The sequence below is a fragment of the Sinohyriopsis cumingii genome, chromosome 4 (assembly GCF_028554795.1).
Source record: "Sinohyriopsis cumingii isolate HCF-2022 chromosome 4, ASM2855479v2, whole genome shotgun sequence".
In the NCBI taxonomy this organism is placed as follows: domain Eukaryota; kingdom Metazoa; phylum Mollusca; class Bivalvia; order Unionida; family Unionidae; genus Sinohyriopsis; species Sinohyriopsis cumingii.
In genome coordinates, this window is record NC_142964.1 from 68,761,808 (window position 1) to 68,815,645 (window position 53,838).

General features: G+C 37.0%; 1 protein-coding gene across 2 annotated transcripts; it reads right to left on the reverse strand.

The window, feature by feature from the left end:
- Positions 1 to 24,403: 24,403 nt before the first annotated feature.
- LOC149801398 (limbic system-associated membrane protein-like) lies at positions 24,404 to 53,636 on the reverse strand. Of its 2 annotated transcripts, XM_089955486.1 has the most exons (9): positions 53,525 to 53,603; positions 46,339 to 46,451; positions 40,857 to 40,933; positions 35,872 to 35,969; positions 31,253 to 31,454; positions 30,604 to 30,747; positions 29,025 to 29,150; positions 28,136 to 28,450; positions 24,404 to 26,165 (listed from the first exon to the last, which is right to left on the reverse strand). In XM_089955486.1, exons 3-9 carry the CDS (start codon positions 40,885 to 40,887, stop codon positions 26,113 to 26,115), a joined length of 969 nt encoding a protein of 322 aa, XP_089811612.1. In that variant the 5' UTR covers positions 40,888 to 40,933; positions 46,339 to 46,451; positions 53,525 to 53,603; the 3' UTR covers positions 24,404 to 26,112. The 2 variants fall into 2 exon arrangements, with proteins under 2 accessions (XP_089811612.1, XP_089811611.1); XM_089955485.1 differs by lacking the exon at positions 46,339 to 46,451 and having other exon boundaries at positions 53,525 to 53,636.
- Positions 53,637 to 53,838: the final 202 nt, after the last annotated feature.

The window sequence follows — 53,838 nt, forward strand, 5'->3', positions numbered from 1 at the left end:
GTTCATGTCTCCGCCCAACATGTCAAACAATTCAGGACAAAATAAAATGGACATGATTTTACTCCGTTCAAATTTTATTAAGAAGCGACGAGCTACTTTGTGGTACTCCAGGGTGACACTTTTGTTGACACTTTCCAAAGCTTTCATAAACACACCATTAAACCTGGAGGCTATGGCGCTGACCAAATGATGACCACTGAAATAATAGCCTGGGAGAATGAACAACTGGTAGGTCCACGTTTTAGTTTTCTCATTATAGGTTTTTTTAACGTCAGATGTTATGGATCTCTTATCCAATTCCACTTGCAATGGCGCGTCAAGAACTTCCACATTAAAAGTATTTTGATTGGGAAGGACATTGTGGACTTGGGTTGGGTGAATCATTTCCACTAAAGCCACTTCCCAATGGGCTTCGTGATCTAAGGGGATGGCTTGAGGTAATTTGGCCGTGTAACAGCACAACGTGTTGTTGGGAAACACCTCCATGGAACTGTCACTGGGTAAGGTTAAGTAAAATTGGTTTTGGTGACTCATAATTCTAGAGTTCTGTGGCTGTCCGAGGGGATATTACTGGATGTCAGAGGCGTGTCTCCGCCCAAAATGGGGTTCTGGTTGTGGTTGTTGTTGGAGTGGTGACTGGCACTGACACTGGCACTGGACACAACGTTCCCGTTCGAGGAGAATTTCAGGGAGGGATTGGGAAGTAGGTAACCGATGCAACTGCTCAATAAAATGGTCCACAATTGTTTGTCTCCTTGTTGCAAACTCAAATTGGCGATGGCTGCCCCGATGACACAATACACCACGAAGATTTGGCAGAAAAAGACGATTTGCGTTTTAGGCACACGTTCTCCACACCACACCCACAAGGGTTGTTTTTGTAAATCTTGCACAGAAGAACTAGGGGAAGAAGGACTGGTCGACGTAGCTGCGTCTGTTGTGTGAAAGGGCATGATGGTCACTTCTTCTTTTTATAGTCGATGACTTGCGAAGCGTCGATCCAAGAATCGAAACTGGGTGGATATCCTTTCCAACGTACTTTGACTTCTTTGACACGTCGTTTGCCCACTTTACGGGTTCTGCATTCGAGAATGCTTTCGATGTCGTACACGTCGTCTTCTTTTTTGGTGACACGTTGTAACTCGGGCAAATAAAACGTTCCTTTGAGTACTTCTCCGTTCATGTCTTCCAATTTATAGACGGCAGGATGACGGCCATGCACTCGTCCAGTGACGCGAAACAGTTCGGTCGTCCAGTTAGGTAAGTAACCTTTGTCGAAAGTGCGTTTGGTTTTGCCAATGCGCACCCAATCTCCTACGGTCAACTCTCCACTTTTCTTGGGGACAGCCCTCGTCGGGGACGTACCGAACAGGCGCTCGAACACCAGCACTTCGTTGTCGGGAGTCACGTCTTGCGGGGCACGTCCGATGCTTCGATGGTAAGATTGGTTGTACGCTTGCACCAGGTGCGGTAAGATGTCGATGTACTTCAGAGTGTGGTGATGCGTAAAATATTTCCACATGCGTTCTTTCAAAGTGCGTTGAAAACGTTCCACGATGCTGGCTTTGGTTTCGGGATTCTCGGTGGTAAAAAAATGAATGTCACGTTTCTTTAATTCTTTTTGGAAAGCTTGGTTCAGAAATTCGGTGCCTTTGTCCGTTTGCCATCGAAGAGGGCGACGACCGCTTTGTTTCAACACCCGTTGCAGGGCTCGCACTAACTCGCTGCTGGATTTGGAAGTCAAAGGCACGACCCAGGCAAATTTGGAAAAGACGTCGATGACACAAAACAAATATTTGTAACCACGATTGTATCTGGCCAAATGAGAGACATCGGCTAAATCGGCTTGCCATTGATGATCGATGCCTTCCACTCGGGTGCGACTTCTGGCAAACTTGCGTCGAATGGGTTTGTGCAAAGTGTAGGTAGCTTGTTCTTGTAACCATCGTTGCACTTGAGGTAAACGGAGACTTTTCAGTTGCGTTTTGGCAGCACGATACAATTTTTGAACTCCTGCGTAACCTGCAGGATGCGAGGGATCGTAGTAAATGCTGGCTAAGACTTTTTCCATTTTTTATTTTGTGTTGGTGTGTTAATAAGTCACCCACTCTTCGGTGATGCTACTTTGGGTGGGACGAAAGGGTGGTTTGGAAACAGATTTACGTGTCCGATGGGCTACGGGAGTAGAAGTCGAAGGTAGTGGTGGAGGTGGAGGTGGCAATGGAATGGCTTTGGTTTTCTTTTCTTTTTTCGCTTCTGGTTTCCCTTCTTTCTTTTTCACTTCTGTCGAAGGAGGCGTGGACATCATCTTTTTAACCCAAGCTTTCATTTCTTCTCGTTGGGGTGTGGGGGACGGGGTCAACAAGGATGCTGCAATCTTACTCGAAATGGGAGCTGCTGACGGTGTTTGAAACACTTCGCGCGTCTCTTCTTCCTCAGGTCTTTGTGGGGTAGCATCTCTGGTGACGATTGGGGATGACAGTAGTGGTGGTGGGGGTAATGATGATGATGGTGCTGGACTTTTCATCAAGGTCTTAAAATCTTTCAGAGTGGGTAAAGCTGTTTCGTCTAAAGCTTTCTGGTGAAAGAGTTGCAATCGTTGCAAGAGTTGACCGTACTTTTGCGATTTTTCTGTTTCGGACAAATCTTGGCGATCCATCAAGGATTGCAATTCGTGTTGTAACTGGGACATCTCGCTCAAATTGGGATTGGGAGGTAAATGCGGGGTGCGTTGTTCTTGCCACCGATGGTATTCCATCCATCGTTTGTAAGGCACTAAAGCTAGTTTTCGTCCTTCCATGGGGTTGTCAGGGGTGAATTCTGAGATCTTGGGACTTCCGAAGGCCTTTTTATCTTGCTCCCATCAGTCCTCCCAACATGGTTCCCAAGACTCCTTTCAGTATGGGGCCTAACAAGAGAGGTAAAATGCCTCCACGTTGGACCAACATCTTCTTTTTTTGACGAATGGGAATTTTCTTTTGAACCATTTTCCGAAGAACGTGACGATGTTTGCCTAAGCATTGTTTCTGGTGTTTGGACAAAAGGATCGTGCCTTTCAACACGTTCAAACAACATTCGCACACGGTATCGATGACCTCTTTGGAAGCCGTTTGAATGAGTTTTTTTCGTAGGGGTGGAGAAGCTTTGGACAGGACAGATAACAGGTCCCCATGTTTGGCTAAACGTGGTGGCAGTCCTTTCCTTTTCTTTCCTTGGGGTTTTCTGGAGGGTGACATCTTTGAGTCTTTAGGAGCACCTAAAAACACTGATACCCTACTCGGTCACAGGCCTTTTTTATACTGGAACGCGTCGCCACTGATTGTCTTTACGTTTTATCAGTTTGAGGACAGGCATGACACGTCGTGCAGGGGTACGTAACGGACTAAATCGAGCCAGTTCTTGTTTGGACAAATCCAGTAAACTTTGTAACATGCCCGATCTTTCTTGGACTTTGATTTTGGGAGAAGGTACTTTGTGAGCAGCAGCCACTACCGCTAAATTCGAAGGTCCTGCCACTGGGGAAGTTCTTTTGGGGGTCATCAACGGAGAAGTTCTTGGTGTGATCAACGTCTCCAAGTACTCTTCAGTTCCTGGTGACATCAACGGAGAAGTGGACAAACGTGAGGCTGCCGGAGACGCAGTCACCGCTGTGGCAGGTCGTGGCTTGCGAGTGTAAGGTTGCGTCCTGGCCGAAGTGCCTCTCTTGCGACTAGTTTTCTTCTTCTTCTGTGGACTTTTCTTTTTCTGAGGACTTTTTTTCTGTTTCTTTTTCTGGGGGCTTCTTTTCTTTTTCCGGGGTGATGGTGGTGGTGTCTGGTCAGAGGAGGGTCCTGCCACTGGAGAAGTTATTCTTCTTGGGGACTTGGTCTTTTTCTTTTTCTTCTTGGGGCTTCGTTGAACTTTTGTCTTGGGGATAACTTTGGGGGCATTAGGATCCCATCTTAAGAGTGAGCGAATGATGACCCCTCCTAGAGTACCGCTCCCTCCAGGTTTCAAAATGATTTGTTTTTTGGTTTGAGTGTCAATGCGGGGATCGGCCAGTTGGACCAAAGCGACTTTGTTTCGATCGAAAAAGCGTTGGGTTTGATGAGGAATCTGAATGATTCCTTGGAGTAATTGACGTGCCGTCACCGTGAACCATCGTAAGACTTCTTTGAGACTAGCTTCTAAGACACGGGCTCGTGTTTGTGGATCTTTTTCTCGGCTGATGCCATACAAGGCACGAATCAATTTGACGGGAAGATGTGACTGAAGGGACGTCATGTTCACACTGTGTGAGACAGACGAAAAAGGGTCTGAGGTTTTTATAGATTTTTTTCATGGGAGGAGTGAAATGAAGTCGAGGACGGAGACGTGTACAGGACAGGTCCTCCGTCTTGGCACCAGTGGTGAAACAAGTGGGTACGAAATCGCAAATCCTCGGGGGTCGTAGGTTTCAAATCGACGAGTAAATAGGCGTGTGGCGTTTGAGTGGCATCGTCGTACGCCTGAGTCAGCCAAGGCGTTCCTAACTGTTTGGCTAAGACTTGCACTTGCGATTTATCTCGAGGGCTTTTAAACAAGACTACGTAATGCGCATTGAGACTGATGGTGCGATGGGCTTTACTTTGTTGAAACAAATTTTGGGTGATGTAAACGACACTGGCATTACGGTGATGCCCTTTGCGCGTAAACCACAATTTAATTTCTTCTTCGTCTTCTCCTAACATGTCGTCGAAAATGACCAAATGGGTTAGACGGGAGTCAGAGACGATGCCATCGTCTTCTTTAGGAATGCCTTCCACAAACACGATGGAATCGCCTTGACTTTCTCGCAAGAGGCTGTACGCCGATTGCCACTCTTTGTAACACCACACGATCCGTTGAGGGGGTCGATCGATCAAATGATGTTTATGTTCGATCAAACGTTTGACGAATTCGGTTTTGCCTGAACCGCTAGGTCCAGCAATGAGCATGTTAAAGGGATGGCGAAGATACAAAGCCTCCCAACTGGCACGATCTAAGTGTTCGTCGATGACTTTGACAGTAGAGGAAGAGGGAGCAGAGACAGCAGAGGTAGCCATGGTATGAGAAATGTCACTTGTGACACGAAAAAACAAACAAGACAAGAGTTTATATACTTTTTCAGAACACGTTTATTGAATGTTTCAAATATGAACACGAAAGACAAAAATACATACAACCCAAATAGTGATGTACAGGAATATAAAACACAGCAAAGCGATCAAAGTGGAATATAAACAAGTGTCTGTACAACATGTTTTGGTTAACCAAGATGTCCTAGGGACAGTGTGTAATGTTCTTACAGTCTCTACATGAGGTATTGTCACACAAGTGTCCTCCCGGAATGACCTTTCAGGCATGTCCATGACAGTCCTGTCCTGAAGCGAGTGGTTGTTCTCGGTGACGGGTTCTTCTGGCACCGTCACTAACACGGGTTGAAAAGTAACTTTTTTCCTTGAACAACTCTTGTGCATACTGGGCCACTTCTTGGGTCCAAACCTCAAAACCCCCCTTTTTCCAATCACGAACATCTGTCCAATGAGGGTGTAAGTCACAAGCTACACACACATCGTCATACACGTCTTGGGTCGCTAAAAGTTGACGAATCTTTTTTTCCTGTTGAGGTCGAGAAGCATCCAGATGAAAACGCAAGGCTTTGAACAAAAGGAGTTTTTCGTGACCATTTAAGGCCATGGAGGTGGTAAGTACTGATCGTAAAGAGTCCACAAAGAATCGGCTGGTAAACGAAATCCCAGAAAACAAGTCACTAAGACACACACCACTTGTCGTCCAAAATTGAATGGATACAGTTCTTGTAATAATTGATGGTAATGATCCACGGTTTGAATATGGTCATTGAGTTCCTTCCACGGAATCTGTTGGATGACATGTGACATAAACCGTGGCATGGCAGCCTGTTTTTATATTCTCTTTTTTTCGGATGCAATAGACGTACTTTCTAGCCAGAGATCTTCGTTCTCCAGTAGGGAATCTAAATCTTGCATACTGTAACCGAAACGTCAGAGTTCGTTTAGGTGTTTCCTCTTCCTCTAAGTAGATTCCACGTAAAATATGTTGGTAATCCTTTAACTTGTCTTCCTCAATGTATTGCTGTAGGTGAATCTCGAAGTAACCATAATCATGAACATGTCGATCATTAGCGACCTCAAAGTTTTGAACAATGTCTGACCATTGAAAGAATTTCTGACGAATCAGTTCTCTTATACCATTCAAGTACCAGTGGTTAAAGATCTGGTGACGTATCGGATGCAATTGTTCTTTACGTTTCACTTGTATTTTCACCAGCTCTCGGTAAATGCGTTCTCTCAACTCCACAGGCAAAGCACGAATGTTCTCTTGTAAAGTATCCATGAATAGGTCATACTAAATCCTCTTTGGTCTGACACAAGAAATGTACTCTTTGCACAAACATGGTTTCACTTCAGTGTCGAATTTAAATCGTTGAGTCACTAATCTACACATTACAATTCGTTCAGAAGTTTCCTCTTTCACCAAGTTGACATTGTGTGAAAGATGTTGGTAATTCGTTAACTCTTCCTCTGGAATTCGATGCAATACGTTTACAATGTAGTAGATAGAATCGTCAATACCAAACCATTCCTTTTTATAACCAGGAGGTCGTTGATCAATGTCTGTCCAATGGAACACTTTCAATTGAATCAGTCCTTGTATAGCCTTCAGGTACCAGTGGTTCAAACACCGGTGACGTATCGGATGCAATTGTTCTTTACGTTTCACTTGTATTTTGACCAGCTCTCGGTAAATGCGTTCTCTCAACTCCACAGGCAAAGCACGAATGTTCTCTTGTAAAGTATCCATGAACAGATGATTATGGTAAGATGTTACTTCAATGTCTCGGTCCCACTAAAGGTAAGTAATGACAATTCGGTGACCATCGAGCATGTTCTACGTAGGCCGAATCTTGCGGTTCCCAGTGGTGAAGTGACACACCGCAACTGAAGCACTTGACTTTATCTCCTTCGCCCAAGTAGAAAAATCCGGCTCTGGCTAATTCTTCGGGGGTCGGTCCTCCCAGATACTTTGGCCATTTTCCTTTGAACGATTGAAGACGATTTTCAAAGTCGCAGTATTCCGACGAACGCACAGGAAACGAATATTCGTTTTTCACAGGTTCGTTTCGATGAGGGTTGAGTGAAATGGGTAGGAGTTTGCTCAGGGCTGGATGACATCCGTAGGGAGGTAAACGTGAAGGTCGACATTCCCCTTTAAAACGAAACCCAGTAAAATGTCCAAGAGGACGAGCAGCATCGCTTTCGCATCCCACAGGTTTGACACGCACAGCATCACTTTCCATGACAGGGGTAGGAGCACTAAAGTTCCCATGATGCTTTACGGCATCGCTCAGGTCACAAGGTACAGCATCGGTCCCATCGCAAGGCTCACAATCGCACTCGTCTGCAAACTCCGTTACGCAATTACAATGGTAACCACATGGACAATCGCAGTTTCCTTCCGGACATTTTCCGTCACAATGCATGGGTCTTATCCATCCAATATTAGTCACACTAGAGGAAGATACAACTTTTTTACAATCCCCAAACTGGAACGATGTCTCTTTCAAAGTATTCATCTTGTTTGCTCGGTCTTGGTAGTCACAATGAACTATCGATCTTGCCTAGGGTTCCTTTTTTATATACAGACCAATACCGACGTGACCGTACGGTAAGGTGAAATGATTGGGAAGTCGAACTCGCTTCTGGTATACAATTTGATAGACTTTTTCCAAGGGCCGACTGACGATGTGGTGAGTGGGTAAACGTACAATTTTGTTCGGTTGGTAGGTGGTCACTTTAAAGTTTCCATCCTCTCCCGATTGCAAGGCTTCTTTCAATACCCCAAAGTTGACCACTCGACTGGTACGATAATTCAGAGTCAGTCCTTTCACTTTGCACGTCGTGTGCACTTCTCCTTGTTTGTCACGGTATTCGTAGCCGTAATTTTTGGGACCGCCACTGACGAAACTTAGAATCTTGTCGTCGGGATGTTCGTCTGTCCAGGCTCCTAAACGGTCTCCTTCGATGTTAGGGTGATGTTGAATCGGGTGATGGATGTAAATGCAACTGTCCGTGTCAAAGTACAGGACGCGTTCCCCTAACAGTTCTAAAGCTTCGTACAATTTTAAGCGAGCATGGGCTGTCACGTAAGCCGCAATGATGACATTTCCAAAAGGGTCGTCTTGTACAAAGTCCAGATCTTCTTCGTAATTGACCAAGATTAAATTCTCTCGAACGACGTCCACGTGTTTCATGTATTTGGTTTTGTCGTGAATCATCTGGAAGTAGCGGGAAGGTTCTGTCAAATATTCCGTCTTGGGTAAACACGGTCGTTGTGCCATTTTACCCCACAAGCAATTTAACATCACTTTGGCAAACGATCGCCTGCCTTCGTTTTTCTCGATGTGGTCTAAAGTGATGCCTTCTTGTTCCCGGTATTTCTCTTTGAATTGTATTTGGTCTTCGGGAGTGTGACACCAGGAAGGATAGCCGCTGGCTTCTTGCTTCAGTTTCAAAAAGGCATCCACGTAGTCTGCGAAAATGCCTTTCTGAGTAGGGTCACCCTTGTGGTATTGTTGTGTCTTGGGAAAGTGGCAAATTTCGTACACTTCTAACAGTTGGTATCCCATGTCCAGAGCTTTGAACAATTCTACGCTGACCCAGGTTCCCGTCAAGGCCCGTTCTTCCTGGGTGTGCTGACAAAGCTGATCTTGGTTGCACGTTTCGGCACAAGTACGGCACAAGGGAAACATCAGTTTGCCTTGACAATGGTGAGGTAAGACGGGATGGTATAGGTTCGTGGGAGGCAAAACTTTGCACTTGATCAAGCCTTCGTATTGTCGAATGTTTTTCAGGTCGATGTGTTCCGTCAGCAATTGTGGGTGCCCTACGGGAAAACGACAATATTTGCACACGTAGGGATACAGCGAACACACGTCCAAGTATTTGATTTCTTCTCCTTTCTCTTCGTCGGCTTGGTACAGCAAACAGGTGGCATTGGTCCTTCCTCCGTACAAACTATCCCTCGGGTTCAGCGGGTCCACGAACTGGTAACTTTCCACGAGGCGTTTAAACTCGGGATCGGTTTTCATACGGTGATCGTACTCGTGTTCCCACATTTCCACCACTTGGTATCCTTGCTGTTCCAACTTTAGGCGCCGCTGACAAGTGTCCTGGTACAAGTCTTCCATGGTTCGTTGCAAAAACTGATTTTTAGTGCCACGGTCAGGGTAACAGACGGGACATCCGTGAAATAAGCAACCGTTAAACTCGTACACGATCTTGGGGTTTTCTAAGTCCCAGCCATCGACCGAATACGTTCCGATGGTCTTTTCGCCCCCTCCGTTGCGGGCATGCTGAATCCACTTGTCTTCCTTGTCGCACAAGTAATGTAACCAACGTAGGGCTTTGACCGAGTATTGACGTTTGACAAAGTGGGTCGTTTGAGGACTGATGACAGCCACGGTGTTTTCAGGCATGAATCGTTGTCGATACACTAAGGAACACGCTTTGGCAATGGTGCAAGCTTCTTTCAAAGGATCGACCCCTCCGTGTTCCATGAACAGTTCTCGAAATTTTCCACAGCAACGCCGTAAAATGTCCACGTCGGAACGACAATACTTTAGCATTTCTTCCTGAAAGTCGAAAGGGTCCGAGGCGTGAGCCTGGTACCAAGCGTAGAAAGCTTTTCGTTGTTCGGTACGCATGTTGTCGGGGTCGTAATAGTGAGCCTCAGGTAAATGGGGTAGAACGGCGTGTTGATTGGCTTCCGTATTGAAAAAGTGTGGAAAGTACCCTTTAGCCATTTCTGTCATTCCAAACGTTTTAGGCATTCGACTCAAAGGCATGGCCAAATAGCTCATCGAATCTTTAAACTGCACTTGTCCCACTTGCATGAAAATGATTTTGGCTCCGTTCAAAGTCACTTTAGGACGTTCGGTGCCTTGTTCCGTATAGTACCTCAAAAGAAACTGTCCATCGTATCCGGAGAAATTGTGAGCCATCACCGTGGCATGACGATGACAATCTCCGTAACGTTCGATGTCCTCTTGGCTCCACGTCTTGTCGATGGGGTCTAAGACCCATTGGGCAAAATCGGCTAACGTGTTTGGTCCCCGAAAGATTTTTTCACGTCCTCCAGGAATCTTGCTGCAGTGAGGGCAATGACTGAAGATAGGTTCTTGAATGCACTTCTCGCACGCTCGATGAGCCACGCAGAAATTAGGAATGTGAATGCCGGTCTCTTGCATGCATTCGAAATCGAAAAAGATGAAATTGCCTTTCTTCTTGTGACCGTCCTCTTTCTCTGGTGGGGGTTGGTATTTTTGCACGTAACATTGGTGTTCCAAGTCCACGATGTGGTGACAAATGTGACATTTTTTCTTTCCTGAACATACGTGTGCCTTGGTATTATTGGTACGTATGACTTGTTCACACGTAGAGCACAATCTCAGCAGTTGACAAGCGCATTTCTTCTGTGAACCTTGCGTCTTCAGATGTTGTTGGTAACAGGTAGGGCTGACAAACGTGCGCAGACAAGTGGAACAAGGCACTGGTTCTTCGCTCAGACAGGGTGAAGAGGCCAAACATCCTGTGCATTTCGATCCACAATGCTTGTGTTGCTCTCGATTGTTATAACCATGGTCACATTTCTCACAGTAATAACTGTATTTAAGGAATCCGGTGATACTGGTAATGGTATCGAAATGTTCATCGTGATGATAAAGGTGAATGTATTTTCCGTCCTTAAAGTCTTGGCCTCGAAACAACAGAGGTCCGCGCACTTCTTGAGGGTGCACTTTCAAGGTGTATCGTGGAGCTAGGGCATCTTGCAATTTTTGCATCTCAGGAATACCACAGGGTGTGTCTTTGGACAGGCCGGCTTGTCGTAACAGGAGTTCTGCTTCGCTTCGTTGTTTAGCTCGATAGGAACGTTGAATAGTGTTCCAGGTTCTTTTCCATTCTACCGTGTCGTTCTTGTTGGCATAGGTTCGTCCCACCACGATGGCACGGGCTAAACACATCTGGTCATGAGGATTGTGAATTTGGACAAGGCTACGCTTAATGCTGCGAAGGTCGTTCACCAATAACATCTTTTTGCGTCCAGTCCCTTGAGGAGGAGAGACGTGGGTCATGTCCAATGTGGCTTTTCCATCGGTGATGTCAAACTGGTCATTAGATTGTTGCACGTGTTGAATCTTGTCCATGACTTTGGAAGCGGTCAATTCTGCAGGGGTGCTAAACTCGATCCAAACAGGGGATTTCAAACCGTCGTGTTGTATGGAAAGTCTCAAGCGATCGTCTTCTTTGGGTTGACATTGTTGCTTGAGTGCAGTGAGCAAAGAATCCCACACCTCAGTGATGAACACTTCTGCTTTTTCTAACGGCACTTCAGCCTTGAAATCTTTAAACTTCACCGTGTATTTGTAAGCCGTGGTTCTAAATTTTCTAGAGGAGCGCTTTTCCGTCTCTCGAATGGAATAGTATTTTTCAGGGTTGACTAAGGGTGGTGAACTTGTTTTAGAGGGTTCTGATTCTGGTTCATTCATGTCCTCTTCAAAATCACTGGCATGAATTTGTGCCAAGATTTCAGCCCTGGTACGAGGCGATAGATCACGTTTCTGCCTCTTACTTTCTTCTTTCTTCTCGAATGAATGGGATCGTTTCATCTTGAAAGCAAAAAGTCAAATGACTCAAGTTCAAACACCATAAACTACTTTATAGTCATAGCAGACCAGCGTATATAAAAGGGTGTGTGTCTTGTCCTTTCACTATTCATTTCACTCTCAAGCCGAGCACAACGATGGAAGAGACTAACCAGATGGAACGTTTCGTCAGAGCTTTGCGAGGGGTCATTAGAAAATTCTCTTCAGACCAGCCTACGGACTACTCTCCTTCCTTTCGAGATAAAAGTCAAGATACTTGCTATATCTGTCAGAAGAAAGGGCATTGGTCTTCAGAGTGTCCAGACCGTCAAAAAAGAAAAAAAACAGGGGATAAAAAAGACAAAAGTCAAGATACCTGTTATTATTGTAAAGAAAAAGGACATTGGTCTCCAGATTGCCCCAAAAAGAAACAAGAGGAGTCAGAAGAAAAGAGGAATTCTTCAGAAGAAGAGAGGGATTCTTCAGAGGAAGAAGAGGAAGAAAAAAGACAATTCTATTTAAATGAGGCAAAGAAACACGAGAAGAAAAGAAGAAGGGAAGAAAGCGGGGAGAAAGAAGAAGAGGAAAAGAGTGTGACGGTGAAGAAATTAAAAAAACAGAGAGACTAAACAAGGAGACAGAAGAAGTCAATGAACTTTTGATTAAAGTGTTGTGTTGTGAATTGTGAATTGGATTGTAACAATGGAGAAAAGAATAAATGAATGATATAAGGTAAGAGTCTTTGAGTTGTGATTTTAAAATAAGAAGCTACACTCACGCACTCATACACAGACACGTACTATAAGGGTAACATGGGTGGGTTTTTTTTTTGAGTTATTGGCAAATTGAAATTGTATTTCTTTTCGAGAAATGTGGGTGGCCCTGAAAAGGGCCTTTTTCTTCATGGTGTAGGGGTGAGTTTAAGCAATCAGCTTTAACTGCCTTATGCCTTTGCCACGGCCAAGGCCTACTTCTGGACTGCGTAATGTTGATGATTGGGTTGAAATCACTAAGGGTGGTACGGTAGGCTTAGTCACAGGGTTAACGTGTTTGGCTCGGGAAGGTCGTATTCTCTTCGGTCGTGATAAAGAAGTCTGATACATTTGTTTCAGACTTCTTAACTCCGCTAAAATGTCCAACAGTACCGTGACCGTTTGATTTTCACCCTCTTGTTTCTTTGCTGCTACTTCTTCTTGCTGTTGCTGCTGTTGTTTTTTTCTTACCTCTTCTTCTTGTTGCTGTTGCTGTAGGAGAAAAGCTTGTTCCGCTTCCTTTTGTCGTTGTATAAATTTCTCCAATTCTTCTTTCTGTCTCTGTCTAAAATTTTCCACTTGCGGTAATGAAGAAGGTAACGCAGGTTCCGGAACAAATTCTTGCGAAGAGAGAAAATCCACAAAATCCCAATTCACTTCTTCTGAAAGTAAGTCCGAGTTCCCTTGGGCAGTCTCTCCTGCTGGTGCACCCCAATGGATCGTTTTCTGAGTTTCCGTCATGTTGAATGACTGTCGCATAGATTGACTGCACACAAGCGCTAGCAGATCTATATTGACTACGTGACGTCACAGACTGCTCTCTTCGGATTGGATGCGGCTGGCTGAATTTTGTAACGCGTGTTTGGATTGGTGAATGAACTCAATCCGTTTCAATCCTACCTGTCCCTATAAATAAGCGCCGTTGACTGCATTGATTCACCTGTTCTCGTCGCTTCAAGATGTGGACTACAGTTGAGTCATCCACCCTTGTGTCTTCCATGATGTTTCGGACAGACTTGCTCATGTATGTCCGATCGAAGTGGACCGTTGTCCACAGGACAAACACCAGCCTGTGGATACGTAGGATCTACGTTGAAAGACAAGGATGCCTAAAAAGAGTGCTGATGTACGGACCAACAGTGAGACGTAGCCTAAGAACAAGAAGAAGACCAATGCGGTGCCATTTATGTTAATGAATAGATTAACATAAAACCCAAAGGCCCTTTTCAGGGCCAGCCATATTTCTCGAAAAGAGATAGTCTTTTGAATTGCCTACCCCTTTTTAAAAAAATTTTTTTTTTAAAAAAAATCCCATGTTAAATTCCCCTTGTCCCTAAACAAGCCCAAACTCTATTCCCATGTTAAATTCCCCTTGTACGTAAAGTGCCCCACGATTTATCGCCATGTTAAATTTCCCTTGTACGTATAGTGCCCCACGATTTTTCTCCATGTTAAATTTCCATTGTACGTATAGTGCCCCAAGGGTGTTTTTAATGCTAATTCCCATTGTACGTATAGTGCCCCCCTTCACTACTTGGGTAATTATACATTTGTTAGTGACCACTTAATTTGTACTCGTCGTCAATTTATTGTTTTATTTTGAACTTTAGTGAAACCCACAAGAGGACCCACCATGCGTTGGTAGGATTAAAGGAACAGGAAAGTTTGAAGATTGTATTCATGTTTAAAAGGAACAAAGTGTGAATTTTAGTGAATATTGAAATGAACGTTATATTGTCTATTTGGCTACAAGGAATCGAATATGACAACTTTTATCAACAAAGATAGAGATTTACTTGGAAAAGGTAAACATCATCACTACATGAGGTTTTTACTTATCAGTCTCAGGTTAGGCTGTGTGACTCGTTATGTAACCAGACAGGGAGTATTCAGTTCGTGTAACTATGTGGTTGTCGGTTCAGCGATGTTAAATTTCAGTTAAACTGATGTTAGACATCAACTAAATTAAATTCTTTATTCTCTGAGTATCACATCCTAATTAAGAATGAATAATTCTACTATACGACATAATCCCGGTCCAACTTCTTTTGCCTAGACATATTCTTATTAATCGTAAATAATTATCCCGAAGCTGTTATTGCTGGGTATGCAGACGATTGTATCAAAGAGGGTTGCGAATCCGAAGAAGATGACCCACGTTCTGGAAGACTGTTGTCTGTTATTGATGAGCCGGAAGTGACCGCCGTGAAAGAGGCAATTGATAAAGATGCTCGATACAAAGTGGAGGATATTTCTATTATTACGGTCACGAATGTTTCAGCTATCTTTAATACATAAAAAAAAATCGTTTCATTGACGGCTGATCAAAAACATATTCTGGTTCAAAACTCCAAAAAGATATTTGCCAAATATGAAACATTAACCAGATACGTTTGATGGAGATTGTCTGTCAAGTGTGATGAAACATGGATTTACTTGTTGGACACGACTCAAAAGAAACGAATAAGGTTTGGAGCGGACGAAAGGAGCAGAAACCACAATTAGCTTAAATGTTTTAAATACCCGTCGTGTGATCAAAACCGTCTGTCGCAATGCAGGGAAGAAGGAGGCTGAAATGTACGTTGTGGCCACGATTTAACTAGATGTAGAGAACTCGGTATGGCGAACATTCGTAGCTAAAGTTGTACTAAAATGTACAGGTATTTGTACGTTGTGGCCACGATTTAATTAGACGTAGAGAACTCGGTATGGCGAACATTCGTAGATAAAGTTGTACTGAAATGTACAGTTATTTGTACGTTGTGGCCACAATTTAACTAGACGTAGAGAACTCGGTATGGCGAACATTCGTAGCTAAAGTTGTACAGAAAGAAAGCACAGCTTGCAAACATCATTCTTAGACTTGAAGCTGAGAGGACCACTAAGTCCGATAAATCAACGCCACAAATATGTGTTGATACTGATGGACGATAGGTGAATGGCTGATTTATCGGCCTAAGAGGATCACATGCATATCCTATAGGTATCATAATAATCAGTTCACATTACACATTGTGAGGGAGCAAGAACACGCATTCACAAATTCAATGCTGTTGATGATCACAAAGATCAGTACGATTTATATAAGTCGCTCAGATACTGTCGTATATGATGGCAAACTAATTACAGGTAAATATAAGAACGTCAGATCAATAAGTATCCATTTTGATCTAACAACACACTATATTCATTTCAGACAAGTTTTTCTTATTCTCATAACGGCATTTTCGAGTCCATAACCTGAAAATGATTGCATCCTTGTAGGAACTATTACGTCAATGTGTTTTTTTCTTTCACTTCATGACTGAAATGGTCATTTCATGTCACAATATCTCTTGGCAGTTTTCCTCTACGTGTCCAGTACAGCGGTACCACTCTACAGTTATCAAAGTTTATATAAAGGCGGGGGATTCAACTTTGCTCTGGATGGCGTACTAATAGTGTGCGCTTTTTATATCTTTTCTATCATACCAGTTTTATTATCATTGCACAGTGCACAGGGGGTCCGAACTACCCAATAATGATCTCAGACATTTTTGATCTGTAGTTCAATGTTTTCTCCTGTCACTCCAATTCACAGGTAGCATTTTTAGCTCACTGACGCTATATGTTTATTTACTTGTTATAATTCCATTATTGGGTACAAGATTTTGATCCTTAAGCAAAAGGGTATCTCATTGCTGGTTTCGAAATGGTGTTTAATTTCGTTTTACTAATGAACAGTTGATCTGCATGCAATTTACAACTTGAAATCTGCTCAGACGAAAAGAGTTACTACAGCAAAATACGAATAAGACTCGAAGTGTAACACTTGCCGACACTTTTGATTAAAAACCGTTCTCTAATTTAAATTCTGCACCATTACGTTTAGCCAAAAATAAGCCCACATACAGGATGATTCATAACCTGTTTTACCCATCGAACATCTCTGTTGACAATAGAATTACACCCAAACAATGATCAGTTCATAGGAAAAATAAAGATAATACTATTTCATTGATAGAGCTGCAGTATAGTTGCTTTATGGCAAAACAGACGTATAAAATGTTTTTCGCATTATTCCTATTTGTCCCTTTCTGTCCAATTATTGTAGGTATGTTTGCTAGATGCCGTTTAATTACAGAGTGTATTCACCCATAGTTAGTCGTTCAGGTTGCTAGACCTTTAGCAAATGTCTGTAATGGATAGCAAACAAATGTTTATCAGCAACATGTATGACTCCTAGGTTAGATAAAGTTTTGGTCTTGGATTCCTCTCGTGTCTAATCACCGAGAAAGCTCGGATAGTTCCAGTGGCAGTGGCATTCATGTAGCAAAACAAAACTTGACACATCCATAGCCATAACCTTCATTCAATGTGAATTAGATTCGATCAGATTACCCGGTTGAATTCAACCTGATAAAATGCAAACGTAAAATGAATTGATAAAATCATATTTGATTCGATACATAATCACTCTCTGAGAGTTACAGTCCATAAATAGGTACTCTCCAACTTACCTTGCACAGTGATATTGCGAAAAAGTTTAGCCTTGGGACACATTTCTAACAGCCTAAAGGTAAATCTTCGCTACTATCACATCACTGGGATTCACCTAACTCCTTGTACATGTATGCCTCAGGTTCGGTTGGTAAAGGGGCTGTCCTTTGTACACATTACTTTTATGATCTTTGGGATCAGAGCTGAGTAATTTCAAACAGTATTCTTCTTGAATTACAACCCATTATTTTAGCTTTTAAGCTTTGTGGTAAAGATTTAGCCAACAAAAAATCTTTTCCAGACATATAATCAAACCTTAGTAGAAATCATAAACAAACAGCCTTTCAGCGAAACAATTATTATACAACCCATTTCGGAAATTAGCACTTCGATGGCTTGAAAGACATGTTTTATTGAATGAGGGACATGTTTTCCATTGTTACAGAGCAAACTCGCTTATGCTATTTTTGCAAACCTTTTTCCCTGTTCAATGAGCTGGCCCCAAGTGCAGACCTACAATTAAAAAACAAAAACATCCCTTTCAGCAAACTTGCACAATTAGAGTGTGCCTTGAAAATTTGTTTCAAACTATATTGAGCCCAGCAGCACCAAACGCATCAGCAGGATTGGGAACTACTGACGGAATTCATTTTGAAAACATCAACTGAATGTTCTCTCCCTTTTCCGTAATTACTTTTTCCCTGTTTATAACGCATTAAAGCAACATCAAATACACACCATCTTTAGTGTCTGCATTAGTTTCAGCAATTGACTATGTGCACAAACTGTATGGCTTCATAGATCCTACTTTGGCTTTCTTTATTTTTAAACTCTTTCGAAGAATTAATGCAAATAAATATCGTGACGTTTTCTTATTGCATTAAATGACTGCAATCTGACTGAATACGATTTTAAGTGAAACACGTATTTGGAAATGTTTATTGAGGCTTGTCATGGTCCTCTCATACTAGGTGAACTAGCAGTGTAATTATTTGATCTATCTCCTCTCTGATTTTCTCAACATAATATTGCATTGACGATTTGCAACTTCAACCCAGCCTGAAAATCATTGTCCAGGGAAGAATATAATCCAGAGCTAAGACAAGTATTCTGCGTGTTTCGTTTCAAGTTCGATCGACCTAGGTCACCAAGTTTAAAAACTATAGCTGCCACTGTGGCATCCTAGTATGATTTCAGTGAGAACCAATATTGGGAATTAGGCCGCTGGAAGTAGGATGCATTTACAATATATATTTGGTTAAGCAATATGATCTCAGCATGGTTGTTGTTGTTGTTGTTGTAGGGTGTAACGCCATTTTCAGCACAAGATAGGCTACAAATGGCGGCCAGTATCACTGGTGGAGGAAGAACCCTGGAAAACTCCGGAAAGAACCACCGACCCACGAGAACCTACTGGCAAGCTGTCTCACGTACCCATGTTAGCTGAGCCTAAAACTTGAACCCACGCAGACAGAGGTGAGATGGCAGTGATCCATAATGGTGAGCGCTTTAGACCACTCGGTCATTCGAGGCACCCGATCTCAGCATGGTAAAATAATGAGTGTTGTATTTACTCCATTTACTTATTCTTCTATATCTCGTAGGTTTCGCAAGCCATGAGTATTTTAATAACCCGACTGTTCCACCTGATAGCTCTACGTATGACTGCCATCCTGACAACCAGAAGTGTATGACGCTTTTCTACAGACTCACAGAATTTCAATATAGATAAGAGGTGTGAGATTATTCTACCAAATTACTTTACTGATCGATAAAAAGTGCTCGACTTAGACTCTAACGCAGGATCTGCAGGACGTCTTTTAGACTGATCCTGAGGCGAGTGTTTTCTGCTCAGCGGCATGAACATACATGAACTTTTTTTATTGGATCCACACTTCCATTTACATTATTCCTTAGTGGTATACTTATACTGGAGTACACGGTAGATATGTTTAGTGTGAAAAAAACTCTATTACAATATTTGTATGTTTACAGTTATAAATAGGTTTGGTTGCATTAAACAAGCATTGGCCCTTTATAGATCTCGTGCTTTTCCATCTTATCATTTATGGGTTGGCAGAAAAGTGACCGAGATCAGTTTCCCGTAAATTGTTATAGCGATTTTAGCATAACAAATCCTTCAAATGCTGTGTAACTCGGTGTTCAACTTTTTTTCTTTTTACTTCCAATATAAAATTTCAAGATTCGTATGCTATGCAATGTAAATACACTGGTTTTTATTTATTAGACAGTATGTGTACATTCATATAATCTCTGTGTATGATCTGATGTGAGAAAATTCTCTCATCTTCTTCTGTTCTTTAACCATTTATGTTGTTGAGTGTGTTTGCGTGAATCCAGTTCTTTCGTTTTATTATAGCTTCATTAAATACAGACCAATTTCGCTTTGCTCGTTTGAAATATTTTCTACTTAGATTACTTTTCCTTCTTTTTTAATCCTATTTTGTAACCTTGTACTGTAGCACTTGTCTGTAATTATCTCCCTTTAACAGTCTATACATACCTTTCACGTCATAGGTTCCTTCGATCTTAATGCAGCTGGATACTAGCAATTTGTATTATTTACACTCACTTGTAGGAACACCTCACATAAAACACATATAATAAGACTGTTAACTACATGCGGAACATTTGTACAAGCTTAACCCATTTCGTATCGGATGTCCTTTAACTTTCTTCAGTATTACAAGAATTGGCTTACTCGCTACATGATAGACAACGGAAGGACGTTCATCATTCACTTAAATCTATTATGCATGTGAATCTGATGATTGTTTCAGTCTTCAACAACAGGAAACGGAATACTTTCTGTAGTAAACATTATTAATTTGCACTCTCTAGTTTTATCACATCCCATATGACTCATATAAGGGTTATCTATAACCTAAATCCAGGCACTAAATAAAGGATGATGACTCTTATGTCACATAGAATCCTTCACATAGAATCCTTATTTTTATCCTTGTTTAAGTGACACAATCCGCGTTTAAAATTGAAACGTAGAACAAAACGAAGTGCCTATCCTTTGTCAATTTATGTTTCGGTAGTCCTTTCTTCCGATGGTAACATTTTCAGTGAACAGATATATTCCGAGGTAAGAATATTTAACAAGTACTGCAGGCATTGGAAACAAATTGTTGTTTTAATACGATAATTTTAAATTTCAGTCATGAACTTCTGCTCATTTGTTTTATCCGGTCAAATATTCGTAACTATAATTTAAAGTCGGTATAATTCCTAAATTCTGTACGTATCATCTGCCTATTAATTCATAATTATAATTTCAATATCTGAAGAATTTATTGCGGTGGTGAAGGCGTCAATGGTTTTGCTTATTTAATTATTTACAAATGTTGAGATCATTGGGAACTGGAAATGTGCCGAAGGATATATACCCTCTCACACGCGTGTGTTACGATGTTATAATGGAAATGCTTGTTTACATGAAACGCAAGAACAAATAACAAGTTAGAAAATACATTTCGCAATAGTTTTGCATTAAAATTAGTTTCACTCATGTACTACTTCAACAGGTTGTATTTCTCTTGATTTATTAGCGCCGAATATTTATGGCAGACCGATAAATATACGAGAAAGTATTTTTAAAAAACCCAGACATGCATTGTTATATATGATTTTATAGCTTTTATGCAGGAATGATGGTGTGCATTCTTCCAAAGATGTATGATCCAAACAAGAACAATCTTTATACCAATTATCGAGAAAAGATATTTTAGTCACTAGGTGTATTTGGTCCTGCTAAGGGTTAGTATGTGAATGCGAAATGTGAATTTATGATAATGAATAACAAAGTCATTGTGTCTGAAGAATATCCTTATTAATTTCATTTTTTTCTACATTCAATACACTTTATCGCCAAGCAAAGGTTTATCACGATTAAGCACTAATTAGGCCTGGAAGTAGCACCTAGGAATAGGTACGGTTGGGATTTCATGTCTTTAAGATAGGAATAGGTACGGTTGGGATTTCATGTCTTTAAGATAGGAATAGGTACGGTTGGGATTTCATGTCTTTAAGATAGGGATGTGCAGCCCAGTGTCCTAAACGAGTACCAGAGTAAACTGAATTTATCATTGCCTGTGCATATGCACCTAAAACAAAATCGGATACAATATGAGTTTCTGTCTGAAAGCAGAAACTTCTTCACCGTATTCATTTAGCTTTTAGCTTTTGTAGTAAAATTCACAGCCATAGTCAGGTAAGACAACCGTAGTTAAGTTTGGTTAAGTTTTTTTTTCTTGTGTTTCAAACGGACTAACACTAAATTATCATCAATCATTCTTTTCCTCCTGAACGATTAGTGTTTGCGAGATTTTCCTTATTTGTTTTATCTGTATATACATTTTACAGATGTTCTTTACTATGACGTTCGACCTGTTTAGAGAAAACCGAATTATTGAAAGGTTTGAAGACGTCCTTATGAAAATTGTTGTTTGCCTCCTTTCTCTTTCTCGTATTCAGCTACATATTATCATTTCATCAGTGGTTGTTGATCAAACAAGTAAACTATGCATCCGTGTTGATTTTTAAGCCTAACTAAACTACTATGTCTATAGTGAATGATATATTATTCTTTGCTTTTCACTGCAAACGGAACTTTACTGTTCACATAGTTTATTTTCCTTGTTCAACGAACTGTTTGTGAAAATGTATCAGTAACCTCTATTTTAACCATTTTGCACAGTTGCTTAAATTGTGGCTTAGTCCGAATGTACGGTACATTTGTTGTGTTCAAAATTTACAACATATAAAAATGTATTGCTATTTGGTTGCACGTCTATGCAAGCGTACTTGTTGCTAACCCGATCTGTTTGTTCTTTGTATGAGCTACCTTAATCGGATTGAATATGTCCATGTTGTAATGAAATATTCAATCCTGTCCAACATCTAATTTGTTCTATCAGTGATTATATATTCGAACAGGTTGTCGAATTCATAAAAAAGCATTTAGAACCCTATACATCTCGATTTGCTGTAATATTCACCAGACATTAGTTGAATACTTGCATGTTTTACTTTTTTATATAGATCAACGTGAGATAAAATCAATTATCTGAAACTGTACTTGAAACAGTGGAGCGATTACGTAGTCAATTTTCATTTGTACTTTTATTGGTGTTAATTCTTGTAATGTGAAGTATATATCCTGATCATTAAGATCAGCAAATTTCAACACGTGAACAAGATCAATAAAAAATATCCTTTTAAGTTTGATTTGTTGTCTTTTCTAATTCATTTCAGCCTGTTCTTTTCTGCACCACTCTCAGTCTGTTGTTCTTTCAACAGCTCTCCAAGGCTTTCAAAGTTTCGTTTAAAAAGTCAATTAAACGTTCTGTCATTTATGAAGCTTTACTGCCGTAATATACTAATATCTTTAGAACATTAACACACTGTTCTAACATTTTTAGTTACACTATGTTTCCACGAATAATTTTGTAAGAAATTTTGAATACAAATATAGAAGAGATTGATGAAAATCTCAAAAGAATAGTATAAATAAATGAGAACAGTTATATCTTTAATATTTTGTTCTTTGCCGGTATCTGTTACATCAGATATAGATTATAAACCTTTCTAAAATAAGCAACTGTTCACTGAATTGTACCAAATAGCACATCATCGCAGATTGCAAAACAGAAGTTACTCAATCTGTATGACTTATTATATGGGTCTTGACTAAATCAATTTACATCACACCCGTGCATCTGACCCAGATGGAGGGCATAAAAACAGACTGTTCGGCCCTCAGGTACAATGCCCACGACACCAGTAGTTCGAAAAGCGACTTCATCTGAGGACAGTAGTTAATCAAGGAGGAGACGTTTCTGGTCCTCAACGACTGCACAGATTACATCTCCATGCCTATGTACTCGGCCAGCTGTACCAATGTACCAAACTCGACAACCCTCAGTGCCAGTGATACATGATTGCTTAGTAGTCCAGGACAGGGTACAGTAATTCTTTATCAAGCGCCATAGAAAATACTTTTAAGAGACAATGATTCTGATGCTATACCATCCAAAGTGGAACCGGCACCAACATATCCTTGTTGCAGTTCCAAGAACAAACGAATGGCGGATGTGTTTTTGCTAAGCATTATCGTGAATATGACCATCGTAGCCCTCGAGCAGGCCATAAAGTGCCCATTCTGGCACTTTGTCTAACCCATCACCGTGCGCAATTGCCAGGGGATTACCATCAGAAGCAAGTGGCAACGTTTTAATTATCAACGACCACCTTCAGTGGTCTGTTCTTGCATAGTTGGCAATATCTTGTTCGGAGCACTTGCCTCATCTTGAGCGTAATGTTGCTGTTGGGACCGAAGTTAATAATGTGTCTACCGAGCAGAAATCCAGAAGGTTGTTCTGAAAAAGAATGTCGAACACATGCTGCAGAATAATGTCAATGGTCACATTGTAGACATGCGCAACCTTGACGACATTCTTAACATTGAAATGCTATGAGTCTATGATCACAATGTCTCGCTGTAGTTCAGTGTGGACCGTCTGTATAATGCCCACGGACACTCACTGGGCAAGGCGATGTTTGAATTGCAACTTGTACCTGTAATGCCCAAGCTTGTCGTGAGGCAGAGACAAGAGGTCCCTGCAGTGCTGGTAGGTAAATCTGCCACACGGTTTGCTTCTTCATTCATTCCGTGGCATCATCTTGTGAGATTTTATTGATTCTGTCAGCTTTCTGATAGGTGCCACCGCCTTCCATGAACTATACCTACTAACAAATGCAGTGGAGTGATCAACACTCACTCATCTAATGGGAACACAAGGTAGTTTGTCAAAAAGAGGTATGAAAAAAAATTTAAATCCCTTGTAAACAAAGATAATTTCCCTATCCCCATATACCATTCCTATTATCCACTTATAAACAAAGATAACTTCCCTATTCCCCTATAACATTCTTATTATCCACTTATAAACAAAGATAACTTCCCTATAATATTCCTATTACCCATTTATAAACAAAACTAACACCCCCTGCCACAAATATAATTCCTATAACTCAGTTAAGTTCAAGGAGAGAAACAATGGTAGAAATATGCACACTATACACGCACACATACTTATACACTATCATACATCAAGTGAAAAATGAGAAAAGAGTAAGAGTGCTAAACACATGCACAAATAAAACTTCTGTAAATTATGTTGTGCATATATTTGTACAAGTTCGAAAGTTATATTTCAAAATCATTCATTAGGTGGTATTTAACTCAAGATTAATACTGATGATGACGATGCTGATGATGATGATGATGAATGAATAAATTTAAAAGCAAATTCAAGATGATTCTGATACTGAAGCAATGGTATGACAAATTAAATCTGAAAAAGAAACTTTTTAAAATTAAATAACTTTTAATAGTGATTTATAAACAACATTTACAAGGGGTTAGCAGGAAATGGCTGATATAAAAACTAAAATCAGCTTAAAATCTCAAACATTTTATTTTCAAAATATATTTAAGTTATTTATTCTGAAATCTTATTCTATCTCACAGTATAAAAGTACTGATATGAAAAGTTAGTCCAGACATAATGCCATTATAAGGGCATTGAGTCTGTCTACATTACACAGACCTGGCTCATTATTAAAATTCTTTATAAATGTTCTAATTAGGTAATATAAAATTTAAAAAAGCATGGTTGTTACAAGGAAGGCAAGGAAATATAATCTGAACAAATAGTACTGACAATAGCAAAAAACAAACCTGTATTCAGAATACTGGTGGCAAGTTATTTCACTCTAAATTTCTGACAAAAAAAATAGATAAAAGAAAAGCAGTTTTTGGTATTTTAAAATTGCAGTGGGCAGGACTAGAATTATTCCGAATGAACTATACTGGCTTTGCATGTGGAACAATCTAATTCGTTGATAACTGACCAATGAAGGCTATTGAGCACTGAGAATCAGAGAACAAGAGTGAAGGTTAAAATTCCTCTCCTAATTAAAAAAGGCTTAGGTTGGTGGTGGGATCACTTTACTTTAAAAACAATGCTAATGCTTAAACAGGAGTTTCTGAATGGGACTTGCAACTAGGATTTAAGACCATGAAATTAAACTCCACAATTTACATTATGATACTGGGATAAACTAATCAGTATTAACAATGTTAGTAAGATTCAACACACACTAAGAGGTTCTGGGAAATCAGTGCAAAACCTACCTTGTACAAACTGTTATACAGATACGTATTGTACTTACGTTTAGAATGATCATTGGACTTGTAACTTATAAATAACTACTATGGAACTCTTTAAGGAAAATGTTCAAGTTGACAAAAGATGGAGAAAACGACCATATTCTTACAAAATCTTACCCCATCCCCACAAAACATATGAAGTTCCTATTGCACTGGTTTTAAAATTAGAGTAGGCAGGTTTTTTTAAAATTAAAATTACGTACATATTTAATGGGATTTTCTAAATTGGTACAATTTTTTATTCCTTTTATAATTATTTATTTTTTTTACCATGGGATAGAAAAGTGCTAGGATCAGCAATGTGAAACAGGGACGGTCTGATGAATGGAAACACATATATATTTTTGGCCTATCAAAAAGTTTTGCGGTTACAATTATAACATTTTGAAATGAGAAAATGCCGTATATGCAGTCAGAATTGATGTTTGGAACAAAACAGGCACTTTCATTGCACAAAACGATATCTTCCAAGTAAATGACATTTTTGTTCTGGTTGATTCTCATTAATCTCAGATCTTTATACTGATAGGTCTTCTTTAAATGGATATAAGTTTCAGTGCAAGTAAAAGAACAAGTGTAGCAAAAGAAACTTGACTGCTATGACAATTAAAAATAATATCTCCCTGTTAACAGAAATGTTATAACTGTCAACTTTAATGGCATTTATCAATGTAAACAATACATATTATTTGGAGAGAGATTACAACCAAAATGAAATTGAGTGAGTGAGTGGTTTAATGAATTTATGATCGCTCAATGCCCAAACAATTCAAAATAAAAAGTATACTAACATGTGATAAGATTAATCAAGAGTCACACAATACGCCATATCTGAAGATCTTCATGCGGCTCTTGACTAAACACAAGTACACCAATAAATATTCTTCCTCATTATGAGTATTTGCAATCAGATTTAGGGGTACAAAGTGTACTTTTCAAACGTCATAGCGGGTGATGCCATCCTCACTGTTCTGGTCTTCATCTGGATCTGAAAGAGTGGGAATGATGGGAAGGTCAGTACAAAACAAGAGTTATTGAACTCTAAAGTTTAATATCCAGAAGGCATTTTTTAGTATACTCTGTATATTTTTGTTTACAAAATTCTGAAATATGCTCCTAAAGGTTGAGGTTGCAGCTATAATTTGAGGTTTAATAAAATAGATAAGAATTAAGTAAGTTTATTTTCAATGTTGGGTTTCCCTACCTTTAAAATAATATTTATCATAGATAACACGTTAGTAAATCCAAAACTTTTGCTCTGAAACATCAGATAATAAAACAATTATGTATTTAATGATGAATACACAGGAAACTTTTTGGTCTATATATGAAAAGAGTTTACATAAATCACATGTGGCTGGACACTTACTAAGTGTGCATCCTTATCACATACTCTCAGATAATTCCTAAGTTGTTCAAACAGAGCAATAAATATACCATACGTGTCATATTTTGGCTAAGCTCATGTGAAGACCTGCTGTGATAATTTAAATTCGGCCTAATTCCTTTCAAATCAGAACACTATAGACTGAATCTGATCTAATCAGTATATTCGAAAAGTGTATTAAAAATTCTCCAAATAAAATTTAGTGTTTTTCTTTTTGTTTTTATTATTTAATATGCCAACTTTGATACCTGATTATTATGAAAGTTTCCCTAGAACCTATGTATAGAACTTGGACAAATTTCAATGCAATAAAAGTCTTTAAGAAACATAAAATGAAAGTTTTAATAGTGATGTGCAAAACAGCGTCAAGACATCAGCAATTGGTGAATCAGTTCAACCACCTACTGTTTGTCAGGCAAATTTTTTGTAAGGACAGTTGTTACTAAAGGTGAATGGGATAAAAAATATTTTTTTTTTTTTTAAAAAAATGACAAAATCAAATTCATCAATTATTTATCTAAAATTAGTTTTAAAAAATTCTCTCTAAATAACAAGTTTGTGTTATTTTTTGTGACCTTAATAATCACAATTTCTACTCTGTTATCAAAATTTCTACTTTTATCTCAAAGTCTGTATTTGTTCTTTGAGTTTTTTTTTCTTCTGTGATTTTAATATACTTCTGCAATTCATAAAAAGCAATATCAATAAATTTTTAATCTGATGTGTTTAAGAATAACTATGGACAAAAAGTATTTACAAATTGTTCTAAGCAGTGTAAAAGTTTATTACAAAGTTACACACCTTTTTTGGGCTGTCTCCCGAAGATAAATCCAAGACCTGTGTCTTGTGTAAGTGAGAGGATCTTAAGCTTAAAGACAATATTTTTTAAAGGGACTTTGCCAAGAATTTCTGACGTACAAATAATCTTTAGTCACCAATTTAAGTTTTCTTTTACTGGTGATATTTTTTTTTTGGGGTGGGTGGGTTCCAAAAGTGGTCTGTTTGGTAAAAAAAGGCTTATTTCTAGTTCAGCTGTATGCTGTGTTCCAATACAGCCCTAACATGTCAATCTAAGCTGTAAGAAAATGAAAAAAGGAAAACTAAAAATAATGATATCTGCTTTGCCTGAATAATATAACTAATTGTTGCCATAACCCAAAATGGTCAGCAAAAGACTACTAGAAATCATAGCTTATCCTGGTGCATTAATCACAAATTAATGACACTTTATTTCAAAATATTTCCTTAAATCATTTCACAAATTTATTTTGTCTTCTAGGCAAACTACTGAACTTCCACAAAAGTGTAAGAACAAATATGAAAGTATCAAAACTAATGAAGCAACCTTCTTGATATAATAGAAGAGAAAGACTTAATCATTCAAAAAAAGCAGAGGCAAACATAATGAGCAAGAACATGTGAGAAATAAAGAGATAATCAATCAAATCTACAAGGTTGATAAATAAAACTTTGATTTTGTTTTAGGAAAGATTCATTAAGTGAATGAGAATAAAAAGTACTTCCGTTTTATTTTCATAATTGCTATACATCATAAAAATTCTTCTGCTCACTTTGTAATACGACCACCCTCTCACTATGTCCCCTACTGAAGTTCTTGGTTCTACAGACATAACGGCCATAGTCCCCATCTCCCAGATAACCTTTCCGGATGGTCATGGACACAAAAAGAGTATTATAGTCTTCTGTCAGATCTGTATCAGTGACCACTTCATATTTCCAGCTGGTATGGATTGGTGAGTTGCTACTTTGATACACCCACTCCAACCCTCCATCCATAGGATATGCTGCTACTGCGCAGTGCAATGTCACTTCCTGTCCCAATGTAGCATTAACTGTGTCTTGGAAAACTTCAACTTCAGGGCTAACTTAACAAAAAAGATAAGCAAACAGGAACTGTACATATTATTTACATAGCAACAAATGCAGTTGTTTTGATTTAAAAATGGCATTTGTAAAAGTTTTAATATTTGCAATAACTTTGAAAATCAAATGACTTGTTTTCTGTCTTCATACTTGTACAGAAGATATTGTATAACCTCAGTAAAGAACTAGTGTATTCTTAATTTCAAATATGAGAGAATAAACCTATATTTATCCCTATATTAAACAAATATGACATAATACACCTATATTTATCCCTATATTAAACATTCTTTCTATGGATCATAACTCAGTCCAAAGATGCAAATTAGAAGTCTCGTCTTCAGGCAAGACCCTGATTCAACATTTTGGCCTAAACTTTTACAATTACATTTATTGCTGAACATTGCAGACGCCAGAAATCATTTTAAGATTTAGTTAAAAGAGCATCCATTTCATAATGTGTCTTCTTCAACTGTCAGATTATCTAAAGAGTAAATCAAAATGTCTAATTATATGCTTTCAAAGAAAAGACAGGAAGACTTGAGAAAGACAGAGAAATAGCAACAGGATAAGTACAGTTGACATAGATTTGGATCTCTTTGCGATCTTTTCCAATGCTATTCGACGCCAAGCATGTGTATATGTTGTCATAGTAACGTGTGATATTATGAAGGAAAAGTCTGTTTCCTTCAACTCCACTATCTGAAAAACAATGAAAGTGAAAGAGAAATCAGAATGTCTTTCTTGGATGTGACATTGTAGATGTTTCAACCGAACATTGAAAGTAGACCTTAGTCCCCTATATCAAATACCTTAACTTATTAAGTATGATGATTTATGCAGTATCTAAACATTTCTGTTTGATGCCATCAATGGTTAGCGAGGTAATTTAGTCATGAATATTCCCCCAAGGCCGTTTTAGGCAGTATTTGTGACTTAAGTCCATCTAACATCACTGGGGAACCCCACATTGCGAAGCACATTTTTCGACAGTTATTGAGTGTGAAATTTTCCTTTATTGTTTTCAGATTTCATTCATTATAGTAAATGGGAAGGAGGTGTTGTTGATGGATGTAGCAGCACAAATATGTCCTTGCTGTTCAAAACCACCATAAAAAGATAATATCATGAACTAACAATTTTCTTATCAGTTAAAAGTCAAATGAAAATGCAATGTACGAAGTCATCAAATTCTTATGTGAGAGAAAAGCAAAGTAAGACTGAGCTCAAGACATTAAAGCCTTGCTCATGTTTTCACAATAAATGTAGTATTTCCCACCAGAACTATATAAACAATACCATATACTGGAAAAGAATTTTCATATGAAGCCACTATTTGAAGAAAAAAAAATGCAGGCTCAAATTCTCTTAATAAAACCAGAGAATGGTTGCTGAAAAATGTGCTGGATGTTACTGAGTTAATGGCTGCACGAGATTTTCATTATTTTAAAGTAACAATAACTGGGAATTGATGTAAAATTAAACCATGAAATTTGAGTAAAGATTGATGATTTAGCTTAGCTGTTTAAACGAATATAGCAGGGAAAGTATGTGGTCACTGAAAACATTAGAAACGCTAATAGGAACAGCCAAAATGTTTCAATATTTTACTTTGAAATTGATCTAACTTCTGAATGAACACATTCCACCTGCCAAACTGTAAACCCAGGTATTCTTCATACTTCTGTCTTTCTTTCTCTCTGTCTCTCTCAAAATGATTAGATTCAAGAGGCTACTGACAGAAGTCTGGAGTGCAAATGTGAGATTTCAATGCTCAGCACTGTATTTAGTAAGGACAAGTTACCAGTATGCAGGTGTATTTTTCTTTAGGTCGAGCAATATTATTATCCATAAAATTGAATGCCCCTTTACTTCTTAATCGCTAACTTTTAATGATTCTAAAATGAACTAAAGTTCATTAAATGTAGGTAACAACCAGATAATACAAAGGAAACGTTTCTTTTCTTTAGACTGAAAAATGTTGACATTGTCTAAGATAGTGCCTATGTTTTTCGTACTTTGCTAACAAGAATGTCAATAAGTTATTCTCACGAATTCAGTTTTGTCTCTGTCTGTATCTATCTTCTTACATAGCTGGTGAATTGTGTTGGTGATGCAATGTTGTAATATATGACTAGTTAGCAGGGTTACCAACCTTGCCCTATTCTGTCCACTTGGTATGGCAATTTCCAGAACCAGCGTACAGTTGGAGTCGGGGAACCAGTTGCGTTGCACCAGAGAGTGCCTGTATCTCCTTCGTTAAATGTCATATCATGTGTATCGCGTATCACTGGTGGAACTGCAAAATATATTAAAAGAATCACCATAAATGCATAATTGCATCTAAGTGAGTGTAATTGTTTGTGCTTTTAGCATGTTTCACACACTGTGAAAAAAAATAGCTACACTGAGAAGGACACAGTGTATCTTAATCATTTAAAGTCAATTATTAAGTCCTTCGGACATGATTTTCTACAGAGACGTATACTCTGCACAGAGTTTACACTACACCAAAATACATAAACATGTTTGCAAAACATGCACAGGCACACAGAGTGAACTCACTTTTCATGTAGAGATCATCCTGAGGAAAGACCTAAATATCGACGTTCCCCATCTAAATGAGCTCTCCAAACACACACACACACACACACACACACACACACACACACACAAGGGAAATAAAAACTCATTTTATACAGTGATATAAATGTCTGTGATGATCTTGATCTTAGACGCTGCGTATACAGTCTCACTCTCTCTCCAACACACACACACATTGAAAGAAAAAAGGGTATAATCACTTTCAACCATGAGGTCGACCTGTTCCCGGACATCGTCACCAACTCTACACGTGTAATCACCAGCGTCCCCTAGTTGTACATTTCCTATCTTCAAGTTCCACTCTTCTTTGTAAGATTTGCTGATGGTCATCCGCTTCTTGAAGGCAGGCATAACATGCTCTGATATGCTTATGATGGTATTAGGGTTCTTAAACCATCTCACCTATTGCCACAATAGAAATTGCACAGAGGATATAAGATATATGAAATAAATTCATTGTTTTTGTCAAGTCGTTGCAAGCAAAAGATTTGAATGTAAAAGTCTTTCAAATTTCAATTGAATAAAAACACCACACAAATGTATGATTCATCTTACATTGTGACCGTCATTAATATAATGCAGTGGAATGAAGCTGAAGTACATTTTGGATGCCTCGGACATAACACCCTTTACTTTTATGATGTCATTGCATGTACCATGAAAAGTTATCATATGACATCACCGATATGACTTTATGTAAAACCTTGCAAACTTTATTTAGAAAATGTGTATTTCCTCCACAAATTTTTTAAAATATAAATATGATTCTACCTGTCCAGTCCATGTCAGCTACCTCTGTGTGTCCTTGAGGACAGGACTTAGCTCTCATTCCTCTGCATGATATGGTCAAAATAAAGTGATGAAAGTGTCGTTAAAAACCGACCATCCAGCCAACAAACCAACTATTAATAGCATCATGACAATTACACCTTTGATCAATGAACTTGATATAGTGGAGTGAAATGATACAATAAAATGGTATTATGAATGTAATTGTAAACAAGAGCTTTCTTGAGGTAAATATGAAATAGATCAATAAATAGGTAATTAAAAACAATGGGCCCAAGGTCATGTAGCACAGGATGCTGTGGCCTGTGAGGGCATTCAACAGCATATGAATGGGGTGCAATTTTTTACTCTTAGTCAATCTAGTTTTTCTTATTTTATTCTGTTATGATATAAGAATAATACAATTCGAATAAACAACATTTCAATATTTGTTTTTTTTTCTGAAAATTTTACACATGGTTCCTGTTATGAATGAAACCTGAACACCACGAAGTAATACACGTCACTTTACCACTCCGAGGCACTCACATGCTTGTGGTGATTGTCATTCAACATTGGATGAAATTGTGTTTGTTAAAGAGGATGGAAGATCAGTAGCGAACGAAACATAACAAAATATTGATATTAGGTAAAAATGATGCAACACATAAATTCAAATTTAAGATAACTTTATGTCAAGATAAGCCAGAAAATTTCCATCTAAAGTTATCATTCTGATTGTCAAAATTTTGCCGTCATGGTGGCGGTCAGTATGACAGTTCAGTATGATTCATCAGTTCTGGATAATACCTCAGAAACATGTATTTTGATTCAGTCTGGAGTTGCTTGTGGTACATTAAATTTGTTATACAAGATAAAACAATACTATTAAGAGTGAATATAAATGAAAGGTTTATGTCATTGAGAAGCTGATACATTATATCAACGTTCAATCTCTCTCTCTCTTGACCAGTGGCAAGCAACAATGTTAAATTAGTGGGAACGATGATAAAGTATACAATAAGATTCCACCCATGGGTCATAAGGCTTTGCCGAGTGTCTGACCCAAAATTCTGATCCCAAGGGTGGAAGTTTTCTATCTATCACTGATGCATAATGAAGGATTATTTTCTCACATTCCATAACTAAATATTAGGAATGAGGTCAATATCATGCCTGTCTAGTGCTGATGAAACTTTAAAACAGCAAAACACTCGTTAAAAATTTCCTCACCTTAAGATCAAGCTCAAAATGTTGGATTCACAAACAAATTCATGGCAAATTTTAAATAATGTATATAATGTTTAAATGCATATCAGCATTCCAAGAATGGTGTCAGAGACCATCAATGCAATAGATGAAATGTGTCTGAACTTGCACACTGAAGACAGTTTATGCAATGATAAAAATCTGAACACGATTAAATGAGACACACAAACAATAATTACAGACTACTGCATTTTTATGGGAAAATAGGAATTAGTTTTTTTCTGAGTACTACTGCACTACATTGGGAGTGTAGTATTAGTCTGACAAAAAAACAAGTTCATATTTTCCAATACAAATGCTGTAACTTTTTTATTATATACTCATATCTATCTAAGGCTTAATAATAAAAGAATACACTACAAGAAACAAAGTAATTGAATTTATGCTGTATAACAAAGTTAATACACAACCATAGATTCATCAATACACAAAAAGAATGTTAATCCACACATAGCAGCGCCAAGCAACTTTCGAACTTAGTCATGTGCACGTGACATTAGTTTAAAAAGTATTCTCGTTTTGGTCTAATTAAAATTGAAATTTAGTGTTTTTGAGTCATATCATCATTGAAACAACTGAAATTTAGAGTCATATTGTGAATGAATGCGCACTGAAACAACTTTTCCAGCTGTTCTGGAATGGATGGATTTTGTTCTGTCAATCCAACCCAGTTCTGCTTTTCTGCTTGTGATGGGCTGGGTTTATAAGGTCAATTCCATATGAGATACATGTGAGTTGAGCAGGTGAATCAACTGAACATATCTTTCTGTTCTGTCATGGTCTCGAATCATAATGTGAAGAAAACATGAATTCTTTTAATTGAAATTATCAAAATGACACTATGGAATATCACATACATTTTGTTTTGAGTGCAGTTTCAGTTTGGAAATGTAGCCAAAATTACAGTACAATTGTGGTGTGTATCAGGTTTTCCATGACATAGGTCATGTCATTCGGATTTACATGGGTCATGTCATTCGGATTTGCAGAACCAACCAAGAAAGTACATTTTGAGGAAATTCAAGAAGCATAAATGTAAGTATGTTTATTGCCATTCTTATTACCAGCTAAAGAAGACATAAGTTTATGCCCTGTCACTTGAATGCTCGCTGCTGGAGGGGCCTCAGCTAACATTATTGAGAAGATAAATTTCTTTTAAATACGTGCTACTTTACTGCTATTCTCACTCAACACTGAAGGTTAGTAAGTTTGTTAATTAGGACAGAAAGTTTTATAAGCAAAGAAAGACAACGAAATAATCAGAAAATTCAGTCGAAGGTGTTGGGATTGCCTCGATACTGCTGTCATGGTGGCGGGTAAATTTGAAAGTACAATGTGCCAGGATATTTTAGTCCGTCAATCTTGGATAATATATTTAGAAATTTTGGAGAAACTTGTAATTCATTAAATTCAGAGTAAAGGATAAAAAAAGCTATTCAGAGTGAAACTGTGCAAATTTTACATGAAAGGGAAGTTGTTGACTGATTCAATGTATCAAAGGTCAGTCTGATTAAATCTCTCTCTCTCTCTCTCTCTCTCTAACATAAGCAACTAGTGATCACTAGCAGTCCATCCATTTTCACATTTATAAGTTGTTGTTGTAATGGGGTTTAACGCCATTTTTCAGCACAAGATAGGCTATACATGGCGGCCAGTATTAATGGTGGAGGAAGAACCCGGGAAAACCCTGGAAAGAACCACCGACCCACGAGAAGCTACCGGCAAGCTTTCTCACATACCCACATTAGCCAAGCCCGAGCCTCGAACCCACGCAGACAGAGGTGAGATGGCAGTGATCCTTAACGGCGAGCACTTAAGACCACTCGGCCACTCGGGGCCCCACATTTATAAGTGATCATCATTCCGTTGCCATTATATTTAGCTGAAGCCATAAGTTGTTCATTGAATATGGGTACATATTTACCATACAAGGAAGCAGTTAATACTTTTAGTTAACAACGTTTAATACCTCTGTATTTTTACCGGTAGCAAAAACATTAAATTAATGTGACTATGAAGTAGATAATACCTATACATATCACATGATGTGTTATGTTTATTTAATTTACATTGTCTGTTGGGCTTTTTTATTATTTTTTTATTTCATTACATGCTGTTGTAATGTAACATTGTATGTTGGTCTTGACCTTTCCAAAAACTGAGTTTATTTCTATTTGACCCAAATTTATTTTTTATATTTTATTCTGTATTCTGTGTAAACAACTAATACATAGCTATATTATTCTCCATGTGCATGGGTTTAAAATCAGAATTATTATTAATAGAAGTAAATATGTTTACTTGGGTTTAGGTCTAGGTTCTGACATTTCCTTAGTGTATTTTACATAATCCAGGTTATGGTTTCTATTTTGTAAACATTATGATCATTCTAGAAGGTTATTTTCCATTAGGTAATTTTTTGTTTATAGAAAATGCTGTGACCAGAGGTCAAGTACAGAAAAATATAATCTTGCAAATTATCTGTAATTCTTGGATTATTTTGTGATCTGAATTCACAATACGTATGTTCTTTTTCATCATTTTTACTTGTATTCTATGGAAATAAATTATTTGTTGAATTTTACAAAGCTTGTTGCCTTTTACTCCTTTCTGTTGTTTATTTTAAGAGCAATAGACTCATAACAAACGTCATTTATATAACGTTCCAGAAATCCATTTAATATTTCTATATTTTTTATTTAAAAAAACGCTATTAATGGTATAAAAAAGGAGACCACCCAAAAATAGAAGGAAAAAATATTTAAAAAAATAACAAATTTACCGTATTATCGCCTGGATCAGGCACAATGCATGGCAAAGTGGCAGGTCCATTAACAGCAGCCTTGACCAACACAGCTTTTACACCACTCAAAAGGGACGCTGAAAAACAGACATATCTCTTTCATATATATATATATATATATATATATATATATATATATATATATATATATATATATATATATATACACACATATATATATACATATATATATACATATATATATATATATATATATATATATATATATATATATATATATATATATATATATATATATATATATATATATATATATATATATATATATATATATATGGGCCTATCTGTCTATCCCTCTGCATTATGAAGATCGTCAGTTTAATTGTTGTTGTTTTGGGTTTAATGCCATTATCAATGACAACGGTGGAGGAAGTACCCGGAAGAATCCTGGGAAGATCCACCGATCCATGAATAACTAGTCTGCAAGCTTTCTCACATACCCACACTGGCCAAACCTGAGGTTAGAACCCACATAGAGCTGAAATATCGGTGATCTTAGACTAATCAGCCCCACCCCCCATTCTAATTGTATCAAAAGCTATAAACATTGTATACACAAAACGAATCACATGACCTAGGAATGGGGTGGATGTGGGTGCATGTTATTACTGTTCTCTGTATTTCACTGGTTACCTATAATTAGCGATCACTTCAACACAGAAACAAGAATAAACAGTCCCTTGGTCACGTTGACTTGGTAATTCATTGACAGCTAAATATATCGAATAGCACCTTTAGGATGGCTTGACAATTAAATCAAGCTAAAGCTAGAGGATTAGTGACTTATCAAAGCCTCAAATACAATGGGTGTTTTTCCCACACCGTAAAGGAACTAAGATCATTACATTACATTATAGTTAGTAGCCGCTAATTTTATCTATATGGAGTGGGTCATTTCTGCAACTGTGACATCCAAAGTACTATCTCACGAAGTAGTTATGAACTTGAAGCTACTGTTTTATTGATGGTTATTAAAAAAAGGATCAATGCCTCTCCAACTTCATTTAATTTTCAACTCTGATGGAGAAACATGGACATTTTACTGTGTTCTGAAAATAAATTACTCCAAGAACCCAGAATATTTATAGAATACTTATAGAATATTTATAGAATACTTATAGAATACTTATAGAATACTTATAGAATACTTATAGAATATTTATAGAATACTTATAGAATACTTATATAATACTTATAGAATACTTATAGAATATTTATAGAATACTTATAGAATACTTATAGAATACTTATAGAATATTTATAGAATACTTATAGAATACTTATAGAATACTTATAGAATACTTATAGAATATTTATAGAATACTTATAGAATATTTATAGAATATTTATATAATACTTATAGAATATTTATAGAATACTTATAGAATATTTATAGAATACTTATAGAATACTTATAGAATACTTATAGAATACTTATAGAATACTTATAGAATATTTATAGAATACTTATATAATACTTATAGCACATATAATACAGATCAAGATGAACTACTGTGCATCAATCTGAAGGAAACTGCAAGAGCACAATTTATCAGAATTTACCATATAAGTATGCAAATGTTTTTGGGAAACCTCTTTGGCTGTGGGTCCCTCTTCTGCAAAATGTAAATGAGGGTTCAGTGACCAAAATCAGACGCATAAGGGACCAACCATTTAATTTTCTGGATGTGGTTAGTTGTCTCAAAATAATACATGTAGTAACAAATATGGCTTCCTTGGGCAAGTGGATTTTAAGTCATGACAAACGATTTTTAAATTTTTTTAGATATGTCTGGCATGTGCCTGTGTCAGAAAAAATTCTCTTAGCACTTGACTGTAAAGCAAACACCATTGTAAGCCACTGTTGCATTATTTTTTCCCGTTTGTTTTGTGTGGTAAATTACAGCACAACAGACCCTATGGAACGAGTACAGAAGCAGCCTAAGGCCTTCACTGGTAAAATACCTAAACTGGCATGCCAATATCATAAGCCAAGAACTAGAAAAACATATGACTGGAGTATTTAGTAGTGTAGAGGAATGAACAGCAGTCAAGCATATTAAAGTGTGCAATGCATTAAGGAAGAAAAAAAACTACTAGGTCAATTTAGTACTGTCACTAAGATAGAGGACGCCTAAGTTAACTTCAGTCACATTAGCACCTGAAGTATAACATTGTTATTAGCAAACATATGGCTTTGCGATAAACAAAACAAAGCCCAGGACACACACTAGCACAGATTACAGCCAGTGTAAATAATAAGCAGTTCTCAGTGGCTGTGCAAATAAAAAAAGATTATGTTTATTTACAAAGCAGCTATATTGGACCTTTTGAGATTTGTCCTTAAAGATCAAACACACAGAGATTATATATATATATATATATATATATATATATATATATATATATATATATATATATATATATATATATATATATATATATATATATATATATATATGTATGATCTACTCGGTGCAGATGCACACTTTAATCCCAGTTGGAATGATATTCACATACCTTTATCTTCTTTATCCAATTATTGCCATGGTCAACAGTTTCAGACTGCATGATGGGATTGTCACTTTCAACTGTGACTACAAATATTGTAAAGACCAAGACAAATCGAATTTACATGTTTTGTCATAATGTATTTATGACATGATAAAGCAGTCACTAAGACTGAACATGTGTCCAACCAGCATCATGTTCTCAAGAAAAGAACAGAGCATTAATATTAGACTGGTGATTAAGTTCATTTAGTGAATTCACAAGATATGTCACAGATCAGATAAAAAATAATGTACAGATTTTTCAAACTGAAAAAAGTATTTTTTGTTAGTGAGAATGAGAAGTAAGAATGATCATTGTAAAAGAAAATAATACTGAAAAATAATCAAGAATCTCTTGAAGGGACTGATGCTGTACTGAGCGAGAAGAAATTCCTGGAATTCAAGAGAAGACCTTTTCTTCCCTTTAACTATTGAGTGTTGAAACTATCTCTGATATTCTTTAGCAATAACAAGATTTTCAAATTAGCTGTTGTGGTGGACATATTGGATGTTAGATTGGCACCAGTTTCATTCAGGACAAAGTAGATATAATTTTAATTCTTTTGGTCAAAACCCCATGTCATAATGATCATCCATTATGGGAATATGTAACAACAAGATTTTCAGGAGAGCTGTCATGACAGCCATATTGGATGTATGACTGGTACCATTTTCATTTGGGACTAATAAAAAGTCATAAGATGGTGAAAATCCTATGCTGATTTAACCATCCATTTGGGAGTAAAGATAACAATATTTTCAAAATGGCCAGTATTGTGGTTAGTCATTTAGGACGAAGTAGACACCATAAGAATTCTTTAGCTGAAAACTCCGTGTCAAAATGAATTGGCTCTTAAGAGGCGTAGCTAAAATGTGATACTGGACATAAGTTCAGCAATATTTTTATTTATCGTCAATAAAACATTATGAAAAGTCTTACATTAAAAACCCCATGATAAGATGACCATTCATTATGTAGTGATAACAAGATTTTCAAGCTGTCTACTATGTCCAAATTAGATCCCAGATCAGCGCCACTTTCATTTAGGACAAAGTAGACATCATCAAGTCTCTTGGTAAAAACCCAATATCAATATGACATTCTGTCCCAGAGGGTTAGCACTAAATCGATTTTCTAGATGGTTGCTGTGGTGGCTATATTACATGTCAGATCAGCAGCGTTTCACTTAGGACCAAGCGGACATCATAAGAAGTCTTTTGATTAAAACCGCATGTCGATAAGATCATCCATTCAGGAGGAACAGCAATAATAAGATTATCAAGATGGCCGCATTGGTGGCCATTTTAAATGTCAGATCGGCACGGTGTTCATTTAAGACAAAGTTGAGATCATTCTTTTGGTGAAAACCCCTCGTCAATATAACTTCTGATAAGGAGGAGTTGCAATAAGAAGACTTTCAAGATGGTGCCATGGTTGCCATACTGGACTTTCGATCAGTATGAATTTCATTTAGGCCAACAAAGTATCATAAGAAGTCTCTCAATGAAAACCCCAAGTTTATATGACAAGCAGTGTAGGAAGAGCTGGGATAGCAAGATTTTCAATATGGCCACTGAGGTGGCCATCTTGGATTCCAGCATGATTTTCATTTAGGAGTAACTAGACATGATACGGAGTTTCTTAGTGAAAACTCCATGTTGATATGACCACTCATTCAGCAAAAGCAGTGATAGCAGTGGTTGACGTGGCGGTCATATCGGACATCAGATTGGCACCATTTTTATTTAGGTCCCAAGAAACTTGTCTTTTAGTTAAAAGTTCATGTTGATATGACCATCCATTCAGAAGGAGTAGCGATAACAGATTTTTCAAGATGGCCACTGTATCAGCCATATTGGAGGTGTAAGTAGCACCATTTTCATCTGGACCACTTAGACCATGAGATAAATATGTAAATCCTCCAAATAGTTTAGGAGGAGTAGCGATAACAAACTTGTGGTAACGGACGCACAGTCATCGGACGATGGATGACAGCCAACAGACCATCCCATTGGCTATTATGATATATGACCAGTAGAGCTAAAATGAACCCCAGAAAAATAATTCCCAAAACTTCACGTCTCTTGGTACATTTTTCTCCTGTCGCCCTGTGGGCAAATGAACAAGATTAATGTTGCCAATAACTAAGACACTGCTCTTCGTTGACAAAGAATAGGTGAACTGTCACTTTTGTCATCTGGTATCGATACTTGAACAATATGAGAAACAATCCCGATTACATAACAACATTTTGGTTTGCATAAAATTAATCTCTTGTACCTTAATAACTTGTCAGCCAGCTATCGACTAATTGTACCCGACATTAAGTAAATTAAAAAAATATAATAGTATGTTGTCTGAAGGAAAACAAAAAACATAATATTTCTTACCGATAAGAAAACAAGCGAGAATAACAGTCATCTGTAGAAACCTGGCTTAGATTCCGTCAGGCTACAATTTGTAGCACCTGTATAAACACAGAGAAAACATATAACAAAAATTCCCTACAGCATCGAAATTATTTAGCTATGATAAATAGTGCTCAAAATGCAATTCCATAACTGTTAACAATAGGAATGTGGAAGGTCACATTTTGTATTAGGCGCCGTAGCTCACAAAAGTTGGTCCAGTGAGAACATATCAGTTAAAATTTCAGTGTTACATGTTGAGAATTTCAACTTCACATGCTAAATCAAATTATGTCAGTATTCCATAATTCCATTTTCTAATAGGCAGATTGAGGGATTGTTGACTTGCACAGATATGGTTGAAAGTTTTCTTTCCAATATTGAGATTTTAGATTCTATCTGCTGAATTTAAATTTCAAATTATGAAACTTTCTCAATCGAACAAAGCCTCATAAATGCCAAGATTGTTTGTTCTAGGCAAAGTTTATTAAATAGTTTTGCCTATTTGTAATTAATGCCCTTTGATCCTAGTCAATGCCAGACTAAGGCCTTCCCGGGCCCTAAGCACTGGCAATATAATGTGAAACTGAAGAAGAAAAACAATACTCAAAGCTAAATAAGTGGGAAAAATACTAGTGTTACCATCATTCCGTATCAAAATCCTTGTACATGCAGATAGAAATTGTCATATATATATATATATATATATATATATATATATATATATATATATATATATATATATATATATATGACCATTTCAATCTGCACGTAGAAATATATATCAATAATAATAATAATAATAATAATAATAACAATAAAGACATTCAAATAGTCAGTATTTAACCTACTGACAAGATACATGTATGTAGAAATTTAAATATATACCATGTCAGTTCTAGTATGTCTAATTATTACAATTACTACAGAGATGATATCATCATGAGAAAAGATAGAATACACGTGTCTGGTTGTGATCCAAGTATTAATCTGAAAAACATTTTCACAATTCCATGAAGGTTAGCATTGCCAAAAATATAAGCCCATGAATTTCGTCAGAGTATATGGAATTAGTGAATAGGCAATCGTCTGCAAGTCAAATCCATAATGTGAAAAGAACATGATGTCTTAGAGCTGTACATTCTTAAGAGTATAATACATGTTCAGCTGTTTAGTACTGTCAGTAGTTAAGTGCCTACTGTTAGATTTATGAATAAATCGTGATTTAAACTAGTACATGTTTGCTTCTCAAATGCGCTTGCTAAACTTGAAACACTGAATAACCAACAGGATAATATGAAGGCGTTGCAATTTTCTCTTGATTTAGTACTTTACATAGAGGGGACCAAAATCATATTTGATGGTCATTTGATGTCATATGGCCAAAATACAAGGCATAAAGACCAAAGTGGCAAGATGAACCTAAATGGGTCGATTAAAACACAAAAATGTTCTAAATTTAGTACGTTTTTGTTAGTGTTTTGGCAGTTGCTTAAATCAGAATTAATTACAATGTATAGTTTCTGCTGTACTTAACCAGATGTTATATGGACGGCATACATGTTACTGTATAGTTATCAAAATGGGTCAGAAAGTATTAAGTCGACCTTGATTATAAGAAAACATACCTGTTTAGTCATGAATATTTAGATCACTCCAGTGGCTGAGCGGTTAGAGCGTCCGCCTCGGATGCAGAAGGGCACAGGTTCAAACCCTGGTTGAATCATACCAAAGACTTATAAAAAGTTACAAACAGCTGCCTTGCATGGCACTCAAGACTAAGAGGTTAGTGTTTATGGAGGGGGTTACCACCGTAATTCTATGCGTGTATTTTCTAATCTTCCATGACGCATTAATGTAAATGGCCGTATACAAGTGCTACTTTCATAATTCTTTCCATGTATATTGTATTCTTCATTGATGCAAATTGTATGTGGCAATTGCTACTTTCTTTCTGCATTGTCAATGGCTGCTTGCAAGTGCCATATTTATAATTCTAACCATGTATATTGTATTCTTCATTGATGCAAACTGTATGTTGAAGTTTGCAAGTGCTACTTTTCTTCTGCATTATTGTCAATGGCTGCTTGCAAGTGCTTAGATCTACTTTCCTTCTGTGTCATTGTATCTTGCAGTTTTCCAACTACTGAATTGATTATGTAGTTTGTCATATGGCAAATGCTTTGTCAGTTATTACAAGTTTTAATATTCTATTTATAAACTTGCTATATCACAAGTTACATTGTTGCAACTGTTAATTTTATTCTGCAATGTAAAGTTTTTGTCTTGCAAAACCGTAACTTCAAAATGTTTTCCTAGTCCATGTTTTAAGACAGACTGCACCTTCTAAAATCATGATCATAAATTTAGCATTAAGCATGCTTCAAGTTGGCATCACTTTAGTAGGCATAAATATTGCCTCATTATGACAACAGATGGCGCTGATTATCTTTATTCTCTCATCCCTATGGCAGTTTAAGAGGTTTAATTCAGTTGTGCAATAATTCAACAAGAAATGGTCATTATATAACATGAAGTAAGGTAAATATTCATGTTCTACAGAATTCTTATAAATGGCATGGATGATTATGCAATAGCCAGCAAGTATTGTCGCTAGTTGTCTGTGAAAAGTATCTCATATCTCCAGTTTCAGTTTCCAATTCCAATACAACAGCAAGAGGCAATGACTTGAAACAAGGACATCACACACAGAGCATTTCCTGTTGCATAGGTATATGCTACAAAAATATGAGCTTATTTCATTATATAAGAAAAGAAATTCTAACAGTATGAAATATATTTTCTTTATCTAAACATAAAGAACATTTCCAAACAATTATGAGATGCTTTTTTCCACAGATATCAAACTGGAAACGACATTTTTTTTATATTATTTAAAACAGTATTCATCCATATATGAAGCGATATTTATAGTACAGATGATTGATTGTAAGGTACTTCACTGACAAAACATCAGACTCCTTTGGTAGCAACTATAAAATTATAATATATTGAATATAAATAACATTGTTGCAAGGCCAAATCTGTATGAAACAGCAGTTGGAATTATGGAATTGCAATATAGCAAGTTTATAAATAGAATATAAAAAACTTTGTAATAAATGACATAGTATTTACCATATGAGAAACTACAGACTCAATTTAGTAGCTGGCAAACTACAAAAACGAATAAGGAAAGGAGATCCAAGCTTTTGCAAGCAGCCATTTACAGTTTGCATCAATGAAGAAAAGAAAATTAATGACTAGAATTAGGAATGTTGCTCTTGCAAGCCGTCATTTACAATAATTCAGATGGAAAGTAGCAATTACAAAATACAATGTACAGTTTGCTTCAATGAAGAAAATTCATGACGAGAATTAGGAATGTTGCGCGTGCAAGCCGTCATTTACAGTAATTCAGATGGAAAGTAGCACTTACAAAATACAACGTACAGTTTGCATCAATGAAGAAAATTCATGACTATAATTATGAATGTAGCACTTGCAAGCAGCCATGTGCAATAATGCAGAAGGAAAGTAGCACTTGGAAACTGCCACGTACAATATACACCAATGACGAATACAATATACGTGGAAAGAATTACGAAAGTAGCACTTACAAGCAGCCATTTACAATAATGTATCAAGGAAGATTAGAAAATGCATGCATAGAATTAAGTGTTAAGCCTGGTAGGCCTAGTGTCAAGATAATGTGACTGGGTGGGACATCATTTTACATGTCCGCGACATGATGCAGGACATCACTATAAACTGCAACACTGCAGATGTAGCGATATGACTGAAAAATTGTTAAGCTTCGTTAAAAAGTCAGAATTACAAACACATGGGGTCATAAATAAGCTCGCTGTAAACAACTTGCAGTGAGCATTGTGATCTAAAGATGCATATATCAAAAATGATTTGCAAGCATTTACACATAGAAAGATTAAGCCCTTGTCACAAAATAATAGAATGGTTACTAGAATGTAATGGTGACTATGCTAAAGCGTGCTGTCATATATCTGAAAACTTGGGTATCATTTAGAAAATCAAAACTAAAATCAATCACAACATGAGTAATATCTGCACACGCTCACTTCTTTGTTCATTTTGTTTCCCTCATTTTGTTACTGCAATACAGCAGGAATGGGCTTCATAACAATGAACAAAGTTAATCATTAACCAATGCAACTTAATTTTGAATACGTGGTAATTGTTCCAAAGAGCAGCCATAGGAAGCAGAAGGCATTTGGTAGTAACCATTCTGAATTTGTAGTGTCCAGTTTAATGACATCCTATCCAAATAAAATAGGAATTATCTTTCGGCTAAATCAGGGCACCAAATTAAAGGTGACTAATACAAATTTTAGGTACAATAGTTAAATATATCTACATTTAAGATAACCCGTCCCAATTAAATATTAAAACTGGTATGTTCAGCACAAAACAAAGTTATAAACATGTTCTGTTCCACCTCTCTGTAGTTCTACATTCAGTCTACAATATTTTCAAAGAATTGAAATAATGTGAAACTATAAAACAAATACAACATTACAAAATATGCAAGTAATTGAAATTAAAAAAAATAATAAAAATAAACAAAACTTGAAATAAGCTATAAATATTTACAATCTCTGTCTTACAAACACTAAAAGGTAGCAATGCTCAACCTTGGTCGTTTCATGTATTATTTGATTGTATCGTCCACGCACATATCTACAACAAACATGTATATTCTGTATAGTACTTGCCTTTATTGTTTGTGTTTCGTTCTAGTGTTCTTTGTGCAATGGTCAGTTATATATTTTTGTGCCCTTGAAAATGGAATCTAATATAGACCATGAAAGCAATCGGGCTGATTTCATGCAAGTTTTGGATAGCTGTTTGTCAGTTTTCCTTGCATTAATATTAGTCTTTCTTCTTATGTTTTGATACTTTTTACTTCTCTCTTATTTAAAAGAACATAGTTTATAACTTTACATTTGGATAAAATCTTAAAACAAAGATTTGATTTCGTAGTCTTGAGGGAAGGATGCATAAATATATTTGGGGGAGGGGTAAACAAGTAAACTAGTGGTCTGTGGGATGGAACCCCCAATAGAGGCTTAAGGTCAATGCCACATCTCCTGCATTTTAGCATGTCAAGGGCATATTTTTCAAACATCTGCCTGTAAAGGGAATTTATTACAGGGTATAATGGTACCAACTGTACAACCCCAGATGGTTGGAGCTTAAGGTTTAGGAAACATTGGATTCAGAAATAAACAACAAAAGCAGCTGTTATTGGTTAATAATGTGAGATTCATACTTTCTTTTAGGCTTTAAACAAAGCTGAGCCTCATGGCAATATGTGAGATTATGTTATTTTCTATCTATATCATTTTGTTTAATTTGTTATGATTATTTTTTTTTAATATGGTACACATGACTGAAAATTAGTCTGTTGTGACTGGACAACTCTTACCCTTGTCTAGTTCCAGCAGAGTTATCTCTCTTAAATACTATGGAGTACCTGGTTCTGTCCTTGTCAAATTGACAACCTAAAATTGTTCTTTATGACAGTGTGTGGCACACATGCTGAGGTAAGAAAGAAAGCATATTTATTTCACAAAACATTAGCATTGAGGTATATGGAAAAACAATTGGTACCATGATACCTATTGGGAATAACAGTCTCAAAGTGTATCCACAGAAACACATACATGGGGGTGGAATGTATGACTTATACTAGTTTGATGTAGGAAAACAAATGGATGCTGAACATTTCTGGTCAAATATCACAAAAACACGATAAAATATATGAAATCTGCAGAAAATAATACACAAGTTGGCTTTGGATGGGGCTTTTGATAACTATATCTATGACAAACATTTGATTTGTATTGCCGATGGAATTATGTCCATTTATTCAGCTCCAAGATTGGCATACATGCAACAAAATGAATTATTGGAATATAATATAGTTGATTTTATTTTACCTGCAAAAGATGAAAAATCATGTATAAAAAACAACTGTCTTGTTCTTGTAAGGCATGTCATAAACCAAGATAGAGAACACTCTAGGTTCAGTTGTAGATAGATCACTTTGTATCACATAGGATATTCTGGTATGAGTAATTTTAGGTAATTTATTAAAGATAGGATATTCCTTCTCACTTTGATTTTATTTGTCCTGCAATAATTGTGCTTTTTTTAACACTTTCCTGCCTTGAAATTGTTCATGCAGTTTACTTAGATAAGTTCTCTTGCATTCCATTTTGTTGAAGTAGTAGGGAATATCAACAGACAAGAGCAGTTTCTTTAAGTCAGCATTTCCCACTGACACTTGTATAAGCCCAATTATAACCTACTATTGACTTTCAGTTGATTCTATTTATGTATGTCCAGCTGTTCTTGTGGAATTTCAATATTAGGTCAAACATTCTTTTGAGTGGTAACCGTATTAGTCACATATTGTCCATTCCTTCCATTCAAGTCCACTCTGTTCTGCAAACTTTGCATCCCATCACAAGAATCCAAATTGGTGTGGCATCATATCTGCATGGTTACTGAATGCTGCATCCCACATGCCAATCATGTAGCAAAAATGAACTAATGTGTTATAAAAGAACCACCTCATGTCAAAAAACAAAATTACATCACTCATGAGATCTCCACTACATACAGAAGCCTCGATATTGGCTTCTCACTTTAACAATAACGTATTTTTGAATAATTTTCTTGCACTGAAGTTAATACACATATTCATGAACTCATTTATATTAAATGGATAATATACTGGAAGAAATAAAAATACCACACCTTATGTATATCATCCAGTTATCTCCCTTACATCAGACATAACATTTCAAGAAATAGAAAAATACCACACCTTATGTATATCATTCAGTTATCTCCCTTACATCAGACATAACATTTCAAGAAATAGAAAAATACCACACCTTAAAAATACCACACCTTATGTATATCATTCAGCTATCTCCCTTACATCAGACATAACATTTCAAGAAATAGAAAAATACCACACCTTATGTATATCATTCAGTTATCTCCCTTACATCAGACATAACATTTCAAGAAATATAAACTCACATTGTTAGTGATTGGTAATGAACATAAAGAGAAGATTTGTGAAGTATTATATTATACCTCAATCTCAACTCATTAACCCCAGGAGGTTTTTGTCGTTTTTGCCTGAAATGCGAGTAGGAAACACATTTTGGGGTCTATTTCTGAATACGTCCTAATACATCAACCTCCAAGAGAATTTCCATAAACCTAATGCCTATAGGTAGAAAGATCGTTTACCCGCGGCTATTTCGCTCACGCATGAGCAGAAGGGTGAACGTTGGAGGTTTTTTCTTCTTTTTTTGTTGTTGCTTAACAGACCCATCATTTTCGTATCGAGACCAATCTTTATTCCAAATGCCCACCTTATCCTACTTTTTGCAGAGGTTCACCTGTCTGTCTTCAGTTGAGGCCGGTCTGCCGTAGATTCGAGGCCAAAAAGTCTAAAATCCAGTCACGAAGTCGGATTCCGACCAGGGCCGAATTTTGGGGTGGAAAAAATTGGGTCAAATAAATTTGGTTTTTCCCTCTGTATTTTGTAGTGCAACTAGAACGTCCAGATTATTTGGTATCATTATAGAGCTACATGTGTCTACCTTTCTATAACACCACCCTCTTTAGTGTATCATACAGAGCTCGGCAGTAGGATACTACCTCCTGCCGCGTAAACGTGGCGCCAGGGGTTAATGAGTTAATGCAAATGTACATAGAACTGAATAATTTTCACACAAGTTTACAATTTAAAAACTGATAAAGTATGTCCTGTTAGGTTTAGGTACTTTTCTGCCTAACTCAAGCCCATTACTGTTAATTTCTTATGTAGAAGAAATATAAATCATATGCATCTACATTATCTATATTATTCACGCTATTATTTTAGATGATAATGCACACTACTTCACCTGAAGTTTCTGTGCTTGTGAGGAATGTTCTAGCACATGTGCATTGAGACTGTACTTAGACCTATGGGGCACTGCCTCCATATATTTATCTAAGGTAAGGTCAGTCAAACTTTCACTTTTCATTTTTCTCAGTGTTGCTTTGTCTCCTTTAATTTCTTTATCATAAGCTACACCTCTCTTTTATATATAAACTTTCCTTCTGTTTTAACTCCATTTGAATCGCTATGCTTATTAGTTATCTTTGGCATTTTTCTGCATCTTATTCCCAAAATGTCACCCCAAATCCAACATAACCGCTTCGAAGCTATGATATACTTACTATGTTTGGTGACAAAGTGGCTAACCGCAGCAATTTTTATTCACAACACAAAGGAGGGAATCTTGCTATTTGTGTTACAAAGATGATGAGTAGGTAGACCTTTGCGTGTGGACTTGGGGTTAGTGACCTCATGTATCTGTAGATAGGATAAAGTGTTCAAAGCTTATACTTTACAATAAGATTGGTTCATGCCAACCTGTCTCTGATGTTAAGTTCTGCATCTACCAAACAAATATAAAGTCCCTTTATTTTAGATGCATTGTACTTTTTGAAGTAGGAGAGGTTCATACTAATTGGTACATTGACCTTTGACCTAGTTATTACATAATATGATATAATGTGACTTATCCCATATAACCCATGTGAAGTTCAATTAGTGCTGATATGGATAGAAACCCAACTCATGGTTAACACAGTTCATTTTATTCCCAAAATGTATTTTGGTAGTCAAGCACACAGCTGAAATAGTTCGATGACCATTACATACACATTAATGTAAGACACAGCTTGGTATCTACATAAAATTGTTTCTGACAAGCAAGACTAAGTACACTTGTTACTTGTACAGTCCCAAGCTATATCACAGATTATTGAAAAAATTAAGGTTGGCTATGTGTATAACGGTACGAATTGTACAACCCAGGATAGAAAGTATATTTAATTCACAAAACATCAGCATTCAGGCCAATGGAAAAAAAACAAATGATACCTTAGTAACGTTCTGCCCGAACTAATTGTTGTTGTTTGTTTGTTTTGTACTGGCGCACCTCCACCTCCTAGGATCAGATCCGTACCTTGCCTTGACGCACAATCTTGATATCACTTAGAAAAGATTTTGTTAGTCACTAGACGTAAACAGTCATACTAACGAATGATGGGGATGGGAAATTTTAATTTATGGTAAAGAATAACAAAATCAGTTTGTCTGGAGAATGGAAAGCACTTAATAATTTCCCTTTGTTCATTTAACACAAATACGGGTCAGGTCAGACAAAACATTACTGGTATTATGGATTAGTGGGGTTTGGAAGCAGCATTTAGGAAGTGTGTATGTGTATATGTGTTTGCTCCATCGCACTTTCCACACAAATGTACCACAGTAAAATTAAAATTTTCCTACCCTATTCATTTACTAGTCTGCAAACCGGATACCGATATGCGTAAAATGGAAAAACATTAAACTACTGCAAGGATGAGAGTACTAATTCATGAGAACATGAAGTTGATGGTATAATACAAAAAAAGAGTACTAATTCATGAGAACATGAAGTCGATTGTTCAAAACTTATAGGTTACTGCATTTGTATGGGAAAAGATGAACGAGTGTTTTGCACGACCTTGGGAGTGCAGTATATCCATCCGAAAAAACGAGTTCATATTTTCCCATACAAATGCAGTAACCTTTTTATTATATGCTCATTTTTTAATTCTACCTAAGGCTTAATTATATAAACAAAATACACTACAAGAAACAACGTAAATGAATGTATGCTGTATTCCAAACTAAATATACAAGTGCATATTCATCTTTACGCAACAACAACATTATTACAGCACACATAACTCCGCCCAGATAAATCTGAAGTTAGTCGCGCGCTCGACATAACTTTGGAACGAAAATGGCGTGTCTAGTTAAAATTGACATTTGGAGTTATATTGTGAATGAATGTGCAATGCAATAACTTTTCCATTTGATCTGGAATGAATCGATTTTGGCATTTTTTTCTTCTTTCGATTCTACGATATTTCGTGATAATGGACTAGATTTGTAAGTGACAATTCCACAAGAAATACATGGGACTGAAGAAGCTAGGGGTAAGTATGTTGACAACTGCAAATTTGTTTCTGTTTCTGTCATTGAATGTTTGAAATCATAATGTGGTATAAATATGAAGTCTTTCAATTGCAATTATCAAAAAGACGCTATGGAATTTAATGCTTATTTCATTTTGAGTTCAGTTAGGAAGATGTAATTGCACTTATCATCGAAATTACTGTACAATTTCGAAATGTGTAATCAAGATTGAGAACCTATGACATGGCTCATGTAATTCGGATTTGCAGAACAAAGAAAGTACATTTTGAGGAAATTCAGGATGTAAAACTGTAATTATATATATATATTAAGTCGACTGTTTAATACAAAAAGAGTACTTATTCATGAGAATATTAAGTCGACTGTTTAATACAAAAAGAGTAATAATTCATGAGAATAAGAAGTCGACTGTTTATTACAAAAAGAGTACTAATTCATTAGAATATGGAGTCGACTGTTTATTACAAAAAGAGTACTAATTCATTAGAATATGAAGTCGACTGTTTATTACAAAATGAGTACTAATTCATGAGAATATAAAGTCGACTGTTTAATACAAAAAGAGTACTAATTCATGATAATATGAAGTCGACTGTTTAATACAAAAATAATACTAATTCATGAGAATATGAAGTCGACTGTTTAATACAAAAAGAGTACTAATTCATGAGAATATAAAGCTACTGTAAACTATGCCATCATGTCGGCCAATTCCGCGCGCCGGGTAATTCTGCGCAACGATACGTCATTTCTGTGAACAGTTGATCACGTGCTATTTTGGGTCAAAAATATCCATTTTGTATCAAGAAAGAACGATCTTACTTTAATTAAGAAAAGTGATATTCATAAAGTGTACACAAATATCCCATATTTCAACTCGAAAGGCATATGAAAATATGATTTCTAAATCTCAACATTAAGACCCACTCCATGGCATTCTTAAATCTTTAACCCTGAAAATCCTATTTACTATGTATCTCTTAGAATCATACAAATAAATATATTATATAAAGGTGGAAATGTATACCTTAAAAAATTCTGCATCTTAATGCAAGTTTCCAGTTTTGCATGAAGTTGTCCCACACGTACAATATCATCTGCTACACAACATGTCAACTTGCCGCTAGAACGGCATTCTCAAGAAATTCCCCGGCATATATTCTGTTTCTAAATTCTTAAGTAATTCTTCCCCAGAAACAAGACATTGTAAACACATTACATCCTATTCATTGTTGTTTCTCTTCCACATATTAGCTTGTTAAAAAAATATAAATGTTGAATTTTACTCATGTTTTACAAGATAGGTTTAGTTTGCTTGATATCTCTTGCCATTTATTGGCATTGTTACGTTGAATTTTGTAAAACTAGCTATAAACCTGACCTGTGATTGGGATTCTTAAGGTAGCTTTAAAAAATTCAGTCATATCGTTACGATATCTGCAGCATGATACCCCAGTGCTAGACATCGCTATAAACTGCCACACTGCAGACATCGTAGCGATATGACTGAAAAATTGTTAAAGCTACGTTAAAAATCCTAATCACACACACACACGATGTCTGCAGTGTGGCAGTTTATAGTGATGTCTAGTAGTGGGGCATCATGTAGCATACAGGTGGCATGATGTCCCACCCAGGCACATTATCCTGACACCAGGCCGACCAGTCCTAACAATAACCTCTTAATGCTGAGCGCCAAGCAAGGTAGCTGTCAGTACCATTTTTGTAAGTCTTTGGTATGACACGGCCGGGGGTTCGAACCCAAGACCTCCGCATCCGAGACGGACACTCTAACCACTAGGCCACCGAAGCGGTAAAAACATGACATAATTACTCGACTGATATGCTGACAGAAACAGTCCAAAGTAACGTATTTCAGTTATATATCCCGATGCATAAACATTGCATCTTTTCAAAGCTGTGCGCAGAATAGACCGACATATCGCGTGTCATGAAAACACGGGGGTGGTATCCCGTGTGTCCAAAATTAATATTATCTTGAACAGAATATTCTGGTGACAATTGCCTCTTTTCAAATAGTAGGCTAAGTATTGCAGTATTTTATATTCGTCAATCGGTCGAACTCGGTAAGCGTTTTGACTCAATATTGGAGACGGAAACCTAATGTGCCCCGAAATGCCCTACACCATTGTACATGTATTCAACAATTTAGGAGGAAGGTTCAACGTTATTCACTTGTTGGCGGTAACAAGAAAATCATTACCTGTCATCAATCAACACGAGTATTATTTCACCATTTTCCTTAGAAAACAGTGGAAACTATCACGTAGTAAAACTGTGACGTTGCTATTGTTGTAAATCAATAATCATATCTATTCACTCTCAGTGCTGGATAATTGTAATGTTAAACGACGAGTCACCGTCTAGGATCGTAGCGGCTCGTATCGTTTACCTGTGATACATGTACTAGATAATAACTAGCTATTATATAGTTTACATAAGCAACGATACGAGCCCCTGTGTGTAGGATTGGCTACATGTATGTCATGCAGAATAAGTAAGGTAAGTAGAAAATAGATCTTACTTCAGTCAGCTACATCTCATTCGGGTCTTCAATATTTGAACTTGACAAGTAAATATAGTAGGTGTCCGTAGTTTTTAAAATTACACATCAACTTCCGGCGTATATTTAACAACACAAAGTGAGGTAATTTAATAGTACTCGTCTCATACACCTCACGAGTTATCTCCCTTGGGCGCGATAATGCTACTGCCACAGCGCTGCATGTTTGGTGGTAAAAACCCACCTGAGCAAAAATCAAACACACCCACCCACCCCAGTATTTATATTTGTCTCCAACGATATCCATATACCATTGCAACGATGGGGGTCGGGTG

Excerpts from the sequence above, each read along its gene's own strand:
- LOC149801398 (XM_089955485.1), bottom strand. The coding sequence starts at position 40,887 with ATGACTGTTATTCTCGCTTGTTTTCTTATCG. Across the intron at positions 35,970-40,856 it reads TCTCGCTTGTTTTCTTATCG|CGTCCCTTTTGAGTGGTGTA; the intron begins GTAAGAAATATT and ends TCTGTTTTTCAG. Across the intron at positions 31,455-35,871 it reads CTGATCCAGGCGATAATACG|GTGAGATGGTTTAAGAACCC; the intron begins GTAAATTTGTTA and ends TTGTGGCAATAG.